Source organism: Lytechinus variegatus, chromosome 13, assembly GCF_018143015.1.
Source record: "Lytechinus variegatus isolate NC3 chromosome 13, Lvar_3.0, whole genome shotgun sequence".
NCBI classification, from domain to species: Eukaryota; Metazoa; Echinodermata; class Echinoidea; order Temnopleuroida; family Toxopneustidae; genus Lytechinus; species Lytechinus variegatus.
The window spans coordinates 6,505,081-6,558,521 of record NC_054752.1 but is presented as its reverse complement, the minus strand read 5'-3'; the positions used below and the strand labels follow the sequence as shown (position 1 = coordinate 6,558,521).

The following is a 53,441-nucleotide window of genomic DNA, read 5'->3' as shown; positions in this document are numbered from 1 at the left end:
GCAACCATCCCTGGGGGCCGTTTCACAAAGCTGTTCGTAAGATAAGAACGACTTTACGAACGACTGGTGATCCTTTCTTGTGGTAAATGATGTATACCATTATTGATTATTTAGCGCATGAGAAAGGTTCACCAGTCGTTCTTAGAGTCGCTCTTAACTTACGAACAGCTTTATGTAACACCCGCCGATGTCACATGTGCGCCAAGTATTATCTTATCTTTAAATGGGGGGGGGGGGGGGATGGGGTCCGTTGTACATGTTGTAATGGTTTTAATTGCAAGGAGGCCGCGTTCTAGGATATGGTACCATGTAATATTGGGATATGTTTCTGTTGGACATTATCAATCTATTGTTCTACACGCCCCGAGCATTATCCATTATCTTAATTTATCCCTTTGTGATAATTTCTCTCCGCCCCCTAGATAATAAAAACCACACGAAACCATCGAATTATCAAGAGGACTGGCGTCCATTATTCTGATTATGAAGAGGTAGAGAGATAATTAAAATTGTCAGGAGTGTACGAGGATTTGTATAGACACACATCCCATTCACACTATCATATTAAAAAAATATTCTAAACATGTTCGGAAGTTGTCATTAATAGATTAAATACGTGAATTGATGATTCTAACAGGTATATTAATTACATTTTGATATTACATCCCAAACAAACGACGTTATTATTCTAAACGACTTGTACTGAACTGATAATAACGGTAATAATAGTAACAGTGACTGAATTATGTGATACCAATATTTTTTTAGTGTTGTTGATGATGAGGATTATCTGATGGTGATGATAATATTAATAATAATACTGAAAACTGTGATTAGCCATCCCAAATCGCCTGGGAAAGTTTCCTGTACACTCTTAAAACAAGTCAGTCAAATTGACTAGACCAGTAGTCTGGGAGCAATTACTGAGTCACATTTCTAACATATATTCTAGTCAGAAATAACTATGTTCTAGTAAAATACGACTAGAAAATAGTCAAATATGACTAGAATAACAGTTGCTCCCAGCTGACCCTACTACCTAGTCATTTTTCACTGATTTGTTTTTAGAGTGTAAGTAGCAAAAATAGTGATTTGGTATTCAAAAAGCAAAAAAAAAAGAAAAAAAAAGAATATAGCCAGGCTGACACTTGCACGACTTTTGGCCACGACTTTGTCGTGGCAAGTCGTGCCATTTTGGGGCACGAATTGGGAGGCTCCCGCACTGTTTACGACTTGTTCACGCATAGTTCACGAATGCGTGCCCGTCAGTGTCCACGTTGACACGAACTGGCACGACGAGTTCAAGCATAATTTGCGCATAGTTTACGCACTTCCCGCAATGGCACGACGAGTTTGTGCAATTCGGAAAGTGTCGTGCTGAACTATTCGTGAACTCGACGTGAGCTGTTCGTGAACTATTCGTGACAGTCGTGGCATGGCGCGCACTGCCACGCACTGGCACGCATCCTCCCTTATCGTCCCGACGAGTTCACGAACAGTTTGCGCATAGTTCATGACCCGGTCGCTAAATTTTGTCGTGACCAAAATTTTGAACATTTCAAAATTCTCGTCCCGACATGGCACGAAGTCACGACGTGTCATGACGTGTTTACGCACACATCACGCCAGTTCACGACTAGTTTGCGCACTGGCACGACTTGAGTCGTGCCAATGCGTGACACAAAATCGTGCAAGTGTCAGGCTGGCTTATTTCTTCTACATTCGATAAAGTACATTTGTAGGCTATTGCTGATCACTTTCGACAAGCAATATCTCATTTTAAAGCTTAGGAGGTGCCTTTTCAAATTCAATAAAAAAATCATTTGGGCGACTTACTATTGGTTTTTGGATGGCTGATCACAATTATAATGATGATGATAAGAATAATGATAGTAATAATAATCAAGACAAAAACAAACAAGCAAAATTACAATGCAATTAAATATGAATTATTGTAATGGTGTCAGTGATAATGATAATAGATTTGGTAAATAACAAGCTTTTCCCGTTTGTACTTGCTTTGCATAACAAAAAAAAACTTTAAAAAAGGCTTCTTCTAAAACCAGAGGTGAAGCGACAAAGGACTGTGGCACCATCCTAGTATTATGTTCAGTTTCTAATCATCACGAAAGCCCGTCCCTCTCTTCCCCGAGGCCTTAAAACTTGACAAAAAAAGAATACCCTAGAGCATATCCAACTCCTTTTGTCATTTTCTCATCGTCTCAAACTTCAGGCCATCAATATTCTTGAAAGGTTTTTATTTCAGGCCTTCTTAAGAATCTCTGAACACGATACCACAATATTTTTACCCGACCGTCTGTCATTTATGCTTTTCAATCGTACAAACATCCCCCCAAAAAGAGAGGATAAAAGTAAAACAAGATATGAAAAGACGAATATGGAAGCTTTATAGTGCCATTGTACACTGCAAAAACTGTGGTGTTAACCGGTGTACATAGAGGACCACACCGCTTCTTTAACACCGGTGTTAAATTAGTGGTGCTATTTTTACACCTACAGGTATTATTACAACACCTTTGGTTGTTACATTTACACTATTTGGTGTTATGTACAATCTCTAGGGTGAAATTTTAACACCTCAGGGTGTGGTGCTCTATTAACACCAATTGGTGTCAGTTTTTACATCACAGTTTTTACAGTGTAGTTGACGACATTACAAGATAGTATGTGTTGTCAACTTGTCGAGTTGATATCCGTGTTATGTCGACTTATTATTCGACAGTTAGTCGATATTGTGACATAAGGTACACAGCAAAAACTGTGGTGTTAACCGGTGTACATAGAGGACCACACCAGTTATTTTACACCGGTGTTAAATTGGTGGTGTTAGTTTTACATCTATAGGTGTTATTACAAAACCTTTTGTTGTTACTCTTTGGTATTATGTACAATCTCTAGGGTGACATTTTAACACCTCAGGGTGTGGTCCTCTATTAACACCAATTGGTGTCAGTTTTAACACCGCAGTCTTTTAAAGTGTACCTTGCCAGGTCAACGTCTTAAAGTTACATTCACCAGGTACACCTGTAGTTGCGGTGACACGACATTTGTTCCGGGTTTTATTTCGTTTAAGATAATTAAGGTGAGGGTTGCCATAGGGTTTTATGTTAGGTTTACGGTTAGGTTTAGGATAGGGTATGGTGTTAACTCCAGAGTTGAAGTTGGTTATTCTAACAATGTGTGTAATTTACAGCGGAGCATTTGTCGCCGGAGTTAATGTCATGGAACCGTAGTTGCCATCATGCCGATCTTCTGGATCTTATACTAACTTGACATTACGACATTTAAGTTTCGATAAGTCGGCTTGGGCAATTATACACCTAGAGTCACATTGTCGATGTTACACATTCTAAAATAAAATCTATGTTGATTAAAAGGTGGACACAATGATAACAGTTTCTAAACAACTTTACAGTATAACATTTCATTATGTCTCGTCTTACGTTTTAGAGCTTTTAAATGAAACTCGGAAACAAATTCATTCGAGAAATTCATTGTCAAAACATTGGCATAGATGTACGTTAAATATATATATCAAAAGTCCAGTACATAGTTGAATAATTCCAAGGAATTGGCGGATAAAAAAAATAAGAAGAACTTCTTTCGATATGTTTCATCATGCTTGAAATGGTATAAGACGTCAAATGAATCCGCTCTTCCTGAGTGTCGTATCACGCTATATCGGAAGGAGATGTTGATGTTACGTTCCAGAAAAAGAGTCCATCACCTCGACTGAATCGACGAAGACGCAAGGGTTGAAGTCTGATCCCTTCCTAAAGCCAGATGATACTGAAATCTTGCAAGTTCAAAGTGAAGCTGATGTGCTATCTGTAAACGATAATTAAAGAGAGGCGAAGAGAGAAAGAGAAAAGGACCAACAAAGTCAACTGGGGACAACGAGTTTGTGTGTGTCTGTTTGTGTGTGTGTGTGTGTGAGAGAGAGAGGGGGTGGGGAAAGAGAGGGAGAGAGAGAGAATAAGAAGAGAGAGAGAGGGGAAGAAGGGAGAGAGAGAGATACAAATAATTCAATAAAATATTACAATAAAGTCATTATCTGCATGTGGTAGTCGTTAATTATTATCATTTTTGGTTCATCAATGTAGAGGAGGGGGGGGGGGGGGTAGGGATTGGTCGGGGTTTCACTATTTGGACTGAAAATGGTAGAACGTTTATCAGATAAAAATAAATCAATATAAGCGATAAAGTAATTGACATATTAATCAGATAAACCAGCTGCAATAAATCTCCTAAATCTTCGTTCAGTCGCCTTGGATTTCATTTTTTAGCCATACCTCAATAACAATGCCAGTCTTAACTTTTCTTTGACCCTTTTTAATCCCAACTTGAAATATCCTACCAGGAGGAGCGGAGTAATTGATGAAATATCATATCTGCCCCTGAGCGACAAAAAAAAATCGATGATCAAAAACATGTTTACACGGGAAAAGCCCAGTTCTTCCCCCATATCATTATAAATATACAGCATATAGGCCTATTCAGCGATAATATAGTGATTATCAGTGGATAGTGTTACTCCTGAGACTTAATAATGCGTTTTACCTTCCAGGTGAAAAACGAGAATGTAATATATTGTTTAGTGGTAATTTGAATAAAAGCATAACACTTTATGAGATTAAGAATGGTAGACCTACGTTATAATGTATGAAAAAAGGAGAAAAAAAACATTGCTGAAATCTTACATTATACATATACTGCACTTCCCCTTATAGCATTATATTCTTTACTTTATATATATATATATATATATATATATATATATATATATTATATATATATATATATATATATATATATATATATAAGTATCAAATAAAATATTAAACCAAAGAGGTAGGCCAATATTGTAATCCAACTTAACATCGATTGTTACTATGGTGTTCTCGAAATAAACTCCTACTTTTATGTAAAATAAAAAAAACACGGTCGTGGAAGACCCCCCACCCAGCACCCCGCCCGCTTCCCAGGGCCACGTTACTATGGTTATGGACAAGAAGCAAAAACTAATGATCTCCCCAGCCATACAAACAACACCAACAACGGCACTAACGTTTTTCTCTTTAGAACCACCCTGTCTGCCTTTCTACAAAACTGTTATCCGACAATCTTCCTCAAAATATGGAATTAAATCATCTAGCTTGTAAAATGATAAGCTGCCATTAGCGGCATATTTCAAATCGCTTTCTTCGGCACGGTTTCCTTGAAGAACATTCTTGTTGGGGAATAGAAGAGATGCCGCGTATTCTGGGAAGTGGGTCAAACACTTAGATCGTCGACGTGTTTTGGGAATCAAAAGAGGGGGGGGGGGGGAGGGAATTTTCGAAAATAACAAATTCGCGGTCTGGTACATCACTATGTTTCCATTTGAGTATTGACTGGGGTAATGAATTTCTACTCAAATCTCATTTAGGAGTTGATGAGGTTAGCACTGGGTTTATGGAATGATGTGTTGAGCAGAACTTTGAAATGAGAAGAAGCTAGCTTGGAAATGTATCCGCCTAAACCAAACATATTCAGCTGGCAAAGAAGAGCAGAGCCGGAAGAAACACACAACCGAGGACACTTCCATACAAACAGCACAAAACAGTTATTTTTGCAATCAGCAGGTATTCTCATATAAAAGAGCCTCAATGCAGATTCAAAAACTGTTTATATACTATAAGCCTATCTAAACTAAACAGATTCTTTCAAATACGAATTGATCTGGGATGTTAATCAATTCAATTAAATTAATTCAATTGTTTTATTAGCTATGTCTTTATACTCTTATGATACCTGGTGCACACGACCAAAAATAAATTACGCCCACAACCCACACGCCTGTCAATTATGACAGAGATATTAATGCATGTACCCATCTCCTACCAGCATGTCCAGTTCTGACAACTTGTAGAGTGCTTGCATTATGACCCAAGCATGCCCACAACATCGGGCCAGAACATGCCGTTTGAAATGAAATTGCTAGGATCAATAACCAAATGTGTTTTTTTGTAACCAGTTTGCCTGAAATCAACTCCTCAAGGGCGACAATCACTTCATTGACCCGAACCAGTTACCAAAGATACGCCATCCGCGACCGCAGAAAAAGGAACCATAGCTGTGAACACGCAAATTCACCAACAAAAACAGTGATTTTTTTTCTCTCTCTCTCTTCGAGTTACACAAGCCTGAATGGCGACGTGACGAATTACGTCCTGACGGAAACTGTCATCATACTTCTTCTTCTGCTCCGATTTTCAGCTCCATCGAGACAGAAGCTTGATCGCAGATGAGGTAGACGGGAGGAGAGACCCGATAATCACACGTGATTAGCTCTGATTGGTCTAAGTGATTGGATAGCAGACCTAAAAAAGCTTCGACCCTCTGTCACATCCTCGTTTAGGTAGGTTTTTTTTCACCATGGTTTCACCAAGATGAACTTTAAAGGGAGGAGAACTCTTTTACTTTGCCCATTGTTTTCACCGAGGTGACAAGGGACCTGGAATATAAGAGCTTGAAATCTATCCCTAAATCACATTCACTGTAAAAAAAAAATATTGGGTAACTTTTAACCAGCACGAGGGTAATGTGTCCAACCAATTTTGGGGCAGTATTTTGCTCAATGTTGGAAATATTATTGTCCATTAAAGGTATTGTTGAACTTTGTGAGCAGCCGATTTAAAAAATTCTCAAACCAAGATGAAACATGGGTACAAGTCCATGTATTAGAACTAATAAACCCTGAAAACACCCTTTATTGAGAATGAAAAGCTGAAACTACAAGGCAAACCCCGATTTTGTAAATAGGCGTCTTATAGACGCCTAAATAGTACATATAAGGGTATGGGATGAAATTAAGATGGAGTTTCTGGTCACTTTATATTTCAATTTTCGAAGCACTATATAATTATTTTCGAACGCAATTTATTCTGGACTTCATTTTTATAAAATATCACAGACACAGGTGACAAGTGTGACCTTCTAGCTCAGATTTTTTAAAAGTCAAACCAATGTTAACCAATCACTTTAAGGTAAAAAAAAATAAGCAGCAATTGGAAAACCCCGGGTACGCCGCTGGTTGGACACATCACCCTCATGGAGTGTTAACCATTGAAATATTTATCATTGGCTCACATTTCTTACAATCACCCTTCGTCAGTTACGATTTAAGACATGATAGCTTTGTTACGGAACCCGGTTGTAGATAGATACCCGACGAAAGTTCGACATTCCTTTTTTGCAAGATCAATAGGGACACCCCGGTAATGCTGTAATATTCTTCCCAGCACCCCTGCATCCCTCATACCCTTTTACGCACCGCACCGCCTCTGGATCGCATCCCCTTGTAACACGAGGAAAACATCGGGTGAAAATGTTTTGCCGAAGATCAATGAAAGACTCTCGCAATCTCTCCATTACCGCTCTCGAGCGACCTTATAATCTCGACGCTTGCTTCAGGAATACCGTGAAGAGATAAGCGCTTGATCGCTCCTATTCGATTTCTTTCGTATCTGACATTATCTTTGAAGACATGAGTTACTACGTGACAGATGAGTCGAGTTCATCCGACAGCATCTTAGCTTTAAGATTATGCCTCTTTATTAATATATATTGAGAATATACGTATGGTATCCTATAGAATATAACTACAGTATATACATAACACTTAAAATTCACGTTAGGTATTAAAATGTGTTAGAAAATAGGGGCCAGTTTATATGAGAAAAAGGGCTCTTTTAGAAATGAAAATAGAATTTTATTTTCTACCTTTATTTTTTTTTAAAATTTTTTTTTTGGTTTTTTTGTTTGGGGGGGGGGGGGGGGGGGGGGTATAATCAACTGCCCTAAAACCCCCATTGTGTACGACACTGCTATGCACACTAGTAGAATGAGTTAGAATTGCTCTTTAGAATCCGTCTCGGCTAATTGCCAGAAAGATATAAACTCATAGTAAGAACAATAAAGGTTATCTAGTTTGATAATAAAAATGAAACGTACTTTTCTGTAACATAGCAAGCCTTATCGTAAATACAAATAATAATATGTCAGTTTATATAGCGCAGTTACTATGTGCATTATACTCAACTGCGCTTTGATACTTGGTGTCATATTATTACCCCGGCTGTAGCCAAGCCGCCATATTAATAGGCGCTAAAGCGTTCAAAGTATAACTCCTACCGGGTACCCATTCACCTCACCTGGGTCGAGTGCAGCACAATGTGGATAAATTTCTTGTTGAAGGAAATTACGCCATGGCTGGGATTCGAACCCACGACCCTCTGTTTCAAAGTCCGGAGACTAATCAACAACGCTTCACGTTGTTACCAACTTTTTTTTAACAAGTGCAGACCTAGTTACCAGTAATGCATATAGCATTTCCATTTATTTGAAAGCAGGATAAAAGAGCATTGTAGATTAAATGCCTTGCTCACGGGCATAGGTGCCGCGGCCGGGGATCGAACCCCGGACTTTCCATGTATAGCCAGGCGCCTTAGAACACTCGGCCACGGCACCTCCACGTTGTTACTGATGTAATGTCACGATAGCCAATATTTATCGAAGTTGATATCAAAAGTATTACCTCGTGTGAACATGTATGTTTTCTCCATATTTGTATTGATCAACCACATTGGAACTACTTCAACGAGCGGACTTGACCTAACTAAAGAAATCTAGCTTCGATTGGTTAACCGCGATAAGAGGTTGCGGCCCATCACCGTCTCTGTCTGATATCATTTGAGAATGAAACCCTTGGAACGAGTTAGCTTGTGGAAAACAGATCAAAGTCAACGAGTAAGAATCAATGACCATTTGTGAACAATTGGACAAACAACAGGAAAGTTATGATCCTTTGACTATCAAAATCAATAACGCTATGAGGATCCTCCAATTTGCAATGGGAGCAGGATTTGTAATGCCACACAAGTACAACTCGATCTTTTGTACTCTGAAAATAATGTCCTCAAAAGATCAATTTTGGCTCATTCAAATGATTGAACAAACTCTATGTCAAGGATTTATTTTGTGGAACTTTACTACATGTGCTCCCATGAAAAGAACACCTGATCTGCCGAGAGACGTGATAATATGAGATTTTAAGTATATGCTAAAGAAATGGGAGAGTTCTACAAGTGTGACGTTACACCTCTTGGTCGAATTTCCAATGTGAGGATGCCGACACCATTAGCGTTCTCAACATTCAAATGCTCCTAAGTTTCGTAGCATTTGTTCCTTACCCCCAAACTTTCATTGATTTGTTTCTTTGATGTGTCTGTTTTCACACCAGCCAACTTGTTTGCTTGTTTTCATTCAGAAATATTGACACTGGTCAGACCACTATTTTTAACAGAATACCATAGTATATTCCACTTGCGTACCTAAGGGGGAGGGGGCAGACTACCCCCCTGACGAGTCACAACTGATCCCCGACGAGCCACAAGTGGCCCCCTCCTTTGAACTTGATGATTTTTTTTTGCTTGTCAAGTTTTTTGGGCGGACGAATTTGCCCCCCCTTAGGAAAATCCTAGGTACGCCACTGGTCTATTCAATGGAGGAAGAAAATTACCATCCATTTAAACCGTGGAACCACAGCATTAATTTCCAACTCCCCTTATCTTCATATTCCATGTCTCCTTTAAGGCTACCATAATGATTAATTCATTTCGCTGACTCCCTTCGGAGCACAACGGTCGTTCTCTCGAACATGAAAAAGATTAGGGCATATCCGGGGAAGATTCATCGAATTCGGCCCTCGCGTAGCCCTAGAGATAGGACATGATGGATAGCGCAATATAAAAGCCCATACGTGGATTGTAATATCAACTCGCGGGCTTGAATACATTTTTATACCAACAGAAACGTGTAATATGCTTTAACAAAACGGTGCATAATCATTACAATACTATGGACTGAGCCTTCATTCATCCCAAAATTTGATAAAAACGACATTTTGTTTTGATAACGCAATGAAAGGACCTATATAATTATGGATTTATGGAAACTAAAGCAACTTCATATATCTAATGAAAGAGGCGGATTAGGCTTGTCAGTAAATATAGTCACAATGCATCTCATAACAGATTACTGCAAGATAGACACTGCTATAATATTTCGAATTCCAGTACTGTAGTAATTACATCGGAAATGGAGAATTATGATCAGATTCATATCATTTACGAGAACAAGAACATTAACCAACAAATATGACTGCTTCAACCACCATTAGGAAAGCATAAACTCCTTGGATTTTATCTTGAGAATTCGACCTCTCTTTTCCTGAACAGTTCCAAGAAATCTCTGAGAAATGTAATCACTTCATGGTCACGAATTGTAATCCTTGAATTATTATTTTGATGACTTCATTTCCAAAACATTTCGATTACTTCTGGGACTCGAGTTCTAACACAAACAAATTGAGTAGACTGTCTGTTTAATAGGGGATACTACGATTTTAGTCACGGTAAACACATTGGAATAAACGTGTGTGAATTGTAAACAAGTTACCCATACCCATTTTATTTCTCCTGCCCCCCCCCCCCGTCAAAGTGCACAAATAAGAATACTAGAACAGATGTCACGTGATGATAATCAGCCAATCACAGATCTTGATACATATACATTGCCTTTTTTTTGCTTTACTTTAATTTTGAAGCTATATCATTTCTATCGTTGAGTACCTAATTCGCAGACATAGCAGGTCTCTGATAGGAGGGGGGGGGGGGGGTCGTATAAAGTGGCCATGCACTTACCTGTAAAGATATCTTAGCATGATATTAACATTCTTAAACAATTGAAAAGTAATTGACTAAAGAGGAATCAATGTTGTAAAACAATATTTTGGCACTTTCCCCCTTAAAACAGAACGACTATTTAATAGGCCGTTATGCTATCTTAAGTAGATATGAAGTTATTGGTTATTAATTTGGCAATAATTTTACGAGTTTATAAAGCTAAAACTTTCCCTTTGAGACAGAGAAAATCATGGAACAACATTTCATATTATTCCATTTTATCTAGGGGGTCAACTATTAACTGTAATTCAATTTCATAACACAATGAAACACGAAACAATGAGCGATTTAGGTTCATTTGTTAATATCACTTTTACCAACCGAAGTCAGTTGAATCATAAATGAGTATATTTCTTTCATTTTCCATAACATGCATAAGGAAAGCTGTAGGCCAAGAGATGGACTTTGGTCATGCTTTATTCCATACACTCGATTGTGTTAGACTAAAGTGAAGTAAACTGACATTGTCTAAAGTGAATGTCCTAAAGAAAAGAGAGTCAACGTCCTATATCAAAACCACCTCAGGTATTCTGTGGTATTTTGGTCAATTTTGATTGATCTGTTGAAAGGCATGTGAAGTAAACGATCTATGACACAATGATGAACGTAGAATTGTAGAACTCAGTCATGTCAATACATATTATTGTACAGTTAGGGAAACATCCGGGACATCCACTATAAACACTCATCTAGACATGTTATATAATTATACAGAATGAAAATGAAAATTTCACCCCCCCCAAAAAACCAAGTGGTCAGCTAATTATTATGCGCAATTACTGCTGAGAGGCTGGACATGTAAATTCAGAATGCAAAATGTTTTCATAAGCACTGATAAGAATAGAATGAACACGATAACATCTACCTTCCGGGAATTCTAAACTTTAATTGATAGGAAAGGCCACAATCTCTCTTTATTTTGCCGGAAATTAATTTTATGTTCTCCTTGTGATATGTGATTTTATTCTTCAAAAGATTTAAGTAAGAGAGTTATTACTCGAGTTGATCTCCTCATGAATGATCTTTTCCGTCCGTTTTATTCACCCCTTGCTTTATATTTGCTGAGATTATTAAGCACAAGGGCGACGGATCGCATTTTCATGGGGGGGGGGGGTAAAGCTACAGAAAGGAACTTATATTGTCAAAATGGGCATTTTAGTGCAATCGGATAATTTCAGCATGAGATTATCATTTGCGTGAAGAAGTAGTGTTTTTTTTATAATTAATAATAGCAAAGCCTTTTTGAAATGATTTCTGTTATACATATCAAGGCTTTGTTTTCCGCGAGTGAGCGTAGCGAGCAAGAAATTTGGAAAAAGATTCAAAATTGAAGTTGTAAGACTCGCTTTCTGGTCCATTATGGTGCTAATTAATGTTAAAATGTCATCCTTGCGAAATGTTGCGAGCGCGAAGGAGCCAACAAATCTTGATATTCTACCCTAAAAAAATTGACATTCTAAGCATTTTTTTAACCAGGACCATAATGAGTACTTAAAAAAAATCCTGCAGCAGAGTCTGGAGAACAGCTGTAATCTTACTGCACAGTGTAATCTTACATGCATTTGTGTAAAATTACAGAAAATTTATATTTGGTGTATAATATTATCTGTTACAACAATTTGCGAATGCTTTGGTTATTTCTTTTTGAAAAATCTGTTTTTTCCAACAGAGTACTTTAATGAACAATAATTGATGCGTAAACGAAACAAGCGCGAAAAATGTGTGATATTCTAACCTGAAAGCTGGGCATTTTAAGAATTTTTATGACCATGAACAGGATAAATACCTTGTTAAACATTAATTGATGCAAGCGCAAAGTGCGAGCCAAACATTCTGTGATTTTCTAACCTAAAATGTATTATTTTGTTTTTCAAAAAGTGTATTTCATTTTTAAAAAGGGCACATTTCGTTTTGACAAAAGTGCATTTTCCATTTTTTAAAAGAGGGTATTTTTTCCTCCCGGGAATCTAGGGAGGACAAGAGATTCCCTGCCCCCGGGTTCTGCCGCCCGTAATTATATATACCCCCCAAAAATCATCAAAAGCATCATTTCTTATTTTAGGAAACTTTTTTTCTCACAAGGCAAGTATTGGCTTTATTTTATGTCTTTATATTTCATTTTTAATGTGATGTATATTGTTGTCATCATACTGGTCTAATGATACTGAATTATTATTTTTGTAATCCTATTTGTAATGCGTATATTGTACTTATTGTTTTAGAGAATTAATGAATAAAATGAACTGAACTGATGTCTTCAATCAAACATTATCAATACGATCAGTGAAGTGCCACAGGGTTATAGATGCTATAGTAGTTTACATCGCCCGGGTGCGCCCCATTTCCGTTATCTTATCCCTCAAATCTTATGAATGAGTGGATAGACTTGCGTCTCCCGATGCTTTATGTATACCACAAAAAATGGCTTCTATGTAAATACTCGTCGGAGGGAAGGATTCTTAACTAAAAAAAAGAAGTGATGGTATCTCTGTCGGAATTGAAACCGATTAAAGCTTTTACATTATTTCCGATGACAAACCAATGGTTGGTGTCAAGTTGGTTTAGATCTAACCTCAGCATACACAGCAAAAACTGTGCTGTTAACCGGTGTACATAGAGGACCACACCAGTTATTTTACACCGGTGTTAAATTGGTGGTGTTAGTTTTAAACCTATACCTGTTATTACAACACCCTTGGTTGTTATATTTACACTATTTGGTGTTATGTTCAATCTCTAGGGTGTAATTTTAACACCTCAGGGTGTGGTCCTCTATTAACACCAATTGGTGTCAGTTTTAACACCACAGATTTTACAGTGTAACTCCAACCTATACAACATCTTATCAAGCTACTACTCAGTATTACATTAATGACGAGAAAGTCTATTTCGATATGTGTTTGTTATTTTGCTGTGCCTTGAGGACAAAATTAATCTTCTTTTCCAATCAACCGTACTATTTGATTGTGGTTATAACCTCATTCTCTCATTCTATTTGAATCAAGGACGTTGGAGATGTCTTTTACTCGTTCCTTTTCTCTTCATATCTTTTTCGATTTTTATAAGTGGTATTACATCCATCTTCCATTTCACCAAAAGTATCGGCTTCTGTGTATTCAACAAGAATTTATCTGGAAGGAGAAAATATTCCTTCTAAGCTTGCCGTCCTTTCGAGTGCAGTTTCTAATCTTGAAATAACGGTAACGGTAAGTGAAATAATATCGTTGATTATTAGCCGGAAACATCCAACAATCCAACAATTTCCCCAAATGTTTTGCTCGATGACTATGACTAACACATTAGCTTCTGTCTGGCTGGATGTTGTTTTTAATCTATAATGCTCTTGATTTAAAGAAAATGAAATAAAATCGGTATTCTGAGAATTGATTGAAAATACATTTCGTAACATACGTGTTCACACTAAAGCACCATGTAAACATGCTTGTCCTATATACACAACTAATGCCATGTATTTTATTGACTTTATAGTACAAGATTTGAGAGAGTGAACAGGATCCTCTAAAAACTACGGCCACAAACACCTCGATAATATCATTTCAATTGCGATTTCATGGTACGCTATTTTGCATTCACACTTTCAAACTGCGCCGCTCTAATGATCATTCGAATGACGCAAAATCCCACCGTGTGAAACCCCTCTCTCTCTCTCTCTCGTTGGTGTGACCGACCGCATGCAGCACATTGTGTTCCCACAGACATTAATCCGAGTCGATCAGATTAGTGAAAGAAACGCCGAGAAGCCCATTTCATTCAACTGTTTCATATTGCCCTTATCCGCCAATTATCAGTGGTAAGCGAGACTATAATTGCGGGCATAAATCTCGTTTGAGCGTCTCAAAGGGATGCCATCCATACCTCAAGGGCGAATTGGATTCACCTACCAGGGGTTATTGCTGATGCATCGGACTAATGGTAAATTTTATGTCTTTTCATTCTAAGTCTTTGATTTTACGTCATCAATATAGGAATAAAGCAAGGATTAGAGGATGGAGGTTATGAGGGAATAACAGTAATATGCTTTATTCTAATTTCTGTCTTCTTCCTGCATGTAGGCCTACAGTGCGTCCCGGTAAAAAAGAAAACCGGGATTCTCATGTTTTTATTATTCAAAGCCAAATGAATGATGATATACATTATCATGACTGTAATTCAATTATTCCTCGTTATTCTGATACCTAGTAATTATGAGACGAACACTAAACGCATTAATGAGCAAGACGAGTTCGAAATTTTAATGTGGAAAAAACAGCTTGCGCAGAAAACTTAGATTCGTGATACGACGATCGTGCTCATTCTTCTATTGGCTGATTAGCATTTCTTTCTCTCTCTCTCTCTCTTTCTTTCTTTCTTTCTTTCTTTCTCTCTATCTTTCTTTCTTTCTCTCTATCGTTCTTTCTTTTTCTAAAAAAAAAATATTTGTTTATTCACCTATTTATTCATTAATGGATACACACCATTGTTACTGTTTGCAACTATCATGTTGACGCAGGAATATGTCTTCGCCCGAAAGTGTTTTGTTTTTGCTTCAAAATACATGTTATTCATTCGCAACATGTCAAACTGACCTTAATAGCAAACCAAATCGATCTTATAATGAGACCGCGTAATACCCTTAATTCTTGATTCTTTTTCTTGATGACGTGTATACTCGATATGATTAAGACTCTCTAAGGCATATGCCTGCAGAAAATTATCGGTTTTATAATGATGATAACACGTTACATAAAATACACGAAAGGCTTAACTCTTCGGACGAATGATAATGACAACTGTTTCCATGCAATTTCCAAGATTTCCATATTGCACCATTGATACTTGTTATCATTATATAAATGTTATCAAAGAACTATTATATTTTATTAGCTTATGTAATTTAGAGCTAGGGGAGAAAATTAATTTTTAAGATTGTTGAATTTAATTGTACGAATGTGCAAGATTGCAACATCAGCGTGCAATGGGTTAATTAATAGAGATGCGCGTCCTGAATAAAATCCTGTAGAAAAATGGTAGATGGGAAAGTGTATCGTTACGTGAAGTAGGAGATAGAATACATCTTAAGACAAATGGCATACTAAAACGATGAAAATCACGTGTGTTCCAATAGAGTAGTCACACGGAATCTGCACTTACGATCGTTTTGTGAAACTATGCCCAGGTGTATGTGCACACCCGACCAGAATGATTGAAGAGGAATTGGCAAATGTATCATCGAAGAATGTCACGTTGCTTGGATCTTATCCACTGGGAATGAAATACGATATAAACTGGTGAAGATTCATCACGTTGTCCCCATCCCACGGGGCTCCAGCGGGATGAGGTGGGCTGGCAAACCCATGCATCAACGACACACTTTAAAGTCTAGCAGCCGACTCTGAGGCTAGCAGGTGGTGACAAAAGCAAAATAAAAAAAGGAAATATACATTTTGATCTGGTAAAACGGGGTATCTGCTGGGATATGACGTAGTGCCTTAACCGCGTTAACCTAGAATATTTTATGTGGTGGTTGAAAAAATTAGATTTATTGGTTGATGAACTTACGTACTATACAGATCCTTTTCGATGGAAAAAATAAATCTATTCATCTGGACTTGAAACAGAGGAAGTTTCACGTCCGATCCGGGACGCTTCTTCAGCTCTTCTGAATCGGCGGGAAATCGTCGTTGCCGATTAGCACCGAAGCACCGTCGATGTTATTGGCTCTCGGATTTACATTCCTGTAATCCGAAAACTCCCTCGACGTCTCCAAGAGAATAACATCGACGGTGCTTCGGCGCTAATCGGCAACGACGATTTCCCGCCGATTCAAGAAATCAATGAACTTATCGATATACATTCATATCTAGCATAAAAAAATTGCATTTTATATGTTGACTTTGCTGGCTTTCCATAGTTGCGATTGATCAGGTCAATCGCAACTCTTTGTAAGACGGGCCCCAGGTCCATGAACCTATACTGGTTCAAGGCAGGATGAAATGGACATAACAAGTGATATTACAATAATATAAGAGCAAAAGAAAGCAATCAAAGTTACAAACAATGACGAGGTTTATGCAACAAGGTGTTTAGGACCAATTATAATTCCTATTCAATTGTACGGGAGTGAACAGGTGCAATCAAGCTCGTTAGTCCCTTTCTTCAGTCAAATTAAGGCAACGTAACGACATTTGCCGAGATCTGCAAAGAAAACTCACATTTTATTCACCGCAGGCCATCACGAATGTACTCTCATTTTCTATCAACAGGTTTTTATACAAGATGATATAACCAAGACTTATAAAAGAAAAGGTGAATACGGTTGGCCATACTGAGGATCAGTGTTCACTTTAAATGTTACGACCAAACAGATAATAAATCATTTCCAAACGACAATGTATCTAATGTATCTAAGCTAGAAGATATGTAAATTCAATATTATTATTATTTTGTATTTATGGAAATACATAGAAAACCTAGGGTGAAGCGAACTTTGCCATGGCGGCAAACGAAAACCTCTAGATATTGCGGGGTAGATTTCTGGGTAACGGGAGAATAATGTAAGGGAAAAGGCGGTCATGCCATCGACGAAATTTAATATTTGGGACCTCTAAGTTTTATGTTAGCAGACAACCATGTTTCCCGCGCTTTTCCGCAGGGGGTTAGAAGATTGAGCGTGTACAGAGCTTTTTGGATAATGGCAAGGGACAATGGAGAAATAGTTCAACGACATTATCATCCATCTCTGTCCTCATAGTCTACATGAATTGCGGCTATATTCAGTGTAATCTTTTAGATAAGGTCCTTTTCAAACTGTTAAAGGGCAAGTTACTCCTGGAAAAAAAAAATGTAAATGCAAATTCAAGAAACAGAAATTTATTTTCTTCCATTTTTCACAAATATCATTTTCATTATGAATCATGCTATAAATTCATTTGTCATGAAAATATAAATAATTTATATAACATACTAGTTAAAGATAAATTCCAGTATTGGTGACGATCTCAAAATGACTTTTTACAGAATCTAATATAATGACCACCCAAGTGTCTGTTTGTATGAATAAAAAATATGTGCCAAAATCTGGAAGAAATTGTGTAATTGCTGAGAAATAAGCAAAATAAGCGCGGATTCGGTCACTTCCGTCGGGTCTTTATTCCAGCAATAATAATACACTGTCCCACGTGTGCCTATCTGTGTTGGTGATCTTAAGTGTGAAAATTTTTCATCGTAGATTTCAAGATTTCACAAAGTTCAGTTTATGTAACTGTACCAGATCTAGATCCTCGATGATATACTGACAATTAAGCCCGGTTTTACAGACTTTTTCATGGAATCAGTGTTTACTGCAACTACTGGCATTTCTCTTTAACGGAAAAGGGCGAAGTTCCCTGAAAGCAAAAGCTTGTGACGGGATACGCCTGCAACACAAGTTCGATACAACGACACAATACGAAAAAAAGGTCGAAAAAAGGACGAAGAAATGAAGGAGAAGAAAAGCATAACTAGCATATCGCTGAAAATCATCTAACTCGGATGTTGATAAATGTTATGACAATTAGAGTTTTGCTTAATTGAAAAAAAATCCAGTTATATGCAATTGGCCTATCGATGACTTCACCTACCCAATATTTCTTTTGTATTTTGCCATACGAATTACGAAATATCTTTATTTATCGAATTATGTAAGATTTGATTCATGAAAATATGGGACTATCATTATTGCAACCTATATTGCGATAATGCGATTCATTAAGATGATTTCTTACTGTCAAATCTCAAACAATTAAAATGTCAAAATACATAACGGTGAGAGGGGACATCATCGACTCTCTTACTTTCAAATCACTGTGTTTTGTACATAGCTGTTTTGTGAAACCGAAACGAAACTTCCTCGTTTATGAATTGCTTGTTTTATATTCGATTTTGACGTAAAATTCAGCTACATGGGCTTGCTCGGTGATTCTCCATTTTTATTCAAATCTACATTTTCTTTGGGTGAGCTGGCCCTTTGTCAATGTGATATCACGTTATTATTATGTTTCATTTAAAGTAGACTTTATTCCGTCTAATTCTTTAGTTATCTTTTTGAATTTCTGGCATATTCAAGACCATGTAACTTAATGTGATTTCGTGATAAATTAATGTAGAGCTTTTTTAACACAAGTAAAGGCCTACTGAATATCAAATGTGTCATGTTTTGATCAGAAATAATGAGATACTTTTCCATCCCCTCGGGCAGTCAGGTGGTATATTTTATATAAAAGGCCTCTACCACTGCTTATTCAGAGGCGCAACTGAAGGAAACGGTTAAGTTTAATTATAACAACATTCATCAAGACATTTCGATGTGCAAGTCTTCTAGTCCGGTATATGGAAAATACTGCATTGTCCTCAAATCAATGATAATGTAAAGTATCTGTACCCTAAAGGAATGCTTTTCAACAGTGGTGGGTAAGGCATAACACTATAACACACGACCAAAATAGCCTTTATCTGTTCCTAAATACATTTTGACTATCAACGGAAATGAAAGTCGAAGTATGCCACGCATGATACATAAATGGTATACCTATTGCGGAAATTCCGCGGAGAGAGACCTGTGGTTTGAATAATAAGATTTGAAGCTGGAAAAACTTTTACTACGAGGAATTGACAACCTTGTTTCCGATCGTCATGCCAAGTTAATATCATCTGCTGAGATTTACTGCCGGGGCGTCGTGGTCTAGTGGTTATGACTTTCGTCTTTCAATCTGAGGGACGTGGGTTCGATTCCCAGCCATGGCGTAATTTCCTTCAACATGAAACTTACCAACATTGGGCTGCACTCAACCCAGGTGAGGTAAATTGGTACCCAATAGGAATGCATTCATTGAATGCTTCAGTGCCTATGTGGCAGAACAGCTAAAGCCGGAGTATTAATGGCAAAAAATGACTTTTTTTATCCTGCAGGCAAAATACGCTTTATAAATCCAAAAGTCATTACTATCAATTATCATTATCATTTAAGTTGTAATATTTATGAGAAGCGTGCTTACTTGGTACCCGGGCTTGGTACTTACAAAAAGTTGTGTAACATTAACACGATGGGTGTTAAGTGTAACATAACCAAGTGTAAACAGGGGATCGCATCGATATGTGTTTAAAGTGTATGCGCTGATGATGTTAAGAAACATTCTTTTTTAAATATATTATTATGGTTTTTATTCGTCGTCTTCTTCTTTTTCTTTTTCGTTTTCTTCTTCTCCTCTTCTTCTTCTTTATCTTCTTCTTCTTATTGTTATTACTAATATTACTATTATCATCATCATAGAGTATAGGTATGGATAACATTCTGTTAAAACATTGGTAGAAACTTTGGGGAAAAAACATGAACACGCATCATAGTATTCTTAGAACACTTAAGTCAATAAACAAATAGTTTATTAAATGATATTGATATTAAAAAGAGTTATAAGGACCCAAACAACTTTTTCTAATGTTTCCTATCTCCTTTCTTCATTCCCCCTTATTTTTTTGGGCATTACTCAGAAGAGAAAATTATAGGAATTATCACCAATGCCCCCACAGACATGATAGAGAAAGAGCTCTAAAACAAAACCAGGAAAATTAAGTTAAATTCGCTTTTCCGGCAATATGAAGCTGTAACATGTCAGCATCTCTTCCCTCAACTGGTGCCCATTTTTTAGTAGCAATATAAATGACCTTATAAATTCCGAAGATTTACTTCTGGTAGATATTATGCATAAAATCTTTCGAAATGTCAAAAGCTTTGCTTCAAATGTCATAAGTCGAAACGATATGCAACCGGCAAGGCTGACGAAAACGGCGAACAAGTATTTTCGGAGAGTTTGAAGGGTTTGGATGAAAAAAAGTTTTGCTTCATCTTACTCTAGATCATAGGTCCATGCTCTAGATGCAGATCACGTAGGTAAAGCTTTGGATCACGAGAGTCTATCGGCATGTCAGAGCCTCGAAGAGACGATTAGAATGACCAAGGCGCATTCACATTACATCACAGAACTTAACGTTAACGAAACTAACATTTATAGGATCAAGCAACACGTTAAACTTTCCCGGTGGTTCCCTTTCGTGACATTAGATTTACATTTCTTGCATTTCGTTTAAGTCTAATTTTTTTTATTGAATTTGTTAAACGATATTTGCTTTTATTAGTCATTTAATCAATCAATCAATCAATCAATCAACCTTCAACCGCCTTTCAAAGAATTTCCTTAAAAATGGTTGTAATTAATGTTCTATTATTGCTAAACAGAATCAATAATGTGATTAATGTTTAAACGTTAATGGGGCGATTTATGATAATAATGGTCGATTAGCCTCTTCTATACCTTGTCACGGGACATGTGGTCCAGTGGTTAGAACATTGGTCTTACAATCACAAGATTGTGAGTTCGAATCCCCACTCTGCCATTGTCACCACTTTGATAAAAAAGCCCGAGAGTAATATCTGTCGTCTATAAGGTCAGCCATTATGACTTACTAACCTAGACGTAAAAATATTTCCCAGGTAATTGGTTATATAATACCAGTTTGACGTTTACCAGCAAAATGCTGTCCTGTTTCCCAGGTAATTGGTTATATAATACCAGTTTGACGTTTACCAGCAAAATGCTGTCCTGTTCCCAGGTAATTGGTTATATAATACCAGTTTGACGTTTACCAGCAAAATGCTGTCCTGTCGAGTTAAACAGAAATATTCTGTAATTACGAGGTTCTTTTAGTGGTGTCAATCGGGAGTCGTTTTGTTATAAAATCTTTCCCTTTACTCTTTAACATTATTTTATTGAAATATGAATTATCCATCGTGCATCTATACATTGTGATAAGATTTTGAAGTCTTTATTAAGTATCTAACAGATTAACATTTTGTGTCCAAAATGGTCCCCAAACCGTAAATTTGTTAAAAATACTATGATGTTTTACGGGAAATTAGAAATTATATATTTTTAGAATAATTCATCTGGTTATGTCTCTGACTGAACAAGCATTTTTTCCTAGTCTAAACGGGGTAAAAGAAACTAAAGTCACCCGAGTAATGCGATCGGTTGCAACATCATACTAATCTCACGAGGCGAAGAGAAGGAGATTAGGTTTAAAGAACCCGCCAAATCTGACAAAAAAAGACGCGCTAGGATTTGTCTGGGTAGGAATGCGAGGGAACGAATGACGAAGGAACAGTTTAGTATCTCATCAGCATTCGCTTTTCATCCCACAGATACGACCGAAAGTCTTCTCCATGATCATCAGCATTAGGAGCATGGGTTAAAGCACGCATTATTGGCCTGGTTAACAACTTATTACCATAAGGAACTCAATGGTAAACCATGTTAATAGCTATGGTAGGTCAGCTGACCAAGTAAGACTCAGTGTCTCCTCGGCCGATAAGATTACACCAGTCTGATGCATGCTATGAACCTCTTGAATACTGTAAAATATCGCAAACTGATCCGTTAATGCTTATTGTGACAATGATGTCATGAATTTCCGGAAAAGGCCTGCTTTATCGGGATGAAATGGAAAAAAGCTAGAATATAAGGGTAAGTTTAGAATACGGGGTTCTTGCTCTTACATGTATAACGGTCATGAAAAATGGAACCTTAATATACCATGTTACTGGACTAATATCGACAGCGAGTGTCATAATTTTGTCCAAAAGGGGGTTTACCTTTTTCAGCAACTTAAGACAATTAAAACACCACTCTTTCAGCTGAGGTTACCCTTCTAACTCTAAAAACGGTTCACTATCTTTTCTCTTACTTCATAAATGACCTCTCTACATTCACTCCCAAGCTTGTTAAAGGGTAACATGATTCCAATTATTCATTCTGCACGCGAGGCAAGGACGGAACACCACAGAGAGCCAACATCGCCCTTGGCCACGTCTCTGCCGCAGTGTTGGGGATCGCCTTACATAAAATTAGATATAAACCGAGTTATTCGATCAAATCAAATCAAATTTACATTGACCAACCTTATCAGTTACTACAGAGGCAGTCTCAAATCGCACCAAACCCTTTGGGTCAAATTACCCTTTTTGCAGTCAAAACGGCAATGGAAAGGGAACTTGCGAAAGTCACGGCGGACATTTTGGTCGATAATTCTTTATTCCTGCAAAAGTCCACCAAGGCATGCTAGGGGGAATCGAATTGAAAATGTTGATGTCTCTTGGACGAAGTTTACTGAATTAGTCAAACGATAGAGAATAACGTTGAACTCATCCCTGAACAACGTTTCACTTTGAGAATGTTTGTCGTAGGAGGCACATCCTTACGTATTATGATGAAACAGGAGCAGAGAATGCATTGTATGCAGTAGAGCAAAGTGCCATGGCCCTCGGAAGAAGGGATGCTGGGATTTTTTTTTTCTGGGGGATGCTGCGTGTATTATTCTCCATAGGCAACACCTCCGGGAATTCTGGTAGATGTGACAAAATGGAGAAATATAACCCAAATAAACATTTTTGCTTTTCACGACGCCAAAATGATCTTTATTTTGTAGTGAAACCCCTCCTGTTTTGCTTGTTAAATTTCTTGGCACAAAAATGACCTTCATTTTGGAATAATGAAACTCCTCCTATTTTCTGCTTGTCTAACTTCTCAAAGGGAAACCAACTTTTCCACCCTGTCTAAGTTAACTCTTCAGACCACGAATAATGATAATCAAAGTCAAACTCAAAATCAATTTCATATCTCGATCAATGAAATGGGAACATCTTTGCCATGTAATGTAGCCTGTGCATATGCTATAGGCTACACAAAAAATGTCAATAGAATAGCGACTTCGTATGTTTATTAAAGAATATAGAAAACGATGTTAGGAAAAGGGTAGCAGAACCATGATTTCAAACGTAAGCATGTTATGAAGACGTCATAGTAACATAGGTGATAATAATGATGAGGAGAGAATGATGTAATCGGCAAACATGGTGAACAGAAAACATCACAACACCATCATACGGAACAGAAAAAGAGAAACTCATGTGCAAGGTGGATATCAAAAACAACGGAAATAAAAATAGATCTAATGAGCGACGTGACTGCCAGATATGCAGTCAAACTACGAGATTTTATGACGTTAACTCGTACAAAAAAGCAATGAAGTAAGTGACCTCTTCCAAGCCCAGCGCACACTACGCGATGCGATGGGATGGGAAGCGTTTCTTAGTAAATCGCAAACGTAGATCTATTTCATTTGAAATTCGACATAATATTAGGAATTATAAACTCATAAATCTGCTTTACAGCAAGCCCAGTGGATGGAGTAAAGTCCAAATTGGCTTTAAGTCGCAGGCGATGATGACGTTATTACGATTTGGGATTAAATTTGATGTTATTCCTACAGCGAGGTTAAGACTTACACTTTCGACCCACACGCTGCACACACACACTCGTAGATCTCCCTCCAGCTCACTCACACACGCAAGCGTGCGCCCCCACACACTGCGCACACACTAGCCCCCCTACACACGTAAACGTACACCCCCACACTACGCGCACACTCACAGAACCAACTCCAGCTCTCCTACACACGATAAGCGTACACGCACACACACACTGTGCACACACTTACAGATCTCACTCCAGCTCTCCCACACACGTAAGCGTAACAGACACTGTGCACGCTCCCCTACACACGTAAGCGTACACCCCCACACTGCGCGCACACTCACAGAACCAAATCCAGCTCTCCTACACACGTAAGCGTACACGCACACACACTGTGCACACACAGATCTCACTCCAGTTCCCCACACATACTGTGCACACACAGACCTCACTCCAGCTCCCCTACACACGTAAGCGTACACCCAACACACTGTGCACACACTTACAGATTTCACTCCAGCTCCCTCACACCCGCAAGCGTGCACCACACACACTGCACACACACTCACAGAACCAACTCCAGCTCTTCCACACACGCAAGCATTCACACACACACACACTGAGCACACACTTGTAGATCTCACTCCAGCTCCCCACATACACTGTGCACACTGGTGCACACACTTACAGATCTCACTCCAGCTCCCTCACACCCGCAAGCGCGCACCCCACACACTGCACACACACTCACAGAACCAACTCCAGCTCTCCCACACACGCAAGCATACACACACACACACTTAGAACACACAGATCTCGTTCCAGCTCCCCTACACACGTAAGCGTGCACACACACACACACACACACACATACTAGCATTATTCGACGTGTCAAAAATATATTAGTAACCCCTTACATTACATGTCAATCATACTCAATCCTCTATCCACAAAGGACACAAGTGGTTGCCTTCTGAAATTCAGATTCATTTGGAAAGAAACTGTCGCATTCTTCAGGATCTGCATTTGACAGGATACGTGACTTAGGTGTCTTATCTCTCATTCTCCCCATCGCGTTGAATCAATATGTAGACAATGCATAGGTGCACGGGCAATCATTCCTCGTCTCTTATAGATGTCGCCTGTATCAGAGGCAGCGAGCTGCTTCAAAGTTTGTCGAGGCGGTCTCCCGTTTCCCCCCAGATTTCAGCTCGTGTTAGTCGTTGAAATCAGACCTGAGTTAACATGTCCATGATCTTTAGGTATGTCTTTAGGTATACTCGGGTTGGTCGTATGTGTAGTGATGGTGATGATGGCGATGCTGGCAATTGGAATGAAATTAGTCATGATGGTGATGATAATGATAATAATAATAATATTAATAATGGTGATCTTGCTGCTAATAATGGGGGTGTTGATAATGGTGATGATGATGATAATGATTTTGATGACCATAATGGTATGAAAGCAACAGTGTTCCCGATAACGGCTACATAATAGAGAAATCAAACTGTCATTTATATTACATCCTGGGCGATGACGTATGATGATCGAGGGGGGGGGGGGGGGTGATGGGTCAAGGCAAGCCCCACCCCCTGGCATTTTGAACAGCAGCCTATGAAGACCGTCGGTCTCACACCCGTAAAGTGGCAAGAGATCTTAACAAGACGCAACGTATTCTATACACGAGATGTATACAATAGTCTAATCTTCAGAAGATATGAACATACTAGCGATTTTTTTTATTAAGTGAATGAAAGATGATAGCTAACTTTACCCCATGTTTACCCCATTCATAATTCCATGAATGGGGTAAACATACATTTATATGTTAGTAGGCCCTTCAAGTCTCGAGGCTGTTTTCATGACAATTCATCTAAACCCATCTGTCGATAAATAATTCAGTTTCTTCACTTTGAGAATGAAACCATCTTCATACATATTTTTACATGACAGGCACGATTTTACCCTAGGAATCACAACACATTTTGTCAATAACCTAGCACACCTTATTTGTTAGCAGAGAGGTAACATACAGTATGTACAGGAAAATGCAGGAAATTGATGACAGAAAACATCCATCGCGAATCGTCAAAGGATGAACAGAGAGAAAAAGATGGTCAGTGAAATCTAAAAGGATCGACAACAGCATGAAATCAATAGCTAAAAGAACATGAAATTCCGGTGATCTGTAAAATGTTATTAATGCTTATGAACCTGGTAATTTGGTGAATCAGCTCGAATAGAAACACCAATTTCCCAATCAGTTGGGAAACTATCTATTGGCGGTTTTATCGGTTTGAATGACGACATGAATTAAGGAAATTAAGAATGATATATTTGAATTAGCAAGACACTTTCAAAGATCAATATGGGAATTCCTAAGTGCTTTGGAACTTGATTTACGTCCCAAAAAAGGTATATCTATTGGGAATGGTAATATCACAATTGAAACCAAATTAACCACGAAGCGTGAAATAGTGAGCTCTCCGGTCTTAAAGGTAGGTAGAAAGATAAGACAAATAGGTTGATAGATATTGTTACACATATAGATAATTGGGGATACAAGTAGGCAGAAAGATAGATTTAATAGATTGACATTCATTTTATTGAAATGATGGTTAATGCAGTTACAGTTGCCCTAAAAAGAAATTTGACTATGAATTATATACATCCAAGTTACTTGTAAGGAAACACGCAAATTTTCCAATGTGTAACTTTACATCCAGCATGTCTAGCGTGTGAATGTCAACAGTTATTAAAATCAAGATGAAAAAATGTTGAAACGTACTTCAATTCAATTACCTTAATCATTCCTAATATTTTTCCTCTCGAAAAGCTGTGGCTCATATCGACGCCTCATCAATCATTATCCTGCTTCTTACCAGAGAAGAAAATTTGCCGTAATTGTTTGCTTGCAGTTGAATTGCGCCATATGGAATAGCTCATATGGAGTTTGAAAATATGACTTAGTATTTATATTGATTAATAGTAATGGGTGATAAATTATCCCTCTGTCAGGCGTGAATAATCTAATAAAACATGCAGCCAAAATGATGTCTCTATGTATTCTAGTATACATAACCATGCATGATAACGGTGAACGACCCAGTTGAAATGAACAGAATTTCAAGCCGGGAGAGATTTATACATTTGAGTTATTCATACTGTCCATTTTGATTCGGATGGCGAGAATGAACAGCTGCTCGAATAAAGGAACATAACAGTGAAAATAGGCAGATCTCATGGGTATGTGAGAAATGACAGAAAAATAGGTCAAGAGGAGATGGGAATAAAGGGAGCAAGAAAGAGTGAAAGTGAATGGCAGAGATGGAAAAAAAGAGATCAGAGAGGGAGAGAGAGAGAGAGAGGTAGAGATAGAGGGGAGAGAGAGGAGGTGTCATATAATTGGGGAGTGGGGATAAGATAGAAAGAAATAGGGAGAGCAAGGGTAAGGATATCGGGCTTTCTAGAAAATTGCACCAGCACAAGGGAATCAATCCTCTCCCAACGAATTTAAGAAATATTACACTCCAGAAAAACGAAGAGCTACGAAGAGCTAATTTAGCTCTTAAAGAGCGTGTATAGTGACTGCACTGTGGAGCGCTGATTTTTCTCGTTCAAATGTGAACATACACGCTATGTAAGAGCTAAATTAGCTGAAGATTCCCTTTTTACAGTGTACACAGCTTGTGCAACTCAAAGTTCCATTAGAAACCCCATATTTCAGAATGTTTAACTAGGTTAGGTTCAATGTACGTTTGATATTCTTCTTTGTTTATAATAAATATTAATGTTTCATTATTAATCCACGTTTCTAAAAAACGTCTCGCTTTCTTATGGATTGCATATTTGTTATTTTTATTTATTTATTTTTATTTATTATCATGCGTTTATTAAGAAATGTACTACCACCAAGGGTGATACAGATAGGGTACAGGTATAACAAAATATGGAAAAAGGGTTATCACACGCCATTATCAAGGTGTAAATGGGACACGAAACGGGGGAATTAGAGGGAGAGTGAGAGTAAGGAAGACAGAGATTAATAGGAAGATTAATAGGAAGAGAGGGATATCGAGATAGGAGGAAGAGAGAGAGAGAGAGAGAGGGGGAGATGACAAAAGTAGGGAGAGGTAAAATGGAGAAGAGGCAGAAAGCGGGCGCCTTACTTCATCAACATCAACAGCACAGGAACCAAATGTTGTTTTCTTAGAATAATTGATTTACCATTTCCACTGATGCGGTAGCTTGCCCGGATTAGCAATTCATTCATGTTCAACGCGAGCACCCAAGAAATTCCCAAATCGCCCCTTAAAGGCATCATACTTAATTGACGAAATACGCAACATTGACTGTATGAAAGGCGACGGGTAGAGGGGATGCAGAGAGAAAGAGAGTGAGAAAGATGGCAAAATGATGATGGGCAAAAGAAAAAAAGATATCGAACGGCGCTAGGAGGTTGTGACAGATATTTGAGAACGTAATAACGTCATCTCTGATCTGAGCTGACTGAATGGAGTCATCCAGGCTGATCTGTCCTCCTCGATCATGTCCATGAGCTGAAGCAAGAATGGTAATTTCCATTCATATCGCAGCGAAAAAATGCCAGAAGAGGTCTCATGTGCATGAAAATATGTTTTGCATTAAATCCTTGACAAAATATGGAACATAAAGGACTTTTGCGTGGGAAGTTTGTCTCTAGAACGTCTGAGCTCACAAAACCCTTTTACGTGGGGGAAGGGAGGGGGGGGGGTAGGTGTTTAAAGACGGATTTACTTTATTTTTTAATGAGAAATTACCTTCTAATCTCTTAACGCCACTTTTTAAGAATAAATGTAACGGGGGGGGGGGGGGGGGTCAATGTGACTCCTCTTTCAGAAATCGGCCATGAAAGTTCTGGTCGACAACTTGTTATTAAGATACATTTTAAGGGTGACGATGGGTAGTGAACAGTTCTGTAAATAACAAATTATATTTAAATAAGTAAATTAAAAGCATATATTCAGGAATATTATTGCTGATCCCAACTTGGTTCCGGGTTAATGGTATGATCGTTTAATTAGTTTGTTAACCGTTACATGTGCATTGTATGACCGAGTACATGATAATTCATAATTCATTTAAGTTTAAATAACAACATTAGACATGCTTGTTATCATTGTGTAATGAATGGCTGTCATAACGATTCGTCAAAACTCTTTTTGGGTGAGACAATTCTAAATCTCGTTTTTCGTACATATAGGTCTGAGAATAAAGACTAACCTTTCCTGGTAGAACTTTCACCGGTATTGGAGAGTGTTTGCCTGACTTGTGTTGACTCTAGGAGCTCCAGAGTGTTTGAGCAAGATCTTCAAATCGAGACGATTGAAGCGCAGACATGGAGTGCTGAGATACAGGAGATAAAGAATGATACATTGCGATTGAAATATCACGCTGACGTCATCGGCATGAAAAGCTTTATAAGGTGAACCAATCGTTATGGCACGTAACCCAATATTCTTCAAATATGTAAGATTGGACATATACCCCCATTGAAATTTCATTACACACCCTGACTATATAGCTTCTTCAATTGTTGCCTTACAGTATTCAACCACACTTTAGCTTAAAGCCACGATCAAACTCGTATCTCACATTTAGCTATGTTCTTGTATATACATGTATAAAATGTGAAAAAAGTAAATATGTAATAAATATACTATAAGTCAATAAATACACACACACACACACACGCACACACAAACACATATATATATATATACATACATGTATATATATATATATATATATATATATATATATATATAGTATTCTGTCATACATTATGGCCACTTGTTTCTCTTGTTCTTCAAATACCTGAAGAAGGCCCAATGATGGCCGAAAGCTTGTGACTAATGAATAATCTAATGAAATGAACCATGGTTACGTCGATCGCTTTATTCTCGCGTAATCTATATATAGCATCCTCTCAAATATATATATATATATATATATATATATATATATATATATATATATATATATATATATATATATATATATATTATACATGCATATATATATTATAGTTCGAGCTTGTTTTCACCACTATGAGCCTCAAGAATACGGTAACAGACAGAAAATCACTCCAGGTTCCTCAGAGCTGTCATGCCAGAATTACGAATCTATAATCACTACTCTAGGAAAGCAAAACAAAAACTTCCGTAAACGGGTAAAGTGCCAGGCTGGTTAATAATAATAATTTGACTTATATCGCGCCAAATCCACTCTGTAGAGTGCTCAAGGCGCTTTTTAGGAAATTCTAGAAGAAATTAAGAAGAATTGAACAGAAATGTTTTGAGGTAATTTTTGAAAGTCTTGAAAGTTAAGCCCCTTGGCTGATAGATACGTCATGAAATGATTACCAACAGAAATCTTTTAGCCGATAATGTAACGGCGGTCTCACCTGCATCACGCGATTCAATATAGCAGCAGTGCTGACTTTGAAAACTACTATAACTTGCACAAGATGTTCAGTGATACTTGGTTACTATTATGCCCACGTTTAGTGTACTAGACCAATACACTTACAGAGATATGATGGTGATTCAACAAATACCCCCAACGTGGCCAAAATTCATTGACTTTTTACCTTGGTCATGTGACCATAAATCCTGAAATGTGCACAGGATGTTCAGTGATACTTGATTACTCTTATTCCAAGTTTTATGAACTAGACCAACATACTTTCAAAGTGATCATGGTAATTCAACAAATACCCCCATTCGGCCAAAGTTCATTGACCGTAAATGACTTTTGACCTTGTTCATGTGACATGAAACTCTAGCAGGATGTTTAGTAATACTGGATTAACCTTATGGTCAAGTTTCATGAGCTAGGCCTATATACTTTCTAAGTTATTATGTCATTTTAAAAACTTAACCTTAGATTAAGATTTCAAAATTGATTCCCCCAACATGGTCTAATTTCATTGACCCTAAATGACCTTTGACCTTGGTCATGTGGCATGAAACTCTAGCAGGATGTTTAGTAATACTGGATTAACCTTATGATTAAGTTTCATGAGCTAGGCCTATATACTTTCTAAGTTATTATGTCATTTCAAAAACTTAACCTTAGATCACTACTGGGCGTTGTGGCGTGCGCCTGTAATCCAAGCTATGGGAAAGTTACAAATTGATGCGGAAGTTCGAGGTTCGAGCCCTGGTCACGTCTTTCGGATGGTGACGTTAAAGGTCGGTCCCAGACGTAAATAATCATATCTGATTGATACACGTCTGACAAAACTCAAATACAAATACACACTATTTGATGTTGACGCCGCCGCCGCCGTCGGAAAAAGCGGCGCCTACAGTCTCACTCTGCTATGCAGGTGAGACAACAAGTTGTAAAATTGAGTGTACTTTTTATAGATTGAATAGTGCAAAAAAAAACCATACATGATTGCAACATAACCTGATTCAATGTTAGGAAAATATATAAATTCTATAATTTTGATCAATGACTTTAAAGACATGACATTAGAGTTTCATCTTTGCAGAAATTAATGCGGTAAGTAAGGGCAAATAAAGCACCAAACTGTGACCAACAAATTCATTTAAGGAGAGTTTTGTGCAATTATCTGCACACTTAAAATGTTGGGCAATATACTGTCCACTGTGTTGGGTAATGTATGTTGGTACCAAATATATTCTGGGCATTTATTATCGAATTGATCAACCGTATTACCCAATTATTAGTTTTTATTACAAATTAGGACATATGTTAATTGATAGTTGTGTGGAAAGTACGTTGCCCAGGAAATACCTAACTATATTTTAAGAGTGTGTAAACGCTTCTATCAATTAAACTTAAGTGCACTAAAAGTCGCCCTATATATTTGATTTCATTTCTTTAACACAGTTAGCAAGGAGTTTTTGTCATATCAATGTAGGGGTCAAAGTACCAATGGATATTTCTTATATGGATTTCGTTAACATGGTTGTTATGTAAACTTATTTTGATATTAGAGTGACAGTCCTCCAATATGTATTTATGGTAAGAAAAACAATGCATCTCTAAAAGCTCTTATACAATGTACGCTGTAAAAACTGAAGTGCTAATTTAGCACTTACAGTGCTTGTATAGTGACTGCACTTCGAGTGCTTATTTTCAAGTTCAAATTTAAACTAGCAGTGCAGTCACTATACAAGCACTGAAAGTGCTTTTTTTGCAGTGTAAAGTACTGCTTTAGCGCTTAAGTCTATAGTGGTGTCATCTGGAACCTTTTCTGTTTTGAGGTCGAACCGGCAAAGATAAAACATTGAAAATTGATGTAAAAATTCCGACAGATGTCATATCAATAAAATATGGATTTTTTTCATTACTGAATAGTGACGGTAACGGGAAACGAAGCGGTACCGCTGAATAATAAAAAAAAATCCGCATGATCTTAAGTCGTTGATTGGCATCGATGCAGATATTGATTTTGTTTAATTAAATATACCTTCATTTTATTGGCAATTGTTATTTCTTCTTACAGAGATAATAAATAATACTGCAGTTCCCAACGAAGGTATGAAAATTGACGTGATAGCGAGGTTTTCCCTTACACCTGAGTGACTTTTATTCTTAGACGCAAACTGGGCAACATCACCATTCCCCGCCGATATTGCTATCTCTCATGACGTATATAGTCACACCGACAAAGCAGACTCCAGAACGACCAAACATGTAAGGTTATTTCGAATAACATCCAATCGGACGGTTTGTGTCGGTTTCGTAGATGTGACCGCGCATCGGGTATGATAATGCAAACATCGACTTCCTCTTAGGCTAATTGGAAATCGACTTGGGTATTTGAAAACGATCTTGACACCGCGGCTTCGACTGGCTCTGATTCCAAGCCTCTGGTAGAGAATCAGAGTCATTATGTAAATAATGTTACAGCGTTGAATTATTCAGGTTGTAGGCTATACCGCTTCATGCCGCGGTCACACTTGGAAAATTGACCCCAGACCGATCAAGGATAATACGTAATTTTGAATTGCACATCGCCTTACGGTCTGGAGTAAGTGTCGCGAGTGTGACGGAGCATTACATGCATGTCGCAGTCACATCCGCAAAACTGCTCCGGACCGGTCAATAATTGAAAATGCGTTATTTTGAACGGCACACCACCGATCGGTTAGGAATAAGTTAAGTGAGTGTGGCTGTAGCCGTATGAATACAAATGAGGTGCGTGCAGATCCCAGATTTCGGAAGTACGTTCGATTATCATGATTGTTGTATGAAATGGGAAGTGAAGACCTAGATTTGTTTTATTTAGATCGCTCAAAGTTCTGTAGTGCTTATTTACCTATTACTTTTTAGGCCTACTTTGTGTAAATCATGCATGAACTTATAATAACCAAAGTGAAAGAAGATAATTATAAACACAATTTTTGTAGACTGACATTGAAATATAAAACGAAAGTAGTTGCAACAAACAATTATTTCATGACAAAGTCTTTAAATCAAGGGTAATCGTCACCATAGTATGATATACCTAAAACTGGTATATTAGTGTAAACTTGTCTTTCTAAAATCATGAAATCTTAGCTTAAAACTGATATTTCTGATGATCACTAACGCGGGAAAGCATATGCGGGACAGTGTTTTGATATTGATTCGATACATACCTGACAATATTGATGGAATTTCGCGCTCATTTTGTTAATTTCTCAGCAATTACACATTTTCTTCCAGAGCCATTTGGCCCCCTTTTTCTTTCTACATACAAACACTCGGAGGTAATTTTATTTAATTCTATTCGAACTCATTTTGACTCATCGTTACCACAATCGGTAGTTATCTGTAATCTTTTAAAGGAGAATACCTTGGCCGTAAAGGAGGCAGACTTGGCATCATCCCGGAATTGCTTCAAGAAAAGCTACTTTTGAATTTATTTCTTACCAAATATCACTGTCAGGTATATACAAATACAAGAAATAGTACGTCACAAATAACAGTATAAACAAAACATTTGGTAACTGGAGCTAACGTAATAGCAAGATGCTAATCGAGGTTAGCCCCAGATAAACGAGAGGTTCCTTTTTTTCATCTCATTGTAGAGTATCTCATTTTTCTTCGCTGATTAATACACACATAATTCACAACGGACGGATGGGCAAATACAAAATGTATTTAAAATGCTTTGATAATATTAAAAAAAAATGTAAACCTTTAAAATCGAGGGGTCGACTGACGATCCCCGGATAACAAATGGAGGGTGACACTCCTTCGCCCGCGGATTTGGTTTCCCTCCTTTAGTGTTAATTTAACTTTGATTTCGGATGAGAGTTTGTTTGATAAACGGAGAGGAATTACCGTAACAGATGTGTCTCTACAGACATCTTCTTAGTTTACATCCAAAGGAGAATCATTAATCATTGAACAGCAGACTAAACATCTATTCCAAATTTTATCGTAAACCGAGCTGGTTATTTGAGTCCTATTCCAATTAAGGAAAAGCGACATATTTTACGCTCTTCAGTGGTGAATATTTATATGGTATATTAATATAAATCAAACTGCAAGAACCTCCAGAAAGTCCAAACAACATTTAAATGGTTCTGGGCACTGGTTCACAAACGATAAGGAACAATAGTAAATTTTGAAACATCGATTCTAATTGCCTGGCGGTGTATTGAAAAACATACCCTTGATTTTTTCCCCAAGCATATACAGTTTATTAATAACGATGTCAGGATGCATATAAACGAAACATGCAGTATATTTATATGTTAGCAGAAAGTTATAAGGTGTAAATATAAAAAAAAACACATGAAAAATTATTTTCATGATTGATCACTCCAATATTCATGGAAACATTATTAGAAACAATGCCTTCGTTCTCAATTCATTTAAAATAATTTCAGCAGGTATGGAGTAGATTGTTAGAAAATATTGAGTTAATAAGAATCGCGATATAGCGTTAACTATTTTTTTTTATTGATTTTTGTAATTTACTGTTTATACATATGGAATTTTACACATGTTATTTATTTCGAGAGGGGGAAGTAGTAAAAAGTTTTAATATAATACTTAATAGAATTCAGAATTCAAAAGTCTAACTTTTTTGAAACCTGTAGACTATAATGTGAGGGGTCCACATTCTACAAGATTTGCTTTTCAGTGGACCCCTCCATTCTTCTTATGATATATAATTGTATTGATTTAATTATATTCAATGATATTGATTATATTGATTTAAACTTGACATGTATGTTAATTGAAATTTAAATCACTTGTCGAATATGTTTATCATTTTTTTTCAATATTGAATTTTGTTCATGCTTTTATTTAAATTGAATCTGTCTTGTATTATGTTTAAGAATGAACAATAAAATGAATTGAATTGAAATATATGAACTTGATTGGGTTAGGCAATATTATTTTTTTTATATTTCCCAGCATACCTTAAATCTTCGTCAAATTGAGCATCTACATAATCGGCTTTTATTATATATATTTCTGAAAATATGGTTTGTATGCATTATATTGTACACTTGAAAGGGCATCATGAAAATAGAAATACACAAGTTCGGAATCAGTGCAATATTATCGAGCGCTTGGGCTGTATGGAACGTTCATCTTGATTCAAACAAATACATTTTTGTTTTGTGGTTACTGAAAGGTCTTCTGGGGATTGGAGGAAAAAACATGAAAATCTATTTTTACCTGATGCCACTTAGACACAAAACACATTGTGACATTCATCAAGGGCAGAGAGGCGACAGAATACTATTGGTGCATTAATGTTGACCAATTCTGATTAAATGGGTGAACACATGATTGATGTGGTATACTCCCGAACTGCCTTACTGTTGATTAGAATTAAAAGCCGCATACACAGTTTCACTGCACATTAGAAAACAGCTTTAGTCACATATACAACAACTATCCGTAATAACAAAGGACGTAAATGGAGTTCGAGAGTAATTTTTCGAGAGAATGAAAAAGTGACCGATCAAACAATTGAAGATAACAATAACAACGATAGTCACAAAATAACGATATTATGTTACTTCTTAATATATCAGCTTAATAACTGTCCATTTTTGTTTATTTGATTCACTGACTGTATTAAAATATGTATTTAATTAAATACAGCAACCCATATTCAGGTTAAATGCGATGAAATTCGAACAATCACGGTATCATTGTTGCCATGTTCACGACATAGCAGATAATGGAACAAATTTTCTCTGTGTATTTTTAAAGGTTGTGGTATTAAACGAAACAGTTAAGTTTTTTTTTAAGATCACATTATATTTTTGCCTTATGCACATTCCCTGGTCTGCTTTAGAGAATATTACTATAATATTTGCAAAGTCTTAGATATCAAACTGTACTTGTATATTTAGGGAACAAAAACAAAAATTCATTTTTTTTTTTACTCTGTAAGCTGTTTTTTATAACCACTTTTAGCAAATCTGTAGGTCAATCTTCTTATTTTGGTTAATACGATTGATAATTTAGGGAACGAACCTGTTTTGTCTAATATATCCAATTTGCTAGGTGCTCAAGTCGCTCATATTTTTTACCATGAAAGTCAGTAGAAGTAAAATTAAGTTAATTCAATTTATTACACCTGATCAAACAGGTCAAAACTAATACGAAAACAACAAATGCGAGCGCTAAGCATAAAATACAACCGCACTAACAATTACACCAACATACAAAAGCACACGACACACACACATACACGCACCCTCTCCCACACACATCTTTTCTCGAGAATACATACAAATCATTTTGTTAAAAAGATGTCAAACATGGGGAAATGAAAAAAAGCGTCTCGATATCAATCATTATGTTCAGACTAAAAAAAACACATTCATGATGCCATGGTATTACATGGCAGAGAAACGTAGTTCAAATTTTTCTTACAACGCCGCTTACTATTTGAACCCAACAAGAGCTGTTTTTCAGATACAAACAGGCGTTCAATTTCTTAAGCAACCAAGCTTAATTATTGTAGATTAAATATCAAATCAGGCTTTGCTATCAAACTGTAAAAAAATCCTGTAAATTCAATATACTACACATGGTCTTTTATTAATGTGTGCCATTCACATGGGTATTCAATCTAAAATTTGTAGATAAAATTTTTATGTAAGAATTTTTATTTGCCTGGAGAGCTATAATACAATCAACAAACACCCTCGCAGGTGATGGGAAAGTAGGCCAGATCGTCAAGCACAACCGTGCACCTATTGAATTCCAATTCATTTCCATGTCAAGCTACACGACTGATACATCTTGGTAATAATTATCTTGGTATCGCCGCGGATAAGTCGTGTCATCCGTTAAAGTGCACTAGGATGCGGGCCAAGGCGGCCAAATAGTTGGTTCGCCATCGGCGATGGCAGAAGACTGATGAGGCAGGTTGCTTGTTGTTTATCTTACAGCTAAGGGGGATGGATGGTTGGAATAATGAGAAGTGCTACTGTCATCTGGTATAGCACGACGTCGTTTATATTCCACACTCTTTGTTATGATCATTAAAAAGTAGCAACTATGGAAGGGACGTCATTTCCCAAATCGGCTTCTGGTTTAGAAATGGATGCAGTTTAATGAGTGTGCTTTGTATCTAAGAAGAATAAATCAAGGTTCTTATCCGACAGGTCTTGTTATCAAGTAAATGCCAGAGAAATATCCTGTTCTTCCTAGTGTGTCAAATTATTTCGCTAATATCATGACTATCACTGTAACATTCTCAAACTTTTTACACACTAATGGTCATGACTACGTGAGAATTAGTTAAATAACTACTCTCATAATACTGAATACCACATGGATATGGTAGATGAGTCGCGTTCTAGTGGATAATTAGGAAGTAAATTGCTACACAACTGAAAGTCATTCGTTCAAATCTTTTAAAGAGCCTTAATATGATAGTTTGCAGAGCGACCTACAAAGGGTTTAAGAAAATGGAAAAGTATTTTCCAATGCTCTTCATGACAAAGAACAGCCAAGAAGTCTTTGTCAAAATTTATGAATCTAAACAACAGATTAGTCATTGACTCTGGACACACGATATACTTGCAATTTTTTGGTCAGCTCTGAAACTTAGAAATCGCCTCTCTACCAATTTTCGACAAAGACTACCCAGCTGTTCTTTGTCATTTTATGTGCAATTTTAATACATTTACTTTGTTCTTGAATCTTCCGTGTGTCGCTGTATTTTGTGGAATGCCAGGACATCATATTGTATTTAGACATGAACAGCATTTAAGAGCCCACTTGTATCGCTATTGTTGAATTAATAATAATATCTAGTTGTTTATGGATTGTGTAGGAAAAGCGAGTCGAGTGATTATAATCAATACCGTCAGGTTGTTACAGTAAGATAAGGTAAACAAAAAAAGGGTGATTGTCCCCACCCCATTCCCGTTTGGCAGGTTAAGTCCGACCACAAAGGGTCAATTCTGTTGATTCAGGACACTTTCTGCTTTTCTAAGGGCAGTCCAAATGGATTCTATTAGCATTGATAACCGGTTCGATCTGACTGACCAAACGAGTTATGTCAGGAGTTATATGCCAGGAAGTGGAACGGTGTAGGCTAGGGTGACCTTGATGACATACGCAACTGGGGGTCGTTTCATAAAGTTGTTCGCAAGTTAAGAGTGACTTTAAGAACGACTGGTGGTCCTTTCTCACACGATAACCAGAAGAAAGGATCATAGGTCGTTCTAAGAGTCGCTCTTAACTTTAGAACAGCTCTCTCAAATACCCACCAGCTCTCATGATGGCAACAGGGGCCTGTTGCAGAAAGAGTTACAATCAATCACAACTCTAAAAAATCATGCGCAACTTGATTTTCAACTAATCAACAGGGCGCATTTGGAACTTGCGATTGATTTTTTGAGTTGCGTATAAACGCAACTCTTTCTGCAATGGACTCCAGGTGGGAAAACAGCTTTAGTAGTAAGGGTAGCAGTAGTACTATTCCTGGTATTCAATAGGAGGGAAGATGGTGGTGGTGGTGACTGGTGAGAGTATTTGTAAGTTTTCGTGTCAGCAGCAACGTGAAATAGTATAGTAAACGAGATACAAGTAGACACGAATAGCCGTAGTAGGTGTGGCGGTAGTATTTCATCACAGAAGGTAGAGGTAGAAAAGGAAGAAGAGGAATGAAACGAAGAAGAAGAAGAAGATGGTGATGAAGAAAGAGAAGAAGAAGAAGATGAATAAAAAGAAGAGGAGGAGTAGAGGGAGGAAAGGGAAAAGAATAAGATGATGAAGGATACAAAAAAGGAAGATGACGGAAAGAATAGGACATCCACGGCGCACAGAAACGAGATGGAAGATTCGTATGAATTCATTATGCGCATGCTCAGACCTTAATCACCTTGACACTGAGCATGCGCGAATACACTCTAACCCATGTCTACCTTCCTTTTTGCCTTTATTCCGGTTTTTAAACCTCCACCTCGAGATCAGCTCGAATTATAGAGATTTCACTTCTCAATGATCTACGTAAGATATGAAACCATTATTGATATTGAAAATATGTTGAACCTATGGGAAAATACTTTTCCTCTTTTCATGTTCAGATATCACAACTTCCCGTCTTTTTCATGAGTAGTAGAAGTAGAGGTCGAATATTTACATATATTAGTAGTTTAGGGGAAATAACTATCAGGGGCCACAAAATTGCATACGGGAAAAATTTTTAAATGATCCTAAGGAGGCCAAGCCTAATATATATTTTTGTTAGTTTGAAAATCCTATTTTTGACAGATTATAAAATTATATCCAGAAGGTCATTTCCTAATAATATATTCCTTCTCTATCAAATTCCCTTTCCCTTCTTCTCGTCGTGACTTTTTTAGGGGTAGGTGCCCCGCCCCCTAATCTGAACGCCAGTGCTAAATATAGAAATATCATAGTAGCAAAAGCAGCGATGTCACTTCCTTAACGAAATCGACATTAATAACATAGTTAAAAAGAAATTCATATACGTTCTAAATGCAGAATACGATAAAGAGGCAAAAAGATAGAGTCAGTACTTCGACACGATCTACGTTAGATGGTAAACTAGTATTGATGTCGAAAATAACAGAAACTTTGGGGGGAATGTCCTTTATCATAGCGTGTTCAGTGACGAAAATCTCTAATTCTTTGTAAGACGTGCTCAGTTTCTACTCCTGGTGACAACATAGCGCTTTAATACTAAATTCCGTAATTATCATAGGATAACAAGCTCGAGCTAATAGAATAAACTGAAAAACAACAACAAAAACTTAGAGTAATACAGAACTCGATAACATTGCCCCCTGTTTTCAAGTATGGAATGAACAAAAAAAAATATACTTGAGTAAATTTTGGAATAACAAAAAACATCACAAATACATCCTTTCAAATCGACTTTGATTAAGGTTCAACCTATGAAACACCAAGTACGTTATCAAGTGTATATGCCAGGAGCGGATCCAGGGAATTGGGGGCACACATCCCCTTTTCATATTATTTTTTCTTTTCTTTCCTTTTTTTTATATAAGTTTGTATAGGTAATGCTCCCCATGTGTAGAAACCCTTTTCTGCTTGTAATATTTAAAGTAAAACATTGTCCCAATGCTGTAATAAATTTGTTATCCGCCCCTGACTGTCTTGATGTAATAACTTGCATTTAAATATATATTTGTTTGCATATAAATGGTAACAAGTTGATAGAAAAAAAAGGTTAGATTGGAGAAGAATGTATTTCACTTACCTCAGTTCTATTGAAGTATCTTTCACTTCCGGTTCAAGATATTTGTTCCAGGTTGCTTTAAAATGTCACTTTCACACAGGCCCTGGCAGGGGAGACGGTCACAATCTCCAGACATAAGAGTGCGAACTCGTTTTCCAACTGGCCGTCGTCTGCATAGGAGCTATTCATCACGTGATCAATCCACCTGCTGGAGTTCGTCGAACATTCTCCCAAGAGACACTAACGAATGTTATCATGTTTCTGTTACAGCCAACGTTTGGGTGTGCCTATACAAATGCCATGGGACACACTGGGGCATGTCTTACTTCGGATGAATGCGTTTTTATCTCCAACTGTAACAATCGGCACATTTGTAAGTAATGAAAGAATATCATCACTGACATTGTTCATAAATCTCGGAGGCACAACACTTGATAGTCATTCTTGTTCACCACGTTGCAAAACTACGACATTTATGAAAGAACACGAATAGAGAACAACTTTCAAAAGTTTCAGTCATATTTCTTTCTGAAGGAATTTCGCCACTCCTTCCTAATTTCCGATGAGTAAGGTGAAGAGTTTTGATGATGATCCGAATGTTTGTTTTAGACACGGAGCTGTTCTGAAGCTTTCTAAGACATCATACCTTGAGATCATTTGCATGAACAAGGTATGGGTGTTGTCACAGAAGTCAAAGCAGCGTCTCTCCTCACAATAGCAGGAAATATACATGGCGTGACACCTGTCATTGTTACCAGTAATATCCAAATATACAATGTAATATTGCACGGTATATGTTGTTCTTATATTCATTCTGAAGATATGTCATTCACACGATTCAGGACACAGCTTAGTAATGATATAACAATTATAAGGATAGTATGATAGTACCATAGGGTACACATATTTCTATTTTGCACTCTTTATTAACAGCATTAAGTTTCTGTAATAGGCCTCCATTATCATTACATCGTTCCATATTTGTTACGACAAAGATTTAAAAAAGTATAAATGCCCCCCCCCAAAAAAAGAAGAAATATGTTAGCTACCGAATAGGTTATTTCACCTGCATCGGTTTAAACATTGAGGCTTTTGGTAACATAATATGTTTCTTTATATCTCATACGTGTCAAATGTTGATTAGACCCGAAAGGGCATTCAACCATATTTCCATCTAGCAGTGGAAGCTTTACGGCGCAGTCAAATTTCGCCTACGGCGAGTCGAAAACAGCCGTTTTTAATATTTTTGTACCAATTACATATAGGTGGGTTGAATAGAATTGAATAAAACGGCTGTTTTTAACTTGCCATATGATGGCTTCCGTAGGTAAAGTTTGACTGCAGCTCTAAGATGGTACGAAGTTCGATCTTAAACAGTTCTGGCACCAATCCATATTAGAATACCGAGCCGATCTACATATTTCAAGAGATATTTTATTCGTGTTTTCAATGAAAAATACAGGTCTTTGATTAATATATTTTATGAATACAAATTCATTGTAAAAAAAAATAAATGCTAATGTTGATATAAACCTCACCGTCTAATCACTTCATCCAGATCCTTCAATAATTCTGGATTAACTTTAAGCCCCCATTCACGAATACTAACTCAATAATTGTGATCAAGTAAGATGATTTTATGAACAGGAATTATTTGTCATAGATTTATCTGATCGAAATGTTTTCAGCGACTCAAACTCAGGGTTATTTCATTCCTTGATGGGAAATTAAATCGACTTTTCATTCCTAAATTTAATCGAAAAAACATATTACAACAAATAATATGATTATGCTATATTATAGGCCGACATAATGATGGTATGAAAAATGATCGAAGCGTATATTCTTATTTTATAAAATCTATCAAACAGAAAGGAGCATATTGTACATGTTCATTTAAAAATGTATTACTAATTTCTTGTCATTGAAATATCACATACAATATATAAACATGTATATGCACACAGGACCTCTCGGTGTTGACAGTATATCTCAACTTTATTTTTACATTTTTACTCACTTCCCCGATATACAGCTATTTGATGTTTATTTGGGGTAAAAACTAAACTTATTTTCAACGATTTCATTTCTGACCAAATAGGCAAGGAAAAACTCCATGACCTAGAAACCCTCTTAGAATTAGTTTTCATAATTATATAATACCGGTATTAAGCAATATCTAGCAATAATTACAAGAGGGAACTATAGTAGGCTTTCTATCAATCATCACTTTTTCACAGAGCAAATATAACTTAGACTCCTTTTTTTGCCCCTCACACCTGGTGGGTGTTTCATAATGCAGTTAGTAATTTAAGAGTGACTTTAAGAACGACTGGTGATCCATTCTTATGCTAAAATGATCACCAATGAACATTTAATGGTGAATATCATTTACCAAAAGAAAGTATCACTAGTCGTTCTTAACTTACAAACAGCTATATGAAACGACCCCCTGTTTCACAGAGTGTGATATGTATAAACCAAGTGGCCTATACACTCCCCTCCAAAAGTTTGGGAACACCTGCTTTCAGTGTGTGTTTTTCGAACTTTGGTAGACTTTACTGAAGTTAGGCCTCATAGTACAGCTGTATTTTTGTTTTAAAGTGAAGGTTATACACCAGTGTACATTTTATCAAATTTTATCAAATTCAAAGCTCTTAAGAGACGTGCAGTTGCCAAAGAGGGCAGGCTACCAGTCAAGATGGCTTTCTCTAAAAAATGCTAACTTCTTTTAACATTGTTCTGTTTGGGGTTCTATTCTGAAATTCTTCCCAGTATTTTGTGAATGTTACAGCAGATGACCTCAGAATGTGTTCCTCAGTATTGTTCATAAGACAATTAATTTATGGAAATCTGCATCTTTATCCTGGAAAACATCTGAACTTGACAAATGCCTAATCCTTCTTTAAAAAAAATGCATGGGAGTGGAGTAGACAGTGCAATTTGAAATTCATGAATTCAAAAGTTATCAAGAGTTATTCCAGTGCACCTTCATTCATTTTGCCTATTCAGTTTTTCTTAGTCAAAAGTCAGTCACAAAATTAAAATGGCTAACACAGGACAATTTTCTTTGGAAACAAGTCAGTCAATTGCAGTTTTGAGGAAAGAAGGCTACTCCATGCGAGAAATAGATAGGAAACTCAAGATCAGTATCCATGCTGTTCACTACAGCCTGAAACGCAAAGAGGCACTGGGTCTAATGGGGACAGGAGACAAAGTGGTAGGCCAAAAAAAATCCCATCTCCTGCTGAAGTTAAATACATTCGGGTGAGCAGTCTGCGCAACCGTTGTCAGTCTTGCCCAGAGATTACAGCTGACCTTAACAACACCTGTGAGATGCCTGTATGTTCTTCAACTGTTAGAAGACGTCTCTGTGGAGCAGGGCTGATGGGCTGTGTGGCTTCAAGGAAACCACTCCTCAAAGAAAAGAACCGGAAGAAAGGCTTGCTTTGGCTACGAACTCGAAGCATAAATACTGGTCTTTGGAGCAGTGGCAGGAGGTTCTTTGGTCTGACGAATCAAAGTTTGAGGTGTTTGGCAGCAAGCGACTTACCTATGTGAGACGGCGAAAGGGAAATAAGATGCTACCCGGTGCATCAAGCCAACTTTGAAACATGGTGGTAATGTTATTTTTAGGGGTTGCTTTAGTGCAGGAAAGGTAGGCAGCTTGCACAGAGTAGAGGGTATCCTCAACCAGCACGGCTATCATTCAATCCTACAGCGGAAGGCCATCCATTCAGGGAAACGCCTGATTGGAGAAGGATTCGTTTTTCAGCAGGACCCAAAACACACGCCAAGACTATGCAAAGACTACTTGAAGAAAATGGAAGAGAAACAAGTCCTGAAAATCATGGATTGGCCGCCCCAGTCCCTAGATCTCAATCCCATCGAGCTGCTTTGGAAAAAAACAAGACAAGAAGGTTCAAGAAACTTGCCCAACAAGTGAGACTCATATGTGGGATACAAAGAAATATATGATTTATTGTCTTTTATGTGTATTCAATAAAATTTATAAAAAAAAGTTTTCCATATCAGTGAAACACTAAGTATTGTTTAATTTTATTTTTGTGTCTGACTTCTGACTAGGAAAAGGAAAAATGAATGAAGTTGCACATGTATTTGTGTAAAAGCTCTGAATAACTACAATAGCTGCATGTAATAAAAGAAGTTAGCATTTTGAGAGAATGCCATCTTGACTGGTAGACAGTCATTTAAGAGAGTATAAACTTGTTTGAATCAATAACAAAACTTACACTGCTGTAAAATCTTCACTTCAAAACAAAAATTTAACTGTGCTATGAGCCTGAATATCAGTAAAGTCTACAAAGTATAGAAAAAAAACACTGAATGCAGGTGTTCCCAAACTTTTGGAGGGGAGTGTATATGGTGATATTAATAGCATCACCGGAGGCAAATGAATATTCAAGCTCAAATGTAAATGCAAGAAAATAATAAATAATCAAGTATTTTTCAAATAATGATCGACCTTTCATCTTTGGAGCTGGCTTTTTATAGTTGTACATCACATTCATTTTTCTTACTGTTTTTCATGTTTTGCTTCTTCACCTTATCTCCTTTTTTCTCTTCTCTGTCTGTTTGTTGCACTGGGCGCGTGCACCAAACACCCTCCTATATCCATCGCATTCGCATTGGCTCTTAAATGGAATGTTCCATTCTAATTTTAATTTTAATACATATTTCAAAGTACGATTTTCTCTTTTAAAAGCAATTTTTAAGAACATAAGCTTGCAATGGAACACTATCAAGAGTACTAGCTTGCCTATGGAATATCTTTCGCATAAAGGTATCAGTTTGCAAACCTGAAAGGAAAAGGGATTTTCAAACGATATTTTTGGTCAAGAAATATTGAAATCATATTATTGCTGAATGATCCCATTACAATGATATCATTAAGAAGCGCTGGGAACAAACAGAGAACGTGGAGATAAAAAAACTTCTTTAAGAAGAATGTCTGAGGAATGGCATCGTATTGCATTACAGGAGTAAAGCAATCCATCTACAGTGAAACGGAATAGTCATTAAAAGACGTCTCGCTTCGCGTCAGTTCCTGGAAATGTTTACAGCAAAATTTTTCCGCGATGAACGTAGATAATGGCGATTCTGCCAGATTTGCTCTTTTTTTTTAAAACAAAACGTTTAGAGGTTCATTGTTTTTTACAATACATACACATACACCTTTCAAAATCTTCGTATTTAAAAAAAAATAAGATACAGTACCAAGATTCTTAGTAAGCCTACACAACGTATCAAAGGCATCCATATTGTCCTTTCATGTTAAAATTTTCAAGCTAGTGGACATTCTAAGACAACATCACAATGATATTGTTCCATTTCAAGATAACATATCATATTACTATGCCCATCAAATCAGTCAGGGACAGCCCTTGGAAAACAAAACCCTCTATCAGTCAAAGTCGTGGGTATGACCAAGCAATGAACTGGGTGATTGTCATTAATGTAGGTCACATCTTCCTAAGCCTATCTCTCCTCGCTGGACATTGGCCTGCAGTTTCTTTCTAGCGGGGATCAAGCCGAGTGAAGGCACTATCGGATACCCGATACTACCCTCGGCCGACTCTACTCGGGTAGGGTTACACCAGCACAACGTCAACACAGCCAATGGAATACCGTCCATATTTCCCCTAGAGTAAAAACTCTTTTTACTTTTTAAATGTCATTCACATGTGGTCTCGGCAATAAACATATCGTATTAACTGTCATCAAACTCTCGGTTTAAGGACAATTTCATGCAGATCCGCTTATAAATAAAATAGATTACGTACGGATCGATGAATTGATATATTTTAATGACCATGGTTACCACGAGAACCGTGTAATTCTAATCCTAGATGTGTGTTGCTGAGGATTTCTTCAAGGTTCATCTTATCTGACCAGGAAACTATTTCCGATTATTTTCTCCCGGAGGCAACATGTTTTTTTCACACCTTTCTCTCTTCTTTGATGCGTATAGGACGACCCCAAAGGACGAAACATGAGCTGTTTACCAGCACTGCCCAATGTCCAACCGATGATAACATACTGACGAGTTGGTGCTTTCGATCATCTTTCTGACCATGAACAATCTGATTAGACAGAATATATTAAGTTTGTTTCCCGAGGAATCTTGAAATTGCTGATTTTCAAAATCCCACAGAGAGTCCGTCTTTGCAAGATGAACACCTAATCCGTAACACGTCGTCTTTTTTTACACTTTCATGAAAATGACAGAGGCACAACAATATTTTATCTTTAGTTACAATTTGTTGCATTCTAACATCTTTCGGATGAGGTTGGAATGGCTAAGGATTCACTACGCATAAATGGCATAAGGAAACAAGTAGATAAGATATAAAGCACACTTCGAAGCTCCTGTATGGTTGGAATCAGATCGATGATACTGTTGCATACCTTTTTACATTCTCTGCCATGTCAGGCATGCTAACCAGTAGCATTGGCGGCGGAAGCCCAAAATTTTAGGAGGGGACAACCCAAGAAAAAAAATATGACAAGCAAAAAAAAAAAAAAGGTTCTCAACCTAAAAATTTTAGGGGGGATGCGTAGGAAAATAAATTGACAAGCAAAAAAAAAAAAAAAAAAAAAAAAAAGTCATCAACTACAAATTTAGGGGGGGGGGGGACACGTCCCCCCGTCCCCCCCGCTTCCGCCGCCTATAACCAGTAGAAGATGGTACCATACGTGTTGCTGAGGTTGCTTTCGTTTTGTCTTGGGCATGTTGGGTAGAGTCGGTGACAGCAGGGAGATCGGACTAATTCCAGTTTTTCCGTATCATAAATGCATATTCTGATTCAAAACATTGATCATCCTCTAAACGATTTCTTGTTGCTTCAACAATATACGGTCAAAGTGAACAAATCTATACAGACAGAAATTGTGACGTTATTAACAATGCAACGTCCACAATGGATTCCAGTTTTACAAAGATAGGCGTAATTGGCATCAGAAAAAGAATCATTAGGTATGAAATGTTTATGATAAACATATGGTGCTATAATAAGACATTTTGAGTTTGATATACGTTCATAGTAACCATGGTAATTAGATAGCCAGTCATAATGTTTATGCTGCTTTGTGCCGTTCATTGACACAAAAAGATAAATAATGACATCGGGGTCCTGATCTGTGTTTCAACAAGGTAAACCCAACTAAACACAACCGTAATAATCAGGAATTCCTCCGATGACACCAACCATTGAAACCAAATCATTCTTCAGTGAAGCCGCCTTTCGATCAGACAATGATTTCGAAATTCCACACGCACATTGGATCCAAATTAAAACTTCCAAAATGTATATACCAACAGATCCCAAAAGGGGTGTCCATCTTCTCATGAAGTGAGTCTGTAGTTCTCTGTGAGTCTGGCGCCCTCATGACTGATCCGCTATCTGACAAATAACAGGTAGGAGAAGAGCGTGAGGGCAAGGAGCTTGAAGACTTCGACCCTTGGCAGGCACTCACCTGCAGCTCTGTTACAGTAGTCCTCTCTGCAGCATGATTGGCAAGCACCGGTCCTGTTGACCGTCGATTCACAGTAGTCCATATTTTGGCAGTCGTAGTGGACCATACATCCTCTTGAAAAGCTGGTGATGTGCCCTGCCGCCATCATCTTGTTTACCTAATCAAGATGAAGAAAATAAAATGTCATGAAAATTGAAAGACACTTTAAAGAATTGTCGTGATGGTAAATAGATATCCTCCGAACTTGCGGATCGAAGTTGGTTTAGAAATGGTTATTTGGTGACTTCTGATCGAAGATAACAGGACGATCTCACTTCGTAACCTGGAAATAATTGGAATGATGACGATGCTGATGATGAGAAACTAGTCATCACCAAATTATTATTATTATTTTCCTGGTTAGTATTTCCACAACCATAGAGTAAAATTTTTCAAGTAATCGGATCATGTAATTCGAGTAATTTCATCACTAGTTATGAAAGATACTACATCGCAAAACGTTTTACAAAAGGATCATAAGGATATTTTGCCTATACTTCACAGAAACGTGTACATGCTAAACGGTGAAGAATTTCCCAAAACTGCGATAAGACAATGTCCACAGTATTGAACGCAACAAGAAGATTCATATGACGTAATAAATGAGATACCGTAGTGCATGGTGTTGCAGCGTCCCAAGACTCCAACAAAGCTTGAAATTAAAGTTTGCTGGTCTACTCGGAGACGTTAAATTGCGCAAACATTCGTATTTCCGAAGCTTCATCATTCCAAAGGTGCGTTAATCCGATAATGAAGTGAGGTTAGTAATTCCGAAGGTTCGTTAATCCGAAAACGAAATGAGGTTCGTAATTCCGAAGGTTCCTTAATCTGAAAACAAAATGAGGTTCGTAATTACGAAGGTTCGTTAATCCGAAAATGAAGTGAGGTTCGTAATTCCGAAGGTTCGTTAATCCGAAAACGAAATGAGGTTCGTAATTCCGAAGGTTCCTTAATCTGAAAACAAAATGAGGTTCGTAATTACGAAGGTTCGTTAATCCGAAAATGAAGTGAGGTTCGTAATTCCGAAGGTTCGTTAATCCGAAAACGAAATGAGGTTCGTAATTCCGAAGGTTTGTTAGTCCGAAAACGAAATGATTAACGGACCTTATTTCGTTTCCGGACGACCGAACCTTCGGAACAACGAACCTTATTTCGTTTTCGGATTAACGAACCTTCGGAACGACGAACCTTATTTCGTTTTCGGATTAACGAACCTTCGGAACATCGAACCTTATTTCGTTTTCGGATTATCGAACCTTTGGAATAACGCCACAAATGTTCGGATTAACGAATCCTTTTACGTTTTCGGATTCACGAACATCGAGGTATAGGCAATTTACTTGTTTCGGAATTACGAACCTTTGGAATAAAGAACTTTCGGAATATCGAACCTTACTAATTACGAAGTGTAACCGTTAAATTGTACTTTCCTATGTTTGTATGCCAATTATTTGTTTAACACCTATCAATGCCTATCTGCAGATACCAACATTGAGTTAATCATGTTGGAAAATCAATGACTTCTTCATGATCCCCCTCTCTTCATTTTATGGTGATCGGTGAATATTGTGTTTCATGGTGGGGTGAAATAGATTGATGTAACTTTTATACAGAAAACAATGAGCCAATGATCTTGAGCAGTTATCTAGCTGCTTCATTACAATAATCACAAACATTCGTTATGGATGATTAAGAAACCCGAAGCTCGGATTCTAAAAGGCATTGGGACCGTGTTCCAGGATACTATTCTCGACCATCGTCAACATTAAACCGATTGGGCTCCTGTGAGGAAAGTGTAGTACAGGGCCTGGTCTTATAAAGGGTCGTGATCAGTGACGTAACTACGGGGTGCTTCATTGAAAGTGCGTCATGTGTTTAGAACTAATTCTAAAAGAAAAAAAGTCAGGACGCGCTTAGCGCTCGCATTAGTTGGCTAAGGTGAAATACGTATACTCTTCATGAATTCCTGAAAATAGTCTTTGAAATATCCCTTTTGGGTCAATATATACAAAAATTTCTGCTCGCGCTCTGCGCTCGCATTGCTTGTTTAGTATGTTTAGTAAAATTGGGACATATCATGATTACAAGAATTTGCTAATCATGTCTCTTTTTTAGGTCTGAATATAAAAAATTCAGCTTGCTCTTTGCGCTCGCGTTATTTGATAAGTGAGATACGTATCTTTAAATGACACGGTCCTTAAAATGTCTCTATTAGGTCAATTGAGCGTGCTTTGAGCGCTCACTAAGTGACTTAAAATTTTTGCTGGTGCCCCCCAATGCCGTGACCCACGTTACGCCACTGGTTGTGTTTGATCCGATTATCCACAACAATCTAGAATGTATGTTTGTTCAAAATGTTTTCTAGATATGATGGATATCATACTTTCATCGTTGTCTCGACAATTCAGTGCGCTTAATGACATTGTGCAAAATGCCGGAAGAAAAATTATGACAATGATGGATTTCCATATAGTTTAGGTTGATTGGATAAATTACTACTCTCTTAAAGGCAGAGCGCTGATATCTTTTCCAAGAATTCAAAGACAGTAGGGTATGATTTCAGTACCAAGGACCCTTCAGCAGTTTGTACTCTCGCTGTGACTCAAGGCTCCCTCTAAAAATCGTTTACCGCGGAACACAGCTAAAGGTCACCACACTGCGACTCTTCATAATTTGTGTTCTTTGAGACAGGCAATGTTTTGAATAGGCAGCGGCAATGATGAACAAACGTAATTAACCCTACAATAATTGTACTTATGACTGTCCTGGTGTCATCCAGATAGGAAGTACAGTTTTATTTTGGTTTAGTGACCATTGTACTTTGACCATAGTCACAACTCATGTTACCGCGGAAATCAAAGCACCCGGAAGTTGTACAATTTTTCTCTTTCGCTTACTCGCTCCATCAATTTTTGAACCATGCAGGTTTTGTCGTTTAGTGACCATTGCACTTAGACCATAGTCACAACTCATGTTACCACGGAAATCAAAGCACTCTGAACATGAAAAAAATCTCTTTTGATTGCTAGCTCCATCAATTATTGACCCATGCTGAATTGCTGATATCTGTAGAATCTTTCTTCTATTCAGAAGGCCTATTGGAATATTTGGAAAGACTTTTCTTAATGTACTGTGGTCAGTTAAAAATTGAATTCACAGTCTACATTTAAGTTGTGTAGACATTAACTATGAAACAACCTTCATTAAACCCGATTTTTCCCCATAAAGTCCCGTTTCTACAGCAGTCTCCAAGCTCTCTGAAATTTATGATATCTATCTAATGTCTCCGAAAAAAAACTCTTGAAAGAATTATGAAAGATTGATTAATACTTCTTGTCTTGCTGAACCTAAACTGAAATGCTCCAATTGTCTTTCAATAGTATTTCATTGGTCTTTCAGATATTTTTTATGCAACAAATGATTTTTCTGCAGTCTTCTAATGGAATTCTACTTGTCTTTCCAAGATCTATCATGAGTCTTTCAGTGATCTCCACAAAAAACTTTAAAGAAAATTTCGAAAGATCCTGAAAAGACTAAACAAGATATTCCAAAATTCCGTGAGAGGACTCCGAAAGACCACTGTAAAAATAAAACAAAGGTATATGGTTTTTAGAGGTCTTACAGTTGTCTTCCTTTGTGTAGAATGGGGTTTCATACCCACGATACGAAAGTTTAACTTACGTAACACGCTGGACCGTAAGACGTCATATTCATTATCCTGTTGGGACATTCTTCAGAGAAAGCCGTCTCCGCTGCCCTGAACATGCAATCATCCAGGGTGCTGTCAAAATCATCTCCATCCGTATTCTGATAGGCGCCGCATTTATAGCAGAAGAGCTTGCCGTTGAGGACGAAAGACTGGGATGTGGGTGGTTCATCGGCGTAGCTGAAGATGCCTTCTGCTTGGTACACTGGTGGGATATCGTTGGTTTCGTTCCTGGTCGTCGAGCCCTTGTCGTCTGATTCCTCATAGCTGAAGGCCGACGATGGGGTGAAGCAGTAGGTCGTTAGGATGGCCATGAAGCGAACTGCAGAGGACAAGACGAAGGAAAAATATGAGTTGTAGAACAGTGGTTCAGCTGGAAAATAATGAAATATCAGTACTATTTTCTCTGATTCCAATACATTTTGTTCTTAGAATTAGTGACTCTTACGAATCCCAGGTCAGATTGACTAAGAAAACCTAGTCAGTTGTGGCAACATTCCGTTCTGGGGAGGAATGGCCAAAAAAGGAATAAGAGACAGGAAGGATAATATCCAGGGTCATTTTGGACCATCAGAATGGAGTTGGCTCTCCACGGACTTAATTTGGGGATACAACTGACCCGGAATTGTTTTCAGGGTTGTTGTTTTCAAAATGGGCACTCTAACTTTATAGGGTTGTGAGTCATAAATAATATTGAAAATCAATTGATATAAACAATGAAATTAAGACCGGAGTCCGCTGATTCTGTGGCGCCATGTTAAACAATCTGCAGAACGCGCTGTCTCTGCAACTTCACGCATGAAACAATCGATCGCTTACTTTGCCGTAGTACCCACAGGGGAGCGTGTCATTTATAGTATAATCTAGGACTTGCCTGTGGAAACCGAATCAACATGATCAATGCAGTGTCGATATATCATGAAGGAACATTGTGTGAATGAAATCAAATATTCATTCACGCTATGTCCATGGCATATTGTTATTCTTCTAGCAAATATCTGACGATATTTAATTCTTCGAGACTGGAAACACACAGTATCTTTTAGTGCACTAAAAACATTCTGGTGTTGATTTAACACCAGCCGGGAATCTATTTATGTCCACACCAGAGAAGTGTTAAACAACACCAGTTTCGTTTTGGTATAACACCAGAAAGGTGTTTATACAACACCAATTAGTATTAAAAAAACAACGGTTTGATTACGGTGTGGACATATAAAGATTCCGGGCTGGTGTTAAATCAACACCGGAGTTTTTACAGTGAGTGTTCCACAGTGTGTTCACATTATGGAATACGATGTGAAATAACATAATATTGCGAATCA

General features: G+C 37.4%; 1 protein-coding gene and 1 long non-coding RNA gene across 2 annotated transcripts; both read right to left on the bottom strand.

Moving 5' to 3' along the window:
• Nucleotides 1–2,601: 2,601 nt before the first annotated feature.
• Nucleotides 2,602–41,863, bottom strand: LOC121426754. The gene is made up of 3 exons (XR_005971623.1): nucleotides 40,896–41,863; nucleotides 29,417–29,539; nucleotides 2,602–3,849 (listed from the first exon to the last, which is right to left on the bottom strand). It is a non-coding gene; the product is annotated as an uncharacterized LOC121426754 (long non-coding RNA).
• A 5,709-nt stretch (nucleotides 41,864–47,572) lies between these two features.
• LOC121426725 lies at nucleotides 47,573–52,433 on the bottom strand. The gene is made up of 2 exons (XM_041623102.1): nucleotides 52,092–52,433; nucleotides 47,573–48,528 (listed from the first exon to the last, which is right to left on the bottom strand). The coding sequence occupies exons 1-2, from the start codon at nucleotides 52,428–52,430 to the stop codon at nucleotides 48,295–48,297; spliced, it is 573 nt and encodes a 190-aa protein (XP_041479036.1). The 5' UTR covers nucleotides 52,431–52,433; the 3' UTR covers nucleotides 47,573–48,294.
• Nucleotides 52,434–53,441: the final 1,008 nt, after the last annotated feature.

Bases quoted from the DNA above. Each gene is read 5' to 3' on its own strand.
- LOC121426725 (XM_041623102.1), bottom strand. From the start codon at position 52,430: ATGGCCATCCTAACGACCTACTGCTTCACCCCATCGTCGGCCTTCAGC. The intron at 48,529-52,091 runs GTAAGTTAAACT...CATCTTGATTAG, and splicing joins CTTACGGTCCAGCGTGTTAC to GTAAACAAGATGATGGCGGC.